Genomic DNA, 72,089 nt, shown 5'->3' with positions numbered 1-72,089 from the left:
CTCCAGGTAGGTGCAACAGTAGGGTAAGTGTGGGATGGTGTAGGGGTATCAATTACTAATCTAACTCCAGGTAGGTGCAACAGTAGGGTAAGTGTAGGATGGTGTAGGGGTGTCAATTACTAATCTAACTCCAGGTAGGTGCAACACTAGGGTAAGTGTAGGATGGTGTAGGGGTGTCAATTACTAATCTAACTCCAGGTAGGTGCAACAGTAGGGTAAGTGTGGGATGGTGTAGGGGTGTCAATTACTAATCTATCTCCACGTAGGTGCAACAGTAGGGTAAGTGTAGGATGGTGTAGGACACTGTAAATTCAAAAATATTTACACCAAATTTTACTGACATTTATAAGTTCATGATAAACATTTTGCATTTTATTGACATTTCTTTTAGAAACTCTCAAAAATCATTCAGACACTCAAATATCTGAAAACATCAACAACTCTACAGGCCTCCAAGAGACAAAAATACAACCAGAATCCAGTCCATAAAGAAAAAAAGAAAACCACAAGGTATATAAAACACATAAGGCAACAGAAAATGTAGAATGGTGTTTGGGTAGCATTTACTATTGTAAGTCTAAGGAGGTGCAACAGTAGGGTAAGTGTGGGATGGTGTAGGGGTGTCAATTACTAATCTAACTCCAGGAAGGTGCAACAGTAGGGTAAGTGTAGGATGGTGTAGGGGTATCAATTACTAATCTCACTCCAGGTAGGTGCAACAGTAGGGTAAGTGTAGAATGGTGTAGTGGTATCAATTACTAATCTAACTCCAGGTAGGTGCAACAGTAGGGTGAGTGTAGAATGGTGTAGGGGTATCAATTACTAATCTAACTCCAGGTAGGTGCAACAGTAGTTTAAGTGTAGGATGGTGTAGGAGTGTCATTTACTAATCTAACTCCAGGTAGGTGCAACAGTAGGGTAAGTGTAGAATGGTGTAGGGGTATCAATTACTAATCTAACTCCAGGTAGGTGCAACAGTAGGGTAAGTGTAGAACGGTGTAGGGGTATCAATTACTAATCACACTCCAGGTAGGTGCAACAGTAGGTTAAGAGTGGGATGGTGTAGGACACTGTAAATTCAAAAATATTTACACCAAATTTTACTGATATTTATAAGTTCATGATAAACATTTTGCATTTTATTGACATTTCTTTTAGAAACTGTCAAAAATCATTCAGACACTCAAATATCTGAAAACATCAACAACTCTACAGGCCTCCAAGAGACGAAAATACAACCAGAATCCAGTCCATAAAGAAAAAAAGAAAACCACAAGGTATATAAAACACATAAGGCAACAGAAATTGTACAATGGTGTCTGGGTAGCATTTACTATTGTAAGTCTAAGGAGGTGCAACCGCAGGGTAAGTGTGGGATGGTGTAGGGGTGTCAATTACTAATCTAACTCCAGGAAGGTGCAACAGTAGGGTAAGTGTAGGATGGTGTAGGGGTATCAATTAATAATCTCACTCCAGGTAGGTGCAACAGTAGGGTAAGTGTGGGATGGTGTAGGGGTATCAATTACTAATCTCACTCCAGGCAGGTGCAACAGTAGGGTAAGTGTGGGATGGTGTAGGGGTGTCAATTACTAATCTAACTCCAGGTAGGTGTAACAGTAGGGTAAGTGTAGGATGGTGTAGGGGTATCAATTACTAATCTCACTCCAGGTAGGTGCAACAGTAGGGTAAGTGTGGGATGGTGTAGGGGAGTCATTTATTAATCTAACTCAAGGTAGGTGCAACAGTAGGGTAAGTGTAGGATGGTGTAGGGGTATCAATTACTAATCTAACTCCAGGTAGGTGCAACAGTAGTTTAAGTGTGGGATGGTGTAGGGGTGTTATTTACTAATCTAACTCCAGGTAGGTGCAACAGTAGGGTAAGTGTAGTATGGTGTAGGAGTATTAATTAGTAATCTAACTCTAGGAAGGTGTAACAGTAGGTTAAGAGTGGGATGGTGTAGGACACTGTAAATTCAAAAATATTTACACCAAATTTTACTGACATTTATAAGTTCATGATAAACATTTTGCATTTTATTGACATTTCTTTTAGAAACTCTCAAAAATCATTCAGACACTCAAATATCTGAAAACATCAACAACTCTACAGGCCTCCAAGAGACGAAAATACAACCAGAATCCAGTCCATAAAGAAAAAAAGAAAACCACAAGGTATATAAAACACATAAGGCAACAGAAAATGTAGAATGGTGTTTGGGTAGCATTTACTATTGTAAGTCTAAGGAGGTGCAACAGTAGGGTAGGTGTGGGATGGTGTAGGGGTGTCAATTACTAATCTAACTCCAGGAAGGTGCAACAGTAGGGTAAGTGTAGGATGGTGTAGGGGTGTCATTTACTAATCTAACTCCAGGTAGGTGCAACAGTAGGGTAAGTGTAGGATGTTGTAAGGGTATCAATTACTAATCTCACTCCAGGTAGGTGCAACAGTAGGGTAAGTGTGGGATGGTGTAGGGGTATCAATTACTAATCTAACTCCAGGTAGGTGCAACAGTAGGGTAAGTGTAGGATGGTGTAGTGGTATCAATTACTAATCTAACTCCAGGTAGGTGCAAAAGTAGGGTAAGTATAGAATGGTGTAGGGGTATCAATTACTAATCTAACTCCAGGTAGGTGCAACAGTAGTTTAAGTGTGGGATGGTGTAGGAGTGTCATTTACTAATCTAACTCCAGGTAGGTGCAACAGTAGGGTAATTGTTGGATGTTGTAGGGGTATCAATTACTAATCACACTCCAGGTAGGTGCAACAGTAGGTTAAGAGTGGGATGGTGTAGGACACTGTAAATTCAAAAATGTTTACACCAAATTTTACTGATATTTATAAGTTCATGATAAACATTTAGCATTTTATTGACATTTCTTTTAGAAATTCTCAAAAATCATTCAGACACTCAAATATCTGAAAACATCAACAACTCTACAGGCCTCCAAGAGACGAAAATACAACCAGAATCCATTCCATAAAGAAAAAAAGAAAACCACAAGGTATATAAAACACATAAGGCAACAGAAATTGTACAATGGTGTTTGGGTAGCATTTACTATTGTAAGTCTAAGGAGGTGCAACAGTAGGGTAAGTGTGGGATGGTGTAGGGGTGTCATTTATTAATCTAACTCCAGGTAGGTGCAACAGTAGGGTAAGTGTAGGATGTTGTAAGGGTATCAATTACTAATCTCACTCCAGGTAGGTGCAACAGTAGGGTAAGTGTGGGATGGTGTAGGGGTATCAATTACTAATCTAACTCCAGGTAGGTGCAACAGTAGGGTAAGTGTAGGATGGTGTAGGGGTGTCAATTACTAATCTAACTCCAGGTAGGTGCAACACTAGGGTAAGTGTAGGATGGTGTAGGGGTGTCAATTACTAATCTAACTCCAGGTAGGTGCAACAGTAGGGTAAGTGTGGGATGGTGTAGGGGTGTCAATTACTAATCTATCTCCACGTAGGTGCAACAGTAGGGTAAGTGTAGGATGGTGTAGGACACTGTAAATTCTAAAATATTTACACCAAATTTTACTGACATTTATAAGTTCATGATAAACATTTTGCATTTTATTGACATTTCTTTTAGAAACTCTCAAAAATCATTCAGACACTCAAATATCTGAAAACATCAACAACTCTACAGGCCTCCAAGAGACAAAAATACAACCAGAATCCAGTCCATAAAGAAAAAAAGAAAACCACAAGGTATATAAAACACATAAGGCAACAGAAAATGTAGAATGGTGTTTGGGTAGCATTTACTATTGTAAGTCTAAGGAGGTGCAACAGTAGGGTAAGTGTGGGATGGTGTAGGGGTGTCAATTACTAATCTAACTCCAGGAAGGTGCAACAGTAGGGTAAGTGTAGGATGGTGTAGGAGTATCAATTACTAATCTCACTCTAGGTAGGTGCAACAGTAGGGTAAGTGTAGAATGGTGTAGTGGTATCAATTACTAATCTAACTCCAGGTAGGTGCAACAGTAGGGTAAGTGTAGAATGGTGTAGGGGTATCAATTACTAATCTAACTCCAGGTAGGTGCAACAGTAGTTTAAGTGTAGGATGGTGTAGGAGTGTCATTTACTAATCTAACTCCAGGTAGGTGCAACAGTAGGGTAAGTGTAGAATGGTGTAGGGGTATCAATTACTAATCTAACTCCAGGTAGGTGCAACAGTAGGGTAAGTGTAGAACGGTGTAGGGGTATCAATTACTAATCACACTCCAGGTAGGTGCAACTGTAGGTTAAGAGTGGGATGGTGTAGGACACTGTAAATTCAAAAATATTTACACCAAATTTTACTGATATTTATAAGTTCATGATAAACATTTTGCATTTTATTGACATTTCTTTTATAAACTCTCAAAAATCATTCAGACACTCAAATATCTGAAAACATCAACAACTCTACAGGCCTCCAAAAGACGAAAATACAACCAGAATCCAGTCCATAAAGAAAAAAAGAAAACCACAAGGTATATAAAACACATAAGGCAACAGAAATTGTACAATGGTGTTTGGGTAGCATTTACTATTGTAAGTCTAAGGAGGTGCAACCGCAGGGTAAGTGTGGGATGGTGTAGGGGTGTCAATTACTAATCTAACTCCAGGAAGGTGCAACAGTAGGGTAAGTGTAGGATGGTGTAGGGGTATCAATTAATAATCTCACTCCAGGTAGGTGCAACAGTAGGGTAAGTGTGGGATGGTGTAGGGGTATCAATTACTAATCTCACTCCAGGTAGGTGCAACAGAAGGGTAAGTGTGGGATGGTGTAGGGGTGTCAATTACTAATCTAACTCCAGGTAGGTGTAACAGTAGGGTAAGTGTAGGATGGTGTAGGGGTATCAATTACTAATCTCACTCCAGGTAGGTGCAACAGTAGGGTAAGTGTGGGATGGTGTAGGGGAGTCATTTATTAATCTAACTCCAGGTAGGTGCAACAGTAGGGTAAGTGTAGGATGGTGTAGGGGTATCAATTACTAATCTAATTCCAGGTAGGTGCAACAGTAGTTTAAGTGTGGGATGGTGTAGGGGTGTTATTTACTAATCTAACTCCAGGTAGGTGCAACAGTAGGGTAAGTGTAGTATGGTGTAGGAGTATTAATTAGTAATCTAACTCTAGGAAGGTGTAACAGTAGGTTAAGAGTGGGATGGTGTAGGACACTGTAAATTCAAAAATATTTACACCAAATTTTACTGACATTTATAAGTTCATGATAAACATTTTGCATTTTATTGACATTTCTTTTAGAAACTCTCAAAAATCATTCAGACACTCAAATATCTGAAAACATCAACAACTCTACAGGCCTCCAAGAGACGAAAATACAACCAGAATCCAGTCCATAAAGAAAAAAAGAAAACCACAAGGTATATAAAACACATAAGGCAACAGAAAATGTAGAATGGTGTTTGGGTAGCATTTACTATTGTAAGTCTAAGGAGGTGCAACAGTAGGGTAGGTGTGGGATGGTGTAGGGGTGTCAATTACTAATCTAACTCCAGGAAGGTGCAACAGTAGGGTAAGTGTAGGATGGTGTAGGGGTGTCATTTACTAATCTAACTCCAGGTAGGTGCAACAGTAGGGTAAGTGTAGGATGTTGTAAGGGTATCAATTACTAATCTCACTCCAGGTAGGTGCAACAGTAGGGTAAGTGTGGGATGGTGTAGGGGTATCAATTACTAATCTAACTCCAGGTAGGTGCAACAGTAGGGTAAGTGTAGGATGGTGTAGGACACTGTAAATTCAAAAATATTTACACCAAATTTTACTGACATTTATAAGTTCATGATAAATATTTTGCATTTTATTGACATTTCTTTTAGAAACTCTCATAAATCATTCAGACACTCAAATATCTGAAAACATCAACAACTCTACAGGCCTCCAAGAGACGAAAATACAACCAGAATCCAGTCCATAAAGAAAAAAAGAAAACCACAAGGTATATAAAACACATAAGGCAACAGAAAATGTAGAATGGTGTTTGGGTAGCATTTACTATTGTAAGTCTAAGGAGGTGCAACAGTAGGGTAAGTGTGGGATGGTGTAGGGGTGTCAATTACTAATCTAACTCCAGGAAGGTGCAACAGTAGGGTAAGTGTAGGATGGTGTAGGGGTATCAATTACTAATCTCACTCCAGGTAGGTGCAACAGTAGGGTAAGTGTAGAATGGTGTAGTGGTATCAATTACTAATCTAACTCCAGGTAGGTGCAACAGTAGGGTAAGTGTAGAATGGTGTAGGGGTATCAATTACTAATCTAACTCCAGGTAGGTGCAACAGTAGTTTAAGTGTAGGATGGTGTAGGAGTGTCATTTACTAATCTAACTCCAGGTAGGTGCAACAGTAGGGTAAGTGTAGAATGGTGTAGGGGTATCAATTACTAATCTAGCTCCAGGTAGGTGCAACAGTAGGGTAAGTGTAGAATGGTGCAGGGGTATCAATTACTAATCTAACTCCAGGTAGGTGCAACAGTAGTTTAAGTGTGGGATGGTGTAGGAGTGTCATTTACTAATCTAACTCCAGGTAGGTGCAACAGTAGGGTAATTGTTGGATGTTGTAGGGGTATCAATTACTAATCACACTCCAGGTAGGTGCAACAGTAGGTTAAGAGTGGGATGGTGTAGGACACTGTAAATTCAAAAATATTTACACCAAATTTTACTGATATTTATAAGTTCATGATAAACATTTTGCATTTTATTGACATTTCTTTTAGAAACTCTCAAAAATCATTCAGACACTCAAATATCTGAAAACATCAACAACTCTACAGGCCTCCAAGAGACGAAAATACAACCAGAATCCAGTCCATAAAGAAAAAAAGAAAACCACAAGGTATATAAAACACATAAGGCAACAGAAATTGTACAATGGTGTTTGGGTAGCATTTACTATTGTAAGTCTAAGGAGGTGCAACCGTAGGGTAAGTGTGGGATGGTGTAGGGGTGTCAATTACTAATCTAACTCCAGGAAGGTGCAACAGTAGGGTAAGTGTAGGATGGTGTAGGGGTATCAATTAATAATCTCACTCCAGGTAGGTGCAACAGTAGGGTAAGTGTGGGATGGTGTAGGGGTATCAATTACTAATCTCACTCCAGGTAGGTGCAACAGTAGGGTAAGTGTGGGATGGTGTAGGGGTGTCAATTACTAATCTAACTCCAGGTAGGTGTAACAGTAGGGTAAGTGTAGGATGGTGTAGGGGTATCAATTACTAATCTCACTCCAGGTAGGTGCAACAGTAGGGTAAGTGTGGGATGGTGTAGGGGAGTCATTTATTAATCTAACTCCAGGTAGGTGCAACAGTAGGGTAAGTGTAGGATGGTGTAGGGGTATCAATTACTAATCTAACTCCAGGTAGGTGCAACAGTAGTTTAAGTGTGGGATGGTGTAGGGGTGTTATTTACTAATCTAACTCCAGGTAGGTGCAACAGTAGGGTAAGTGTAGTATGGTGTAGGAGTATTAATTAGTAATCTAACTCTAGGAAGGTGTAACAGTAGGTTAAGAGTGGGATGGTGTAGGACACTGTAAATTCAAAAATATTTACACCAAATTTTACTGACATTTATAAGTTCATGATAAACATTTAGCATTTTATTGACATTTCTTTTAGAAACTCTCAAAAATCATTCAGACACTCAAATATCTGAAAACATCAACAACTCTACAGGCCTCCAAGAGACGAAAATACAACCAGAATCCATTCCATAAAGAAAAAAAGAAAACCACAAGGTATATAAAACACATAAGGCAACAGAAATTGTACAATGGTGTTTGGGTAGCATTTACTATTGTAAGTCTAAGGAGGTGCAACAGTAGGGTAAGTGTGGGATGGTGTAGGGGTGTCATTTATTAATCTAACTCCAGGTAGGTGCAACAGTAGGGTAAGTGTAGGATGTTGTAAGGGTATCAATTACTAATCTCACTCCAGGTAGGTGCAACAGTAGGGTAAGTGTGGGATGGTGTAGGGGTATCAATTACTAATCTAACTCCAGGTAGGTGCAACAGTAGGGTAAGTGTAGGATGGTGTAGGGGTGTCAATTACTAATCTAACTCCAGGTAGGTGCAACACTAGGGTAAGTGTAGGATGGTGTAGGGGTGTCAATTACTAATCTAACTCCAGGTAGGTGCAACAGTAGGGTAAGTGTGGGATGGTGTAGGGGTGTCAATTACTAATCTATCTCCACGTAGGTGCAACAGTAGGGTAAGTGTAGGATGGTGTAGGACACTGTAAATTCAAAAATATTTACACCAAATTTTACTGACATTTATAAGTTCATGATAAACGTTTTGCATTTTATTGACATTTTTTTTAGAAACTCTCAAAAATCATTCAGACACTCAAATATCTGAAAACATCAACAACTCTACAGGCCTCCAAGAGACGAAAATACAACCAGAATCCAGTCCATAAAGAAAAAAAGAAAACCACAAGGTATATAAAACACATAAGGCAACAGAAAATGTAGAATGGTGTTTGGGTAGCATTTACTATTGTAAGTCTAAGGAGGTGCAACAGTAGGGTAAGTGTGGGATGGTGTAGGGGTGTCAATTACTAATCTAACTCCAGGAAGGTGCAACAGTAGGGTAAGTGTAGGATGGTGTAGGGGTATCAATTACTAATCTCACTCCAGGTAGGTGCAACAGTAGGGTAAGTGTAGAATGGTGTAGTGGTATCAATTACTAATCTAACTCCAGGTAGGTGCAACAGTAGGGTAAGTATAGAATGGTGTAGGGGTATCAATTACTAATCTAACTCCAGGTAGGTGCAACAGTAGTTTAAGTGTAGGATGGTGTAGGAGTGTCATTTACTAATCTAACTCCAGGTAGGTGCAACAGTAGGGTAAGTGTAGAATGGTGTAGGGGTATCAATTACTAATCTAACTCCAGGTAGGTGCAACAGTAGGGTAAGTGTAGAATGGTGTAGGGGTATCAATTACTAATCTAACTCCAGGTAGGTGCAACAGTAGTTTAAGTGTGGGATGGTGTAGGAGTGTCATTTACTAATCTAACTCCAGGTAGGTGCAACAGTAGGGTAATTGTTGGATGTTGTAGGGGTATCAATTACTAATCACACTCCAGGTAGGTGCAACAGTAGGTTAAGAGTGGGATGGTGTAGGACACTGTAAATTCAAAAATATTTACACCAAATTTTACTGATATTTATAAGTTCATGATAAACATTTTGCATTTTATTGACATTTCTTTTAGAAACTCTCAAAAATCATTCAGACACTCAAATATCTGAAAACATCAACAACTCTACAGGCCTCCAAGAGACGAAAATACAACCAGAATCCAGTCCATAAAGAAAAAAAGAAAACCACAAGGTATATAAAACACATAAGGCAACAGAAATTGTACAATGGTGTTTGGGTAGCATTTACTATTGTAAGTCTAAGGAGGTGCAACCGTAGGGTAAGTGTGGGATGGTGTAGGGGTGTCAATTACTAATCTAACTCCAGGAAGGTGCAACAGTAGGGTAAGTGTAGGATGGTGTAGGGGTATCAATTAATAATCTCACTCCAGGTAGGTGCAACAGTAGGGTAAGTGTGGGATGGTGTAGGGGTATCAATTACTAATCTCACTCCAGGTAGGTGCAACAGTAGGGTAAGTGTGGGATGGTGTAGGGGTGTCAATTACTAATCTAACTCCAGGTAGGTGTAACAGTAGGGTAAGTGTAGGATGGTGTAGGGGTATCAATTACTAATCTCACTCCAGGTAGGTGCAACAGTAGGGTAAGTGTGGGATGGTGTAGGGGAGTCATTTATTAATCTAACTCCAGGTAGGTGCAACAGTAGGGTAAGTGTAGGATGGTGTAGGGGTATCAATTACTAATCTAACTCCAGGTAGGTGCAACAGTAGTTTAAGTGTGGGATGGTGTAGGGGTGTTATTTACTAATCTAACTCCAGGTAGGTGCAACAGTAGGATAAGTGTAGTATGGTGTAGGAGTATTAATTAGTAATCTAACTCTAGGAAGGTGTAACAGTAGGTTAAGAGTGGGATGGTGTAGGACACTGTAAATTCAAAAATATTTACACCAAATTTTACTGACATTTATAAGTTCATGATAAACATTTTGCATTTTATTGACATTTCTTTTAGAAACTCTCAAAAATCATTCAGACACTCAAATATCTGAAAACATCAACAACTCTACAGGCCTCCAAGAGACGAAAATACAACCAGAATCCAGTCCATAAAGAAAAAAAGAAAACCACAAGGTATATAAAACACATAAGGCAACAGAAAATGTAGAATGGTGTTTGGGTAGCATTTACTATTGTAAGTCTAAGGAGGTGCAACAGTAGGGTAGGTGTGGGATGGTGTAGGGGTGTCAATTACTAATCTAACTCCAGGAAGGTGCAACAGTAGGGTAAGTGTAGGATGGTGTAGGGGTGTCATTTACTAATCTAACTCCAGGTAGGTGCAACAGTAGGGTAAGTGTAGGATGTTGTAAGGGTATCAATTACTAATCTCACTCCAGGTAGGTGCAACAGTAGGGTAAGTGTGGGATGGTGTAGGGGTATCAATTACTAATCTCACTCCAGGTAGGTGCAACAGTAGGGTAAGTGTGGGATGGTGTAGGGGTGTCAATTACTAATCTAACTCCAGGTAGGTGTAACAGTAGGGTAAGTGTAGGATGGTGTAGGGGTATCAATTACTAATCTCACTCCAGGTAGGTGCAACAGTAGGGTAAGTGTGGGATGGTGTAGGGGAGTCATTTATTAATCTAACTCCAGGTAGGTGCAACAGTAGGGTAAGTGTAGGATGGTGTAGGGGTATCAATTACTAATCTAACTCCAGGTAGGTGCAACAGTAGTTTAAGTGTGGGATGGTGTAGGGGTGTTATTTACTAATCTAACTCCAGGTAGGTGCAACAGTAGGGTAAGTGTAGTATGGTGTAGGAGTATTAATTAGTAATCTAACTCTAGGAAGGTGTAACAGTAGGTTAAGAGTGGGATGGTGTAGGACACTGTAAATTCAAAAATATTTACACCAAATTTTACTGACATTTATAAGTTCATGATAAACATTTTGCATTTTATTGACATTTCTTTTAGAAACTCTCAAAAATCATTCAGACACTCAAATATCTGAAAACATCAACAACTCTACAGGCCTCCAAGAGACGAAAATACAACCAGAATCCAGTCCATAGAGAAAAAAGAAAACCACAAGGTATATAAAACACATAAGGCAACAGAAAATGTAGAATGGTGTTTGGGTAGCATTTACTATTGTAAGTCTAAGGAGGTGCAACAGTAGGGTAGGTGTGGGATGGTGTAGGGGTGTCAATTACTAATCTAACTCCAGGAAGGTGCAACAGTAGGGTAAGTGTAGGATGGTGTAGGGGTGTCATTTACTAATCTAACTCCAGGTAGGTGCAACAGTAGGGTAAGTGTAGGATGTTGTAAGGGTATCAATTACTAATCTCACTCCAGGTAGGTGCAACAGTAGGGTAAGTGTGGGATGGTGTAGGGGTATCAATTACTAATCTAACTCCAGGTAGGTGCAACAGTAGGGTAAGTCTAGGATGGTGTAGGGGTGTCAATTACTAATCTAACTCCAGGTAGGTGCAACAGTAGGGTAAGTGTGGGATGGTGTAGGGGTGTCAATTACTAATCTATCTCCAGGTAGGTGAAGCAGTAGGGTAAGTGTAGGATGGTGTAGGACACTGTAAATTCAAAAATATTTACACCAAATTTTACTTACATTAATAAGTTCATGATAAACATTTTGCATTTTATTGACATTTCTTTTAGAAACTCTCAAAAATCATTCAGACACTCAAATATCTGAAAACATCAACAACTCTACAGGCCTCCAAGAGACGAAAATACAACCAGAATCCAGTCCATAAAGAAAAAAAGAAAACCACAAGGTATATAAAACACATAAGGCAACAGAAAATGTAGAATGGTGTTTGGGTAGCATTTACTATTGTAAGTCTAAGGAGGTGCAACAATAGGGTAAGTGTGGGATGGTGTAGGGGTATCAATTACTAATCTAACTCCAGGTAGGTGCAACAGTAGGGTAAGTGTAGGATGGTGTAGGGGTGTCAATTACTAATCTAACTCCAGGTAGGTGCAACACTAGGGTAAGTGTAGGATGGTGTAGGGGTGTCAATTACTAATCTAACTCCAGGTAGGTGCAACACTAGGGTAAGTGTAGGATGGTGTAGGGGTGTCAATTACTAATCTAACTCCAGGTAGGTGCAACAGTAGGGTAAGTGTGGGATGGTGTAGGGGTGTCAATTACTAATCTAACTCCAGGTAGGTGCAACACTAGGGTAAGTGTAGGATGGTGTAGGGGTGTCAATTACTAATCTAACTCCAGGTAGGTGCAACACTAGGGTAAGTGTAGGATGGTGTAGGGGTGTCAATTACTAATCTAACTCCAGGTAGGTGCAACAGTAGGGTAAGTGTGGGATGGTGTAGGGGTGTCAATTACTAATCTAACTCCAGGTAGGTGCAACAGTAGGGTAAGTGTAGGATGGTGTAGGAGTATTAATTAGTAATCTGACTCTAGGAAGGTGTAACAGTAGGTTAAGTGTAGGATGGTGTAGGGGTGTCAATTACTAATCTAACTCCAGGAAGGTGCAACAGTAGGGTAAGTGTAGGATGGTGTAGGGGTGTCATTTACTAATCTAACTCCAGGTAGGTGCAACAGTAGGGTAAGTGTAGGATGTTGTAGGGGTATCAATTACTAATCTCACTCCAGGTAGGTGCAACAATAGGGTAAGTGTGGGATGGTGTAGGGGTGTCAATTACTAATCTAACTCCAGGTAGGTGCAACAGTAGGGTAAGTGTAGGATGGCGTAGGAGTATTAATTAGTAATCTAACTCTAGGAAGGTGTAACAGTAGGGTAAGTGTAGGATGGTGTAGGGGTGTCATTTACTAATCTAACTCCAGGTAGGTGCAACAGTAGGGTAAGTGTAGGATGTTGTAAGGGTATCAATTACTAATCTCACTCCAGGTAGGTGCAACAGTAGGGTAAGTGTGGGATGGTGTAGGGGTATCAATTACTAATCTAACTCCAGGTAGGTGCAACAGTAGGGTAAGTGTAGGATGGTGTAGGGGTGGCAATTACTAATCTAACTCCAGGTAGGTGCAACACTAGGGTAAGTGTAGGATGGTGTAGGGGTGTCAATTACTAATCTAACTCCAGGTAGGTGCAACAGTAGGGTAAGTGTGGGATGGTGTAGGGGTGTCAATTACTAATCTAACTCCAGGTAGGTGCAACAGTAGGGTAAGTGTAGGATGGTGTAGGAAACTGTACATTCAAAAATATTTACACCAAATTTTACTGACATTTATAAGTTCATGATAAACATTTTGCATTTTATTGATATTTCTTTTAGAAACTCTCAAAAATCATTCAGACACTCAAATATCTGAAAACATCAACAACTCTACAGGCCTCCAAGAGACGAAAATACAACCAGAATCCAGTCCATAAAGAAAAAAAGAAAACCACAAGGTATATAAAACACATAAGGCAACAGAAAATGTAGAATGGTTTTGGGTAGCATTTACTATTGTAAGTCTAAGGAGGTGCAACAGTAGGGTAAGTGTGGGATGGTGTAGGGGTATCAATTACTAATCTAACTCCAGGTAGGTGCAACAGTAGGGTAAGTGTAGGATGGTGTAGGGGTGTCAATTACTAATCTAACTCCAGGTAGGTGCAACACTAGGGTAAGTGTAGGATGGTGTAGGGGTGTCAATTACTAATCTAACTCCAGGCAGGTGCAACAGTAGGGTAAGTGTGGGATGGTGTAGGGGTGTCAATTACTAATCTAACTCTAGGAAGGTGTAACAGTAGGGTAAGTGTTGGATGTTGTAGAGGTATTGAAAGTTTTTTTTTTAAATAACAGAAAATTAACATTTCAAATGTTAGCAAAACTGTGATTTAAATAAAAGTAACATTAAAATTAAAATCTTTAGCATTATTTTTAATCATACAAAATATTGAAATAATTTTTTTTTTCCTCCAACAGATAATGTCTACTCATGAAAGAGCCTCCTACATAAAATCCAGGAAGGGAAATAAACTATTAAACCATGCAGGATACATATATGCTAAAGAAAGAATAAGTTTTCCTAGGAATCATTGGAGGTGTGTGCAATACTACACATCCCATTGCAGTGGCAGAGCAGTTACCCATGATGATATTGTTGTAAAAACTACTGATCACAACCACTCTGCCTCTGCAATGGAGATTGATGTAAGGGAAACTATTAATGAGATGAAAGAACTAGCAAGCACCTCCAATGATTCCACAGGATCCATTTTAAGAGTGGTTGCACAACATGTCCCCTCTCATGTTGCTGCTAATATGCCTATAATTCCAAATTTGAAACGAATTATACAAAGACAAAAGCAGGCAAGTAACACTCAATCCAGAACACCTCATACTTTTTCTGACATTGATATTCCACATGAACTTACTGTTTCCTTTACTGATGAACCCTTCCTTCTCCATGACAATGAAAACCCTCAAAAACGTATTTTAATTTTTAGTACTCCCCGCAACCTTGTAAGGTTAGAAAACAGTGAAATTTGGATGATGGATGGGACGTTTAAAAGTACACCCCATCCATTCTACAAAATTTACACAATTCACGCTAAAATTAACCATAATATAATACCCTTAGTATACAGTTTGCTGCCTGATAAGACTTCTGCAACATACACTGAACTTTTATCAGTAATTAAAAATAAAACAACAAAAAGTCCTAGGAAAATAATAATAGATTTTGAAATGATCAATGTGAGCAATAAAATGTACATGGATACCCAAATTCAGGGGTGTTTTTTCCATTTTTCCCAGGCATTCTGGCGTAAATTACAGAAAACATCCCTAGTTACAGAATACTCAACAGACAGCAAACTCCAAGTTGAATTAAAAAAATTAACTGCACTTTGTTTTGTTCCTCCCGATAGTGTAGATGAGTACTACACTGCCATTACTGAATCTGAATTTTACAATCAAAATGAAGAAAAATTGGCACCCATCTTAAATTATTTCGAAGACACATGGATTGGACACCTAAGCAGATCAGGTCGCATGAGGAAGCCACGTTACCATGTGGAGTGGTGGAATTGTTACTTGACCTGTTTAGAGGGAGAAGCTAAAACAAATAATGCCATTGAGGGATGGCATAACTCCTTCAATCATACTATTGGAAAACATCACCCTAATTTCTACTCTTTTTTAGAAACTTTGAAGAAGGAGCAAAGTTTCCAAGAAATGAGACTTTCTCAAGCATTAAGTGGTAGTCTAAACCCACGAGTTAGTAAAAAAACTAAAGAGATGTCTGAAAGACTATTACAACATTTTTCGTTGTCTGTGGGTCTGGACTACCTCGAAAATGTGGCTAACATTCTAACTTTCTAATAAAAACATTTGACCTTACTTTCCTGCTTTGCCCTAAATTAAAAAAACTCACTAATTACAATTAGCTAAATGTATCATTTTTTTTCTAAATTAACTCAAAAATTTGATCGGTCTGCTTACTTTATTATATCATATATTTCGCATTTTTCATATTATACTGAATGCAATTTTTATCAAAATTGAATAATGAGTATCATTCTCTACTAACTTATGAACGTTTCTTCAACTATAAAAATGATTTCAATGCTTCTTAAAATTGTTTTAAAAATTTCTAAATGAAATTTGTTCAATATACGAAATAATTTTGAACATTAAATAATTTTTGCATACAAAAAAAGCAAAGGTGTTGTTTTTAAAATACGCACTTTCATTCTTTGTTCTAAAAAAATTTCAATTCTAAAATAATAACACACTCTATTGCATTTTCAAATCTGAAAAATAAAATCTTTTTTGCAAAATATACCAGTTCCATTTGAACATCCCAAAAACTTTTCTATCTCCTACAGCAACATTTTCTCGCTATTCAACCCTAAGGGGTCCATTATGATGTCGGACGGATTGCCTCCGCCAGGCTGGCGGTAGCCACCGCCGGCCTGGCGGAGGCAATCCGCCCGACATCCATTGCCAAATTCCCCCCCGCCATATTAGGATGGCGGGGGGGACCGCAGCGGTGATAATCACCGCCCGCCTGTTTTCCGCCCCGGTGGCCTTGCGGCCGGGGCGGAATATGTTTAATATGGTGGCGGTGTCTGTTAGACACCGCCAGCCATATTAGAATGTGCATTCTGGCACGCCTTTCCGTGGCGGCAATGCCGCCACGGAAAGGCATGCGGAGTCCCCCTGCAGGGGCCCGTTGCGGGCCCCCAGGGACTCCGTGGTGGTGGGAGGTGCACATGGGGGGTACCTATGGTACCCCCCCCGCATTTCAAAGTGCAACATGGCAGGCAACGCGCGGTGCCTGTCATGTTGCACTTTGAAATGCACAACGTGCACGTTTCACAAGGCGGCGGGCGGAGATTACTGCTCCGCCCGCCGCAATGGCAAAAATACAGGATGCGCCCGCCTGTGTGGCGGGCGCATCCTAATGCACATTCCGGGACCCCCGCCCTCGAGGCGGGCGGTCCCGTTTCCCGATAGGTTGGCGGGCGGGCAAAGCCCGCCCGCCATCCTAATGGCCCCCTATCTATTTTGATATTTTTCCAAATTAACAGGCAGTTTGGCTTCTATTGTAAACTTATATTCCAAATTATCCAAACGAAAACACTCATCCAAAACATCTGTAATATTATTTATAATTACCAAACAATTTTTTTTTTATTTATCGACAGACCAACAAAGCGAAAAACATGAAAAAATCCACTTAATCATTTCTGAATTTCTATTCCAACTTTCGATAGAAATTATTTTAAATAAATGCCAAGAAACAAAATTATTTCCTGACAGTCTACCTAACCAATAATAACAGAAATAATTTTAAGAAGCATTTTTCATTAACATTCTTCTTTCCGTTTACAAAAATATAGTTGAATGTATATCGATTCTATTTCCATGAAAAAGCATGTCCTATTTAATTATATCTATAATGAAATAATAAATACATATGAAATACATATTTATATCTTTCAATTCAAAACTTAACTTTTTTTGTGATCCGACATAGGCATACAGTATTTACACGATCGTCGACATGTTGTACTTCTAATTTTATATTAATAATATAAACGGCAACCACTTCTTATCCTTTCTTTAACATATATGTATTTATTTTAAATTTAACATGTATCTTATAAGTTAAAAATGTTTCCTACCTGGACGTAGATCAGCTTCCAGCTGCTTTCTCCATCGATGCTCTTCAAAATGGCCGCTTTCGATGACGTTTTACGTGAATACGTCATAAACAGCTGCAAAGATAGAAAATGGACTATTAAAATACTGTTATAAAAAAATTACATTATATTTTATAAGAATCATTACTGATATGATTACAATTACAGAAAAATATTAATACATTAAAAAAACTATTGGCAGTTTTTCTATATTTTTTTAATAAAAAAATAACAAATATTAAACAATGTCGTATGTTTTTTCTTAATGTATTTATGTTATTCTAATTTTTTAATAATATGTATATACTCTATAAATAATAATATTCCTTCCTTACCTTCATCCTTTTTCTTTTTCTTATCTACTCATCACCTTTCTTCTTCTTTGAGACCTTCTTTATCATTTCCGCGGACTGTACTGCTCCAGCTATTGACATAAATGAAGGACAATTGTTTCCATTGGAATCAATGTAAAAGCGTGAGACAATTTTTTCATGTACTAATAATAATCATAATTAAAATCTCTAGAGTCTTAATATTATTTTTATATTAAATATATTAAGTAATGTATAAAAAATATTTTGATTACATGTTTTCAAAAATGTATCACATTAATATTATTAATACTACAGTATTATTTCTTAATACTCAATTTTATAAATTTATAAATTAAAAAAAAAAATTTAATATCAAAATAATAAATATTTTTCAAATAATAATTCAATATTTTTACAAAATAATTTTCATACATTACTAGAGTATTTTATTATTTTTTAATAAATAAATTAAAAATAATATTTATTATTTTGCAAAATTTATCAAAATCAATTAATAATTTTTTACAATATATTTGATAGTTTTATCATAATTATAAAGTATTATAACAATATCTTTTTCTAAAATTACTAGAGTATTAATTTTTGTTTATATTAAATATTTCATTAATTTATTATTAACATTTACATTAACTAATAATAATCATACTAAAAATTACTAGATTCTCAAAATAATACTAGAGTATTCATTTTTTTTAAATAACTGTTTATCCTAATTTTGTAAAAAAAATTCTTACAATTATAAAAATCATAATAAATAAATAAATAAAAATTTAAATAAAATATATATTATTATTATTACTACAGTATTTTTTCTTAATACACAAACTAATATATTTATAACTTCAAAAATAATAATTTAATAACATATTAATAAAATGTATTTTTATATTAATATAGTATTTAAAAAAAGAATTCAAACATTATTAGATTATTATATTTTTTCAATAATAAATATAATATAATATTTATAAATAAATAAATATTTATTTTAATAGTATCTATATATTGTTTTAATACTACAGTATTATTTCATATAACACAAACTAATATATTTATAAATTAAAAAAGTAATATATCCATTTATTAATATTGAATTTATTTGTATTTAATTTTATTGTTTTTTTTTAATTAATTATTTTACTATATTATATATTTATATACAAAATAAATTAATAAATAAATAAAAAAAAGAATAATTTTAATATATCAAATAAAATGTAACATAATATGTTTATTAATACTCCAATATGATTTAAATTAACATTTTTTTTAATTAAAATATATATAAAAATAATACTTGCGTTGTAAAGTTACTTACGTTGTAAAAGTACTTGCGTTGTAATAACATGCGTTGTAATAACATGCGTTGAAAAAACATTTACGTTGTAAAAGTTTCGTTGTAATTGTTGTGCGTTGTAAAAGTTGCGTTGTAAAGGTAAAATACCCAGCTGTGCCTACGAACGTGCTTGTGAACATGTAAAGTGTGGAGGTCTCCCGAACTGGGTACATGCTGCTCATGCTCGCAGAGTCCTGTGTTCCCTTGATGATATAACGGCACCTGTCCCTGAGGTGCTGATGATTACAGTGAGACAGAGGGAGTAGGATAGTCAAGCTGTTGGGGATCAGCAAGCTTCTGGGACAACACTTGTTTGGCTTGAGGAGGCTCCGAGAGAGCTAACTGTTGTTGGTACAGAAGCATCCAATCTAGTAGAGTTGACTGCATGAAGTTTAGATTCTGGTGAAGGGCCTAGTGCAATGGTAAAGTAAGTTGCACCTGAAAACCAAAGACCCAGATGATAGACAAGACCCTGTCCGACTGAAGTGCCCGCACCATCCCTGATAGCACTGCTGAATCCAGCCAAAGAGATAGTGATGGTGAAGGGCCAGCAGTGAGAAGGTTGAAAAGAACAATAGTACCCTGCCAGAGGTACTCTTCATCTGAATGGACTTACATGGCAGCCAATGATTGGGAGAGAGCGTTTTCACACCTTTTGCTATACCAATTTGCATCCACCTCAACTTCCTTGAATTGAACTTTGTGGCTGAACTGTGATTTTAAATTACATTGCAACTAGATAGACGACTCAACTTGTTCTGGAAGTGATCGTCAGTGAATTTGAATTAAGTATCTACTAAAGGTTAGCTCTTCTAAAGCTAACGGTCTTTCACTAGAGAACTCATGAAGCCTATTGCAAAGTCCCTCAGATGCAAACGCATGTGTGCAGGAGTGTTTGCTGTTGTGACTGTAGTAGTTATTTTGCTTATAATTTTGAGTCTGCCACATCATCCTCATTGAGGAAGATCTTAGATCCACCCATACACCCCAAAAGCCTAATAGTACAAGTAATAGTTTGCCCCATTAAATAAGAAACACTTACACACTTCTAGAGGAGATTATTCATTGAATGTGTACACAAAACTGTTGTATGAATACGTCAACACTATGGATGCTAGGAATTGCTACATCTGTATGCAATTGCCTGCAGCGTTTGCTGAGGGAATTTCCTATCACCATGTTCCTTTGGCATATCGAGTTACCGGTTGTTTAGTAACAAGTTTATTTTACGGGAAAGGTAATTTCCAGTATTATTACTCAAATCAAGATCTAGTTCTTTCTGAAATTCCGGTGCTAAAGCACTTGAATAGACACCAAGATGGCAAGAATGCTGAGATAATGGGACACTTCTTTAGACCCACCATGTCCCTAAACACTGATTATGCACACCAACACAAATTAACCTCTTCTATCATCAGTGTAGAAAAGAAATTAATTGATTCTGTAGAAGACAGATGGAAAGACCTTTTAGCAAAGGCTGCAAACCATTCTAAAGTTTGACCCTGGGCAAAAGAAGGAAATGAACACAGAATAGAGGGAAACATGGCTGCACTTGCACTAGATTGGTAACATAAAGGGAGATTGTGCTTTATTCTTAGAAAATTCACAACTGAGATACATTTTGTTGCGACAAGTCAATGTGATCACAGTTTTAAAGTTCAAGGAAAATTGGAGAGTATTTTTTGATGAAGGAGATCCTGTGCTCCCTGGAGTCTATTATGTTTATTGTAAGAGTGCATTTTACAGGTTACCCAACAGATCACATGGAACATGTTATTTAGGAATAGTTTTTCCAGACATTTATCATGTGGACCATATTGAGGATTCAGCAAGGGGAAAAAGAGTGAGAACCAAGAGGAGAGTGAAAGCCAGTGAGATAGTAGATGATACTTTTGGTGACCTGATTGCACTGGAAGAGTGCTTCTCGACTCACACAAGATTAGAAAGTTAGAAAGCTAAAATACTGCAGTTAACAAGCTAGCTACTAGTAAGGCTGGAGGATTCCTAATTGTAGATATAGAAATGGTTGCCAATAGATCCATGGCTTTAAAGAACAGACTTGCTTTAGCCATCCTTCTCGCAAAGGAAGGTGGTGTCTGCCAGATGTTAAAGGTTTAACAATGCTGTATTTACATCCCAGATATAAGTTAGTACCTGAAGAAATACTTTAACAACATTGCTGACTTGAAGAAAGATTTGAAAGGGATAACAGCTATAAATGCTTGGGAAGCAGTAGGGAATGGATTTTCTGCTATTGGCAGATGGTTTGGTAACTTAGAAAGTGGACTGGTTGGAAGTATCCTCAGGCCCTTAGTGATAATCTCTCTTTGTGGATTACTTTTTTTGTGATTCTGAAAGTATGAAGGCATGCACAAGTGCAGAAGGGAGTGAAAAGGAAGAGAGCAGACGTGGAATTAGAGGAGAAACAGAGTAAAGTTTATGATGGCATGAAACTTCTGGAGGATTCCAGAAGGAAAACGATGAAGACAACAAAGCTGTAATCTGAACATCTGATAAGAGGTTGATGTGATGGCTTGATTCGCCATCAGAGGTGGGATTGGTGCTGCATCATGTTGGCCACTCTTTACACATCACAAAACCCAAAAATGACTGATGCTTGACACACAAAATGAATTTTCACTTTGCACATGAAATCCTGTGTGTCTATGTGATTCTGATGTGCCATACTCGATGCTGCGAGTCTTCCCAAGTTTCAGATTTCACATATAATGTTTACTAATGTCGAGAGAAATGCACTTGGTGATTAGCGTAGAAATCTGGTTTTCTTAATAAAGATGTCTCTAAATAAAAAGAATTTGCAAATAAAGTTAATCCATTTACATATTTAATATTCGTAGGTCAGTCAAAATTCTTTATTCAGAGTGTGTTCTAATCCATAAAAGCACAGTAAAACATAAACAATTATATAATAGATCCACATACATACTTACAATAAAACAATTAAAAATCACATAATAGAATCACATACATATGGGTCAAGTAAACACATAGTGCAGTACAAAATATAAAAATAGTAGCAGCATAATCACAGACTTCCATATACACACACACACATATATATATATATATATATATATTTACAGAGTATTCAGGATTCTAAAAATGCAAATATGAATATGTTTCCCACACATAAAGCAACCCTTTAAAGTGCTCTCAAGAAACAAGACAAAGAGAAAATCTAGATAGGGCAGTGATTTACATCTTCTGGCCTTCTTTATGTAAGGTAAACCTACACTGCATATTTTAAAACGTGTCATATTTATTTAAAAGTTAAAGGCCTTTTGGTAATAAAGTAGGCCCTGGGTCAGAAAGAGAGGATGAAGTGTACCAAATCTAATGTCGTTATAATATTTACAAAATAACATGAAATGGATTGTTGTTTGTCTGGCCTTTGAGTCACATGGACAATTTGGGAGGTTCAGAGTCCATGAGTGATTTGGGGAATGACACAAGAAGGTAAAGCTGTTCTAGGTGTAAGCTTGTTAACACAAATCTATCCTGGGTGTTTGTCACTTATAACAAGCATCAATAGATCCCCCGTGTGGTTGAACCCATACAGTATATATACAAACATTGTGGTCTTTGCTCTTTCCTCACACTCCCTTTTGGCTTTTTTTCCCCATGTAAACTGTTCTTATTTCCTTTTTGGTAAACTGGAAAATGCTATGGGGATGTAAAATAGGCCATTGCCTAGATCTTGTAATAATATGTTTACATGCGGAAGCCATAATATCTTTCTGTGGTGATCAAGTCCAAGGCAATCTCGTATGATCTCCCTAGTGAACTTAGTGCCCTGTTTCATACAGATACTGTGCCACCTGGTTAGTGTATTGAGCTTGATGGTGTTTTCCATATACCCAATATCAAGTTATAGGCCGGGGTCGAACTTGGGACAGCCAAAAGCTTGCAAAAAAATATATTTTCCTGCATGCGTTACAGTTTTACCAGCCCCAGACTGAGAAACCATATAATGCATTTGGGAGGCATTTACTTTTATAAAGTTTTCTGATGTCTCTAAGGGGTTTGCTACCTATGTGTTTAGCAAAACTTTGCACTGCTCCAGTGGCTCTTATATATTTTAATTTGGCAGTTTTCCAAGTGTGGTGTCAATCTCCTTTCTGAGAAAACAATTTGCCAAGGTAATTCAAATGCTTTACTGCTTCTAGTTTTTGACCCTGAAGATAATGGTTCTTCCCTTTTTTTTAGTCATTTGACACATACCATACAGCAGGTTTTGGTTAGCTTAAGTTTTAGATCTCTACCCTCCATAAAGGATACAAAGTGGTTTATCAATTACTGGAGACCATTAGCTGTCTATGACAAAAGCACCACATCATCTGCATATAATAAAATCGTAGTGGCTGGGTACCCTACTCTAGGCAGATAGCCATCCACGTCGTTTATATATAGTGAGAACAAAAGTGGTGCAAGGACACAACATTGCTTAATGCCATGTATTACTCTGAACTTCGCTATGCATTAACCGTTTTCCCCAAAATGCATGCATGATGTTAAGGTTGAGTATATCTGGGAGAGATGACAAATTATGTATGTTGGGGCCATCATACCAATTATCATCTGCCATGGTTTTGTGTGGTTTGCAAAAAACAGAGTTGATGGACAGAATGTAGAACAATGTCATACATTCACCCCAGTACAAGGATCTGGGCCTAAATCCATCGTTTTTTTGCACTCCACACCACCCTGGGTTAGACACTGGCTATATGCAAATCAGCTCTGACCCTGTGCCTCATGGGAACAGTCCAGTCCGAACTACCAAGCCATGTCTTTCCCAGACCGGAATCAAGCATCCAAGGACCGGTTTCTGGCTATCAGCCTTCATCAGCCTGGATAGCTTGACTCCAGTGGTGTGGAGAGCCTGGGACTCACGTCTGAGCATACCCAGCCCACTCGGGGTGAAAATTGCAAAAAACAGAGTTGATGGACAGAATGTAGAACAATGTCATACATTCACCCCAGTACAAGGATCTGGGCCTAAATCCATCGTTTTTTTGCACTGCACACCACCCTGGGTTAGACACTGGCTATATGCAAATCAGCTCTGACCCTGTGCCTCATGGGAACAGTCCAGTCCGAACTACCAAGCCATGTCTTTCCCAGATCGGAATCAAGCATCCAAGGACCGGTTTCTGGCTATCAGCCTTCATCAGCCTGGATAGCTTGACTCCAGTGGTGTGGAGAGCCTGGGACTCACGTCTGAGCATACCCAGCCCACTCGGGTGAAAATTGCAAAAAACAGAGTTGATGGACAGAATGTAGAACAATGTCATACATTCACCCCAGTACAAGGATCTGGGCCTAAATCCATCGTTTTTTTGCACTCCACACCACCCTGGGTTAGACACTGGCTATATGCAAATCAGCTCTGACCCTGTACCTCATGGGAACAGTCCAGTCCGAACTACCAAGCCATGTCTTTCCCAGACCGGAATCAAGCATCCAAGGACCGGTTTCTGGCTATCAGCCTTCATCAGCCTGGATAGCTTGACTCCAGTGGTGTGGAGAGCCTGGGACTCACGTCTGAGCATACCAAGCCCACTCGGGGTGAAAATTGCAAAAAACAGAGTTGATGGACAGAATGTAGAACAATGTCATACATTCACCCCAGTACAAGGATCTGGGCCTAAATCCATCGTTTTTTGCACTCCACACCACCCTGGGTTAGACACTGGCTATATGCAAATCAGCTCTGACCCTGTGCCTCATGGGAACAGTCCAGTCCGAACTACCAAGCCATGTCTTTCCCAGACCGGAATCAAGCATCCAAGGACCGGTTTCTGGCTATCAGCCTTCATCAGCCTGGATAGCTTGACTCCAGTGGTGTGGAGAGCCTGGGACTCACGTCTGAGCATACCCAGCCCACTCGGGGTGAAAATTGCAAAAAACAGAGTTGATGGACAGAATGTAGAACAATGTCATACATTCACCCCAGTACAAGGATCTGGGCCTAAATCCATCGTTTTTTTGCACTCCACACCACCCTGGGTTAGACACTGGCTATATGCAAATCAGCTCTGACCCTGTGCCTCATGGGAACAGTCCAGTCCGAACTACCAAGCCATGTCTTTCCCAGACCGGAATCAAGCATCCAAGGACCGGTTTCTGGCTATCAGCCTTCATCAGCCTGGATAGCTTGACTCCAGTGGTGTGGAGAGCCTGGGACTCACGTCTGAGCATACCCAGCCCACTCGGGGTGAAAATTGCAAAAAACAGAGTTGATGGACAGAATGTAGAACAATGTCATACATTCACCCCAGTACAAGGATCTGGGCCTAAATCCATCGTTGTTTTGCACTCCACACCACCCTGGGTTAGACACTGGCTATATGCAAATCAGCTCTGACCCTGTGCCTCATGGGAACAGTCCAGTCCGAACTACCAAGCCATATCTTTCCCAGACCGGAATCAACCATCCAAGGACCGGTTTCTGGCTATCAGCCTTCATCAGCCTGGATAGCTTGACTCCAGTGGTGTGGAGAGCCTGGGACTCACGTCTGAGCATACCCAGCCCACTCGGGGTGAAAATTGCAAAAAACACAGTTGATGGACGGAATGTAGAACAATGTCATACATTCACCCCAGTACAATGATCTGGGCCTAAATCCATCGTTTTGTTGCACTCCACACCACCCTGGGTTAGACACTGGCTATATGCAAATCAGCTCTGACCCTGTGCCTCATGGGAACAGTCCAGTCCGAACTACCAAGCCATGTCTTTCCCAGACCGGAATCAAGCATCCAAGGACCGGTTTCTGGCTATCAGCCTTCATCAGCCTGGATAGCTTGACTCCAGTGGTGTGGAGAGCCTGGGACTCACGTCTGAGCATACCCAGCCCACTCGGGGTGAAAATTGCAAAAAACAGAGTTGATGGACAGAATGTAGAACAATGTCATACATTCACCCCAGTACAAGGATCTGGGCCTAAATCCATCGTTTTTTTGCACTCCACACCACCCTGGGTTAGACACTGGCTATATGCAAATCAGCTCTGACTCTGTGCCTCATAGGAACAGTCCAGTCCGAACTACCAAGCCATATCTTTCCCAGACCGGAATCAACCATCCAAGGACCGGTTTCTGGCTATCAGCCTTCATCAGCCTGGATAGCTTGACTCCAGTGGTGTGGAGAGCCTGGGACTCACGTCTGAGCATACCCAGCCCACTCGGGGTGAAAATTGCAAAAAACAGAGTTGATGGACGGAATGTAGAACAATGTCATACATTCACCCCAGTACAAGGATCTGGGCCTAAATCCATCGTTTTGTTGCACTCCACACCACCCTGGGTTAGACACTGGCTATATGCAAATCAGCTCTGACCCTGTGCCTCATGGGAACAGTCCAGTCCGAACTACCAAGCCATGTCTTTCCCAGACCGGAATCAAGCATCCAAGGACCGGTTTCTGGCTATCAGCCTTCATCAGCCTGGATAGCTTGACTCCAGTGGTGTGGAGAGCCTGGGACTCACGTCTGAACATACCCAGCCCACTCGGGGTGAAAATTGCAAAAAACAGAGTTGATGGACAGAATGTAGAACAATGTCATACATTCACCCCAGTACAAGGATCTGGGCCTAAATCCATCGTTTTTTTGCACTCCACACCACCCTGGGTTAGACACTGGCTATATGCAAATCAGCTCTGACCCTGTGCCTCATGGGAACAGTCCAGTCCGAACTACCAAGCCATGTCTTTCCCAGACCGGAATCAAGCATCCAAGGACCGGTTTCTGGGTATCAGCCTTCATCAGCCTGGATAGCTTGACTCCAGTGGTGTGGAGAGCCTGGAACTCACGTCTGAGCATACCCAGCCCACTCGGGGTGAAAATTGCAAAAAACAGAGTTGATGGACAGAATGTAGAACAATGTCATACATTCACCCCAGTACAAGGATCTGGGCCTAAATCCATCGGTTTTTTGCACTCCACACCACCCTGGGTTAGACACTGGCTATATGCAAATCAGCTCTGACCCTGTGCCTCATGGGAACAGTCCAGTCCGAACTACCAAGCCATGTCTTTCCCAGACCGGAATCAAGCATCCAAGGACCGGTTTCTGGCTATTAGCCTTCATCAGCCTGGATAGCTTGACTCCAGTGGTGTGGAGAGCCTGGGACTCACGTCTGAGCATACCCAGCCCACTCGGGGTGAAAATTGCAATTGTTTTGTGTGGTTCACAAGATCAAAAGCCCTGGTCAAATCTGCAAAGCATAGATGAATATTCCCTTGCGTGCCATTGTATATTTGCTAACAATAAGGTGCAAATTCATTCCCTGTCCACTGTGTCTATTTCTTTCCTGAACCTGTATTGTGACTCTGCCAGTATAGATTTCTCTTCAGCCCAGGCTTCTAGCTTCCCTAGGATCACCCTACCCATTGTTTTCAGGAGTCCAAAAGTCACATTGGGCAATAACATTTGGCATTTCTTCTGTCCCTGTTAGACCTGGCATCATTGGCATGAGTCTCTCCTCCATTTTTTCTGTTTGCCTCCTCTGTTTACGATGTTTTTGCTGGTAAATGCTTTGGGCACTGTGCCACTGCTGATCAGTGCCACAGTGCAAGTGCTCCCTATGTGAAATTGCTGTATTGATTGGATTCCATGTTTGCCTTATTTGGTTTACTGTCAGTCCCTAGTAGAGTGCACCAGGAGTGCCAGGGCTTGTAAATACAAATGCTGCTAGTGGGCTTGCAGCACGTGTTGTGCCACCCACAAGAGCGGCCTAGTAAAAGTATGTCTGAAGGTCTACCATTGCTAGACCACGTGCAGTCTGGTACTGTCACGCAGACTGCGCAAGTACACCTACTTGCCAGTCCCTAAACCTTCCCTTAACTTCATGTTAGTCACCCCTATGGTAGGCCCACGGGCAGGGTGCATTGTAAGCATAAGGTAGGACAAGCCTGACAAGGTTGGCATGTCCTAATAGTGAATTACAGCCATATTCGTTTTTCACTAGTGTAAGGTAACCTGCTCTCCATCAGTTAGAATGGGCTGCCAGGATTATTAATGTTATAATCCTAGCGGGCTCGGGGAGCATGGTGCAATGTCGAGTTTGGTATCCCTGAACTCAGGGTTTAATAACGCATCCGTTTGGGTGGATGGTTTTTGGACTCTGTGTTTGAAAATAGCACTTTTAGAAAGTAGCTATTTTCTTGTCTAACTGTCTACCGGTCTCTGCTGGTTCTGGTGTGCGTGTGACAGGAGCTGGGTGGCTCCAGAGGTCTGAATGAGTCAGTGTGGGATGAGTGGGGTATTTGCATTGAGAGTAGGGGAAGAGTAGCTCCTGATAGCCTGCCCTGCCTGATACAATGCTGGCTCCGCCCCCCTGCCGGGCGGCTGATGACTCTGTGCCTGCCTGGGACTTTCCTGGCCCACCTCCTGCCGGGCAACTGATGGCCCTGCCCCTGCCAGTGACAATACTGGCTCCGCTCCTGCTGGGCGGCTGAAGACTCTGCCCTGCACAGTGAATAGGCCAGGTGCTTCGGCCTGGCAACACCCACAACAAACCCAAGATGGGGGGAAATTCCCCTGCATGGACAAAGGGATCAAAGCCAAAAAGGGGTATAAGAGAAGGACCCCTGAACCAAGAATTTAGATCACTTCTGACAAGGAAACCTGAACCAAGGACAAGAAGCCTGCTGATCTAAGGACTGCCTACCCCTTCTGCCAGAGTGCTGTTTGTTGGGGGAATCCTGCATTGCTTCTTTATTTTTGCCAAGGAACGAGGAGAGAGGAACTGTGTGTGTACTCTCAATCTTTGCTAAGAAAATCTCCAAGGGCTGGAAGAGTGCCAGTCTCCTGTTGAAGTCACAGGGCTAAAGGACTTCATCTGCTTAAAGTGCTGTTTGCTGGAACTTGTGAATCCAGCACCTCTGAAAGAATCCAGCAATCTCGACGCCGACGGACGCCGCCGAATCCAGCTCGACATCGTGAGTAACGGCTCCAGTGTCCCGCTTCCTCGACGCCGGCCGCCGTGCCCGATTGACGCCAGCAACAACGCCAGTGAGTAGTGAGTTCGGCTCCAGCTCCAAGTGACCTCGTGTCTGCACCGCTGCTGATCGCATCGACTTCGAGCCCTCTCGACGCCGTGAGCGCTGCTCACTCTTGCAACATCGACATTGACGACGCCGTATCCTGCTTCATCTCGTGAGCGCTGCTCCCGCCTGACTTCGGTCGACGCCGCTGCAGATCGCCCCGACTCCGAGGCCCGATCGACGCCGAAAACGCGACGCCGGACATCTCGACGCCGCTGATCATCGAGTGCTTCACTTTTCCAAGGTACTGTGTTGTGGGGGTCTGTGCGACTCCGGGCTCGACGTAGCGCTCCTCGCGGTCGACGCCGAACCTTTGGACTAACTTTGCCTCGACGTCGTGTGACTCCCGTGTGGGTTACATTGTTGCCAAGAACTGTGTTTTAAAGAAGAAGAGTTGCTTTTGATACTAAAGACTTTGTGCTAAGAAGAAACCGTGCTTGAACTATTATTTTTCCTTCCAAGAGTATTTATTAAGATTGTGGTATATTTTTGTCGTTATTTGGTCTTGTGCTAAGCCTTATATAAAAATCCTTATTTTTATAATACTACTGTGTTGTGTCCATTTGTAGTGTATTCACTTTATTACTGTATGTGGTCATCAATGCTTAACGCACTGCCTCTGAGATAAGCCTGTCTGCTTTGCCAAGCTACCAAGGGGGTGAGCAGGGGTTATCTAAGTGTGTGATCCCCTTGCCCTGACTAGAAAAGGTGTGTCCCTATTTGTCAGAAGTGTATACCTCTGCCAACTAGAGACAACCGCTTCTAACAGTCCCCCTTTTTAAATCTAGGAAGGACCACACTTTCATGCCAGGATTTGGGGAAATGTCCTTTTGCTGCTGCATTGACGATTTGGGTTAGTATTGGAACCCATAAGAAAGTGTATCATTTAAAAGCGTCCACTGGCCCCATCAGGCCCTGATGCTTTCCCAAGGGCACTACCCTTTAAGGCTATACTGACTTCCTAATGGTTACTACTAAAAGGTATTTATATGTAATAACACGTATTGTACTGAATGATGAAACATTTGCAATGTGTAATTCACTTTAAATCATCCTTTCATTTAATTGCTGAAGCTTTTTCATAAATGTGTGCAGTTTTGTCTGTGTAACTTCCAGAAATGGCGTTCATGGCTCTAAATGATCCCTATATATGTAGAATGCCAATGTATGTTGAACAATAACATTTAATCAATGTATGCATTAATATTAACCGTATATACTCTTGAATGCAGTTCTCAAGCATATTTAATGTCATGTAGTTACATTGCTTTTCATATGATTTAAGTGGACTAAAGTACTAAAGAAATAATACATACATAGATGTTTAAGACGCACACGCATATAAAATGTGAAATGTAGAAGTCAATGTCTTAGGATAGCTGCAATATACTGTATTCACATTCGGCACTGACGGCTTCTACGGAGACGGGTGCATTGTTTCACCCTCTCCCGGCTGCGACCGGCTGACTTCTGCTGCTGGGTCCAGTGGCTTCACTTATCAATAAGCACTTCATGCTTTTTCAGCATCCTTGTAGAGGTTTTATCTGTAGGCTCATAGATGGCTGACAATGCCGTGTGCAACTATACAGGCTTTTGAAACAAATACAATGGAATACCATTGATGACGAACCAAAAATGGTGTTGACGGTGAACTTCAACGATTATAATTTATTGAATGCCTGGGACGGAAGGGCAGATGACTTCAGACTTCTTTCGAGACCGCATGCTGAACTACTTTGCTGAACTCTCTCTTCAGGTTTCATGCAGAGCCTTCCTTTGGACTCGCACCTGAACCATTTTCCCTATTTCCCTCCAAAAAACAAATCCCATGACTCCTTAAATGGACTCTTTGAGACATTTCCCTATGTTACGTTAATTTCCCTAAGTGTGGTTTAAACCGACACTTTTCGACACCTTAACCCCTTCGCTGCAGGGGTTATTCCCCCGCAGCGCTGGGGGGAGGGGGCGCGCACAGTGCCCGCACGCTCATGACGAGCTGAGCTCGTCATGAGGCACAGCGCTCCTGTGCTCATGACGAGCTCAGCACCTCACAGGTGCATTACCTGCCGTGGAACGCTCGCACAGCAGGGGAATTATCCCCGCATGCGAGCGTTCCACGGCTCATGACGAGCTGAGCTCGTCATGAGCACCGGAACGCCATGGCTCATGACGAGCTCAGCTCGTCATGAACATGGGAGGGGTTAAAGACTCCTGACCAAGCTTCTGCAATGCTGTTGCTAATACTCTTTGTACTCTTTTGCCTAATCTTATTGTCTTTTGTAGATTTCCACTATCAGCAGTTATGTTCCTTTTTTTGTGTCAAAGAGGATTAAATTGCTAACCGCCTAAGAAAGACCAAGCTAGATTGTATTGCGAGCATCAGATTTTAATGTTGTTGTTTTGCATCGCGGCCACAGAGCTACTCATTTGTTTGATTCTTGCTTGATTAAATTTCTTTAGGATGCTAGGCCTCTTTGTTGCTATGCTACATCTATACAGTTTGGGGCATATTTACAAATAAGGCCCTTTGATTTTAAGAGTGATCTACTTAAACCTGATTTTTTATTTGTAATGAACATCTTTGAATTGGTTACCAATTCCTGGTACTCATTTTATAGCCGAATTGGTTGCCTTGTTCATAAAAAGATCAAACAGAAAATAGTAACTCTCCCCTCCCTCAGTGTGACGTACGGTGACCAATTGGCATGGGTGCAAATTCAGGAGGGTAAGTGTAAACATTCAGGACAAAGGGTCAAAATTCAGGCCAAAAATTCAGGACAGAAGGTCAAAAATCGGGACAAAATTTCGGGACAAAAGGCAAGTTTTACAGACACATCAGAGGAAGGTGAGCAATAGTATTAAAGTAAGTAAATAGAGAACCACTTAAGTACAAGTAAAAATAAGTTTATATTAGGTTGAGACAATTGTGCACTTCGCTGTTTTTCGGTATGCGCACAGCTTTGAAAAACTGTGCAGGTCTTTTTGTGGTATTTCAAATGATAATTATCTATGTATATGGTTACTGGATTGGGTTGTCCAGTCTGATATTTTGTTTACAACTCATGGTCCTGAGCAGGCATGTTTGGTGAGAGAAGTGGTCAGGAAGATCTGCTCGGATAGACTTTGTTACTAGCATCCCATATCTGAGTGCCATTATGAGATGTAAAGCGGCACGCATTGGTGGTTTAAAGGGAGTATTGCTGGGATGAACTCACTATAGGGAGCACATTATGGGTGTTTCAGCAAGTGGAACTTAAAATATGGAATCTGACTTTCCTTATGGGGGCTTTGTAGAGAGTTGCACTAGCTGACGGGAGTCACAAAGGTGCTTTTCCCTGAGGCTTTCTTAAAGAAGGCACTGTCGATACACTATTACATTGTTTATTTTTGATGTCTTGCCTATTGCTTCAAACACAATATACATCTCAATGACAGCTCATGGCACTATGAGGCTCTTCCTAAAAGCTTACACCTAAAACAAAACATGCAAACATTTACAATTACTAGTGTAACATTCAAGTAGCAGTCGGGTGTCACTCAAAATGTCATATGCATGATGTATAGATCCCACACATAAGCACACAGCAAATACAGAATAGTAATACATAGGCAAGGGAGTAGCCAGAAAATGAAAATACCTCCCACTTTGAACTAAAGCTCTTATGGCACCAAGAAAGCAAAATAAGTCATCACAATCCTCCCCAGAAGAGCTCTCTTGTTCAAGAATCTAGCCATTCATCCTTCCATTAAACCCCTGATATCCACCATTTCAAATTTACATTATGACATCTATTAATTCTTTCCTCCATCATTCAGTCTTTCACCATTCATTCTGTCCTTCCATATGCGTGCCCATCCATATCCAAACCTTTTCAACTATTTGCAAACCTATCCATCATCTATCCTTCCATTCATCATTTCACTCACCCCTCCCTCCATCTACCATTTCACCCAATTCATTCTTTCACTCATCCATCCACTCTTCCACCCTTTCATCCATTCACTCATCCATCCAACCATTTACCCTTTCACCCAAGTCACCTTTCACTCATCCATTCACTCTTTCACCCATCCATCCATTCACTCATCCATCCAACCATTTACCCATTTCACCCATCCAGCCAACCTTTCACTTACTTATCCATCCACCCAGTCACTCATCTGTCCACCCATTCAACTTTTCACTCATCCATCCATCCATCCATCCATCCTTTCTTCCAGCTCTCCACTCTCCCTTTCACTTATGTATGCATTCTTTCATTAATCAATTTTGACATTCTTCTTTTCAATCATCCAGGTACCCACTTGCCATCCATTCTGCCAATCATTCATACATGCTTTCACTCATCCATCCACCCATTCATTCATCCTCCCTCCCTTTCTCTCTCCATTCTGCTTTCACTTAGCCACCCATCTTCCATCCACCCTTCACCCATCCACCCACTCATCCATTTACTCATCAACTCATGAATCCATACATTGACCCTATCACTCATCCATCCTTTCACTCATCCATCCATTCTTTCTTTCATCCACCCTTTCACTCATCTATCCATCCTTTTGTCCATTTACCCTCTGTTGGAACTGGCCCTTCTTGCAGGGTCATCCCCAAACTTTTTGCTTCTTCCTCCCTTATTTTTCCTGACTTGTGGCTGTTGGCAATAGGACTCTGTGCACCTTACCACTGCTGATCAGTGCTAAAGTGCATATACTCTCTGTGTAAATTGTATTGTAATTGGATATACATGATTGGCATATTTGTATCACCATGAAGTCCCTAGTAAAGTGCACTGGGTGTGCCAGGGCTGGTGATGCCAAATGCTACTAGTGGGCCTGCAGCACTGATTGTGCCACCCACATGAGTAGCCCTAAAATGGTGTCTTAGGCCTGCCACCGCAGTGCCTGTGTGCAGTCTGTGAACTGCCATGTCCTCCTGGTCAGTGTCCCCAATGACCAGGCCTAACCCTTCCCTTTTTGTGCACATTGGTCACCCCTATTGAAGGCCCAATGTACCCCCCTGGGCAGGGGGCAGTGTATGTGAAAGATAGAGCATGTACTGGTGCAGGTGACATGCTCTGATAGTGAATTACAGCCATTTTCGTTTTTCACTGCTGCAAGGCTATCTTGCTCCATAGGCTATCATGGGGGATACTGGCTACAGTGGCTACCAGCATTTCTTCCCATAGGAACAAGATAGGACATAAACGGCTGGTATCCCTGAACTCAGAATTTAATAACACATCTTTTAGGAAAGATGTTTTTTAACTCCTGTGTTTGAGAATAGTACTTTTATTTTAGAAAGTTGCTGTTCTCTTGTCTGACCTAACTGTGTGCCTTGGCCTGTTTGTGGATTGACTGTCTGGTTTGAGAGTGACAGGGGCTGGGGATTCCCCAGGAGGCTGGCTGAGTCAGCCCTAGGCTGAATGACAACATTTGCAACTTGAGTGGTGGGAGGAATTAGCACCTGGGGCTGAATAGGACTGTGCCCATCCCCTACAGTGCTGGCTCCACCCCCTGTGGTGCGTCTGATGTCTCTGCCCTGCACTGTGAAAGGAGAGAAGGAAGTATGTCAACAAAGTGCTCCAGGGCTGTGCTTTCCCCCCACAATGCTGGCTCCACCTCCTGTTGGGCGGCTGACGACCCTGCCCCTCTCTCTGAAAGGAAGGGAGAGGCCAGGAAAACAAAGTGCTCATGGAACACTCAGAACTGGTTCAGACCGGGCTCAGAGCCCTCCTGCACAAAGGGAACAAAGACTTTTAGGGGTATAAGTACAGGACCCCTGACTACAGAAAATTAGATCATCCTGGAATCAAGAAGGAACCTCTGCCAAGGAGAAAGCTGAAACTGAAGAAGGAAGACTGTCCTACTGTTCTTCTGCTGGACTGACCAGCTGTTGCTTTGCTGCCAAGAAGAGGGGAAAGACTTTGCTGTTGTGCTATGTCCCATGTCTTGAAGGAATCTCCAAGGGCCTCAGAAGAGCTGGCTCCCTGTTCTGAAGTCACAGGAACAAGAAGACTTCACCCCCAGTTCCCTGAACTCTGCTGAGAGAGTTCTGTCCTTCCTAGAGTGCTTGATCCAGTTGTGGGGCCTCTGGAAGTTGTACCTGTGCTGGGAAGCTTGAAACTAAGCTTGAGAGACTTTTGCAATTGAAAAGTTATCGATTCGCTCGCTGTGGAGCGCATCCCCGACAGTGCGAGGAAATTCCCGCCGCTACGAAGGCCGAGATCGTCGCAGCCACAGCCGTCGCATCCTTCGTTTGCGGGACACACCAGACCGGTGCGGTAAAGTCTAACATCGCTGCGAGTGTCGTCGCAGAGCCTGCCGTCGCTGGGTGAGATCGCCGCACCACTTGCTTGCGGACCGCATCACGTCGCTGCGAGTGTCGTCGCAGAAACCATCGCGTTGAGGAGCTGCGAGGGAGAAGATCACCGCTGGTCCGCGCATCGTCGCCCGGAGATCGTCGCAACTCCAAAGTTCGTCACATCGTGCCTTTTGCGAGAACAAACTTCCTACGGAACCTTCGCACCGGAATCCTTACAAGTGGCCTTCCTCCCCATACAGACCGGATTCGTCGCAACCCGCCCGCTGCTGCAGCGGGGCTGTCGCAAACGCCTCCCCAGGGTCTCAGGAGCAACGCATCGCTTGTTTTCCACCGCACCAGCTTCTGCTTAGGAGAGCAAAAATGCCCGTGCCCTGGCGGAATTGAAATTGACCTTGGCCCATGAAGTAAGAATGAGGAAGATTGAGTTGGAGCTCAAGAGGCGTGACGCCATGAGGGTCTCAGCTGAAGAAGAAACATGGGTAGCTCAAGAGGTGAGCTTTGCTGAGTTGGAGGTGGAGTCCAGCTCAGATGGTGGCAGCATGGTTATGATATCTAGTGCTGAGAGAAAGGTACAAACACCCAGAGATGTGGCGCCTGACTTGAGGGAGGGGGTCGACATAAACCAGGGGGTTCAGGTTTATGATGTAGTTCCAGTGGAGTGCAGGGTTCCTGAATTAAATTGGGGGACTGGCTCAGGGGACCATATTTCTAGTGGTGGGAGGGACACCCTAGTGGCTCTAGATGAGAGGTACAGGGAGATGGGTTCCCCCATGGTAGAAACCTTGGTGTGTGTGTGTGAAGACCAGCCAGAAGAGTATGGGTTGTGTGGCAGAGGCAGTCAGATACTGTCTTGCCAGTCTCAGGAGAGTGGTGTGGGGTACTTGTGTGAGGCACTGGAGGGTGAGGCAAAGGGTAGCTTGGTTAACAACTGTGGGGGGCTGTGTGATTAATTTGTTGGAGAGCATATTTTAAGTCCCTGTTTTCCAGAGCTATGCCAACACCCGGTGGAGTGCGAGTCCTCTGATTCCAGGGGGCTTGTGTTGGAGACAGACCTCTTGGTGGATTCCAGAGAGTCTGAAGAGGCATTGGGGAGTGATCCCAAAAGGAGTGGGTCAGATATCTTCCAGACCTGTGAGATGGAAGAGGTTCAGTGTAGCCGGGTTGGGTTCCAGTGTAGTGGGAGGGGTGTAGGGGCTCATGTCTGGTCTAGGTGGAGAAGGAGTGAGTGTGGGACGGTGTGTCTCACGGTGCCTGAAACCCAGTCTCAGGGCCTGGAGGGTTCCTTAAGGGAACACCAGGTTGGGGGCCTAGAAGGTGCTAGTAGGCCATTTGAGGAGGATCTCCTAGTGTCTGTTGAACAGGGAGTGCCTGTAAGCAGGCCTCCATCCGTTTTGGTGTCTGGCAGTGCCGCTCCAGTTGGGAGGGTGCAGAAGTCCAGACTGAGGGGTGAGAGGGGGAAGGAATCCCCAGTGAAAGAACCAGTGTTTAGGGGTAAGCCAGAAGGGCTGAGTTTCCCAGCAGTGACCATGGTGACACCACTTCTGTCCTGGGGGATCTTCATGCACTGTCAGGTGGACAGGGGTCGGGAGATCTGCGCCAGGCAGACTGTCACAGGATGCATGAGTTGTGTGTCACCCGCAAGGGGGTACTGTGTGAGTCCCCAGAAGTCCTGGCGTGCCAGGCAAGTGCACAACCACAGGTATTGGTCCCTGGGTTGGGAGACCAGGTTCAGGATCTGCCTGGCCTGGAAGGAAGGACATCTGTAACCAGTGTCCTGATCAGTTTGGCTTCCAGGGGTACCCCTCCAGTAGGGAGGGTACAGTGCTCTGGAAGGGGGTGCAGAGGGAGGGAGTCCTCGCCTCTGACCCCGGTGCAACCTAAGGGGTTAAACCCTAGGTTGGGAGACCAATTGCTGGGGCGAGATCCTGAACTGGTGGGTGAATGGTGCGGGACACCTGCCACAGGTGCCCTGGCTATTCTAGAAGGGGGTACCGCTTCAGGTGGGAGGGTACAGAGCCCCAAGGAAGAGGAGGACCTGGTGTGGGGAAACCCACCCCAGCCTCCTGTCCAGCCGCTGGATACAGGGCCAGGGCTGGTGGGTCAGTGCCAGGATGTTAGACCTGACCTGAAAAGCGAGGGAGTGGACCAAGGGTGCCAAACACCTCGGGCTACTGCCCCCCACCCGCTGATGCCACAGAGGTTTGAGGGCCCTGAGAGGCATAAGGCCTGGGTCTCATACCTGATCATCACTGTGGCTTGCTGTCTGTCTGTTGGGACACACCTGTGAGCAAGTTAAGTTTAGGTACTGCACGGGTGGTGTCCACAGGTGAGGAGAAGGGTTCCACATGGATTGGCATGGTGGACCCTGAGAGTATGGATAGGGTGATTGAACTGGGTTTAGGACGACATAGAACAGGACTGCCCTGCTGTGTGGGCCAGTTTCCATGTTCTATTGCCTTAAGCAGGGAATCCCATCGAGGTATCGTTTGGTCTACCCTGGCTTTAGGCTGGAAGGGGGTTGTGTTGGAACGGGCCCTTCTTGCAGGGTCATCCCCAAACTTTTTGCTTCTTCCTCCCTTATTTTTCCAGACCTGTGGCTGTTGGCAATAGGACTCTGCACACTTTGCCACTGCTGTTCAGTGCTAAAGTGCATATGCTCTCTGTGTGAATTGTATTGTAATTGGATATACATGATTGGCATATTTGTATCCCCATGAAGTCCCTAGTAAAGTGCACTGGGTGTGCCAGGGCTTGTGATGACAAATGTTACTTGTGGGCCTGCAGCACTGATTGTGCCACCCACATGAGTAGCCCTAAAATGGTATCTTAGGCCTGCCACCACAGTGCCTGTGTGCAGTCTGTGAACTGCCATGTCCTCCTGGTCAGTGTCCCCACTGACCAGGCCTAACCCTTCTCTTTTTGTGCACATTGGTCACCCCTATTGAAGGCCCAATGTACCCCCCTGGGCAGGGTGCAGTGTGTGTGAAAGATAGAGCATGTACTGGTGCAGGTGACAAGCGCTGGTAGTGAATTACAGCCATTTTTGTTTTTCACCGCTGCAAGGCTATCTTGCTCCATAGGCTATCATGGGGGATGCTGGCTACAGCGGCTACCAGCATTTCTTCCCATATGAACAAGATAGGACATAAACGTCTGTGGTGCGTCTGATGTCTCTGCCCTGCACTGTGAAAGGAGAGAAGGAATTATGTCAACAAAGTGCTCCAGGGCTGTGCTTTCCCTCCACAATGCTGGCTCCACCTCCTGTTGGGCGGCTGACGACCCGACCCTCTCTCTGAAAGGAAGGGAGAGGCCAGGAAAATAAAGTGCTCAAGGAACAACCAGAACTGGTTCAGACCGGGCTCAGAGCCCTCCTGCACAAAGGGAACAAAGACTTTTAGGGGTATAAGTACAGGACCCCTGACTACAGAAAATTAGATCATCCTGGAATCAAGAAGGAACCTCTGCCAAGGAGAAAGCTGAAACTGAAGAAGGCAGACTGTCCTGCTGTTGTTCTGCTGGACTGACCTGCTGTTGCTTTGCTGCCAAGGAGAGGGGAAGGACTTTGCTGTTGTGCTGTGTCGCCTGTCTTGAAGGAATCTCCAAGGACCTGAGAAGAGCTGGCTCCCTGTTCTGAAGTCCCAGGAACAAAAGGACTTCACCCCCAGCTTCCCTGAACTCTGCTGAGAGAGTTCTGCCCTTCGTAGAGTGCTTGATCCAGTTGTGGGGCCTCTGGAAGTTGTACCTGTGCTGGGAAGCTTGAAACTAAGCTTGAGAGACTTTTGCAATTGAAAAGTTATCGCATCGCTCGCTGCGGAGCGCATTCTCGACAGTGCGAGGAAATTCCCGCCACTACGAAGGCCGAGACCGTCGCATCCTTCGTTTGCGGGACGCACCAGACCGGTGCGGGAAAGTCTAACATCGCTGCGAGTGTCGTCGCAGAGCCTGTTGTCGCTGGGTGAGATGGCCACACCGCTTGCTTGCGGACCGCATCACGTCGCTGTAAGTGTCGTCGCAGAAACTATCGCGTCGAGGAGCTGCGAGAGAGAAGATGACCGCTGGTCTGCGCATCGTCGCCCCGGAGATCATCGCAACTCCAAAGATTGTCGCATCGTGCTTTTTGCGAGAACAAACTTCCTACGGAACCTTCGCACCGGAATCCTTACAAGTGGCCTTCCTCCCCATACAGACCGGATTCGTCGCAACACGCCCGCTGCTGCAGCGGGGCTGTCACAAACGCCTCCCCAGGGTCTCATGAGCAACGCATTGCTTGTTTTCCACCGCACCAGCTTCTGCTTTTGGAACTTTGTCGCAACTAAAAGGTACTGTGAGTAAACGTGACGCCACTGTGAACTTTTCACGCATCTGTGGATTATTTGATCGCAACCTGAAGAATTTTATCGCAAACCTTAAGAAGTCTTTTGAAACCATATTCTTGAACTGTGTATGTTGGATTTTTGTCATTTTGGTCTTGTGTAGTTTAGATTAAATACCTTTATTTTTCTAAACTGTTGTGGAGCCAGTTTGTGGTGTTTTCACTGTGTTACTGTGAGTGTTGATACAAATACTTTACACATTGCCTCTGGTTAGCCTAGACTGCTCGTGCCAAGCTACCTAGAGGGTGAGCAGGGGTTATCTCAGAGGGTTTCCTCCTTGCCCTGACTAGAAGCAAGGGTCCCTATTTTGACAGTGGTACCTACCTCTGCCAACTAGAGACCCCCAGTTCTAACACCCTTCCTTTCCAGTCCATCCTTTCATCCACCCTTTCACTCATCCATCCATTCATCCATTCATTCACGCTTCAATTCAACAATCCATCCATCCACCCATTCACCTTCCCATCATCCAACCTTTTACTCATCCATCCATCCTTTTAATGATCTATCCACCTGTTTACCCAACCATCAACCCTTTCATCCATCTACTTACCCTCATCCATCATTCCACTCATGCGTCCATCCATCCATTCTCTCATTATCCATCCATTCAACCTTTCACTCACCCATTCATCCTTTCACTAATCCAGCCAGCCATTTACGCATTCCTTCACTTATTCACTCACCCACCTTTTCACATTAATTATGAGCTGAGTCTTTGCCTACTGAGTGGCAGACAAAAGAGGCCCATAAAGGACTTCACCCTCGCTGTAGTTCCTAAAGCAATGGGTGGGGTGGAGTGGGGGAGGGTTCACTATGCCCCTGCACATAGGCAATCTGAAAACTTGGAAGGCATGCATGATACACAGTACCAGGACGTAAGGGGAGAGGTGACATGGTGTTGTTTCCAGGGCTTTAAGTAGGATGAAAAAACTAGGGGTCTCTCCAAGGGGCGCGTCTGATGTAATTAAGGGTGTGGCTCAAAACACCTAAGCTAAAAATATGTGCTGAGCACCCAACTGGTATTTTGCTATTTCTATCATTGCATCCAGAAACATTAAGCCTACAACATGCCTTGACTATTGGCTTTTTCAATGGATGTTAGTTGTATAAAATAAATTAAAAAAGCAGCAACCATGGCTTCGTTGTATATAATATTAAAAATGCTTCATCTCTGAAATGATGAGACTGTAAGAACTATAATTTCTTCTTTTTAACTTCTTTCGCCAGCTTCTTTTCATGAACTGGCACATAGCAGCATGTGCGTCTTTGTACATTTGTTTTGTACATTTCTTCCATCTAACCCTAACAGAATGTCATGCCCTAGACCAGTGGTTCCCAAACTTTTGACTTCTGAGGACCCCCACTGAATCATTACTGGAAGCCGGGGACCCCGAGCAATTTATACAATTTAAATTGAAAAAAATTAAAACAGTCATTTGCACAAAATATGCAAACAAGTACACACCAAATAAATGCTTGCATTACTAAAGGTTTTATTATTTTATATTGAATATTTTGCAAAAATCAAAACATTTTAATTGGAAGGATGGTGCTGCATCTCTGCACCTCATTATCAAGCAAGTGGTCTTTTAAAGACCTGTGATGTACTCTGGTGCGACTGTATGTCAGCCCGGGAAGCTGTCTCAGCCCGGGCTGCCACACACGACAGGGGAGGAGGGGGGCTGAAGCCCTTTGAGCCCAATGGGCGTTGCGTGCCTGGTGTGCACAGCAGAAGGTATGGCATGAGGCTGGAGCCCAGCGCCAGGAACTCACACTGTTGCAGTTTAAAGTAGGTAAGTACTTGTGATAACCTATGAATGCTTGAAGTGTAACTCATAGTATTTGAATGTCACTCAAAATTACACTGAAATTCGGCTGCGCTTGTTCGTCATTATCTTCTGTTCACCCTTTGTTCCTTTCTTCCCTCGTTTCCCTTCTCCCCAGACACTACTCGCCCACCTTTCTGTCTCTTGACAAAGTTGACCTTCTTTCATAATACCCACTTACCTCACACTTTCCTCCCCCCTCTTTCTTGCAGTCTTTCATGCCTTCTAGGTCTCACGTTTGCAAAGATTTTGGTTGTAGTAATACTTTGTTGGACGGTTGCGCCATTCACAAGTCAGTGTGCCAGTCCACTTTAGCTAATATCACTCAGTAATTTGCACATAGTACTTCTTTCCAGACTGTAATAAATGTGCATTTCTTGACACAAAAGCTTCCAACCAAAGATTATTTTAAATATTACCTTGTCCCCCGGTAGCCCCCTAACAAAGTTTTACAGATAACAAAATAAGCAATAACAAAGTCAAGACTCGCAGGCAGTACCGGGCCTACTGACTGACAATGCTTGGTTCTTCTAGCTTCCTCTTGATGACGTCTGGGGGCCCACTTTAAATGTTTTACGGTGCCTTTTCTTCGATGTCAGTGTCTATTAAGTGGTCCTGATAAGGGAGCATAGTCCACAACCGTTCAGGCACACACAAATAGGTGTTTTACACAGGGGAAGCTTGTAGCTCCCTGAAAACCCTAGCGACTGGTTCCTCCAGGTTCAGACCAGTGAACCTTCATACAGTTTTTTTTTTTTGGTGCATATTTACTATAGCGCGAACTTGACCCGAAGGTATTGGAGCGCTTTACAAGAGCATTTACATTACATATTCAGGCACGGGGAGATTCAGTGATTTGCCCAGTTGCAGCATAAAACATCTCACTACCTTTTGCAAGTTGTCCTCGTAGACTTAAACAGCTATTATTCCCTCTAGTTATTACCGTTACATAGACTAACTCCCTTGCATAAATTTAAATACATGCCGTCCCATGATGCTATTTGTAGTGGCTACAGCTCTGCTCATCTTCATGCTGTCGCTCGTCTTTTAAGTAACCAGATTGCCATCAGGCCGATTAGGAGGATGGAATACCTTGGTACAGAGAGCTGGGTGATTGAATTATAATGTGATCTGCTAGGCCACGCTGCAGCTGCCATTACTAAACTTGAAGACATCAGTATGTTATCAGAAGAGAAGAGGAAACGCACGCACTGATGTGAGATTGTGACCTCAATCACCCTTCAGCTTGCACTAAAGCGGAATGGTGGTTGGCCAGTGTGGTGTTGCTGCAATTGTATTGTAGTCTTGCCGTCCTGGCGCCAGCAACATTCACACCTCTTAGTGCTGTGAGGGAGCATGGGCGTTTCGTTTTTTTACAACAACAGAAGGCAATCAAGTCCTCCGGACCCCCTGGGAATGTGTCACGGACCCCTGGGGGTCCGCGGACCACAGTTTGGGAAACACTGCCCTAGACAAAGGCAGGAGGAGGCCACCACATGCTGAAACAGCTCAAACTGGCCCATTGTCATTCTGTATGCGACCCATACAGAATGGCAATTGGTGGGGTGGGACTGCTCTTGTGCTCAGAGAAGTGCAAGGCATCCCCATCAGGGAGCTGTGGCCCCTCTCAGGGGAACAGCTCTGCTCCCTGCAAGGCCCAAAATTATGGACAAAAGGTGTCCGTAAAAGGGATCATGGACAATGGACGTGAGACGGTTGGTCACCCTAGTGGAATGCAAAAAGGTCCTTTGGAGGACCAAGTTAGCAAGTAAGTAAAGCGTAGGTAAATGAGCCAGCCAGATGGGTGTAACCACAAATAAAAGGTCAGACCAGTATTGCAAGTTTGAGTCCGCTAGATCAAGGGTGTGGGGAGGGACTTAACTCTCTACTCAGAACTCTTCCCAAGCGGGAAGGGCATAATAAATAGTAGGGTCGGTGAAGGGCGGCTTCTCGATTGTCGTGGAAGAGCATCAGCCCCCCGCTGAAAGCCAGAAGAAGCAAAGGTAAAAAATAAAATGATAATAAAACATTTTCATTATCCTTTTTCTTTAGTCCTGCGCGCTGTGAGCCGAAGGAGGGGTGCGGCCATCCCTACTAATGCTACAGCTACAGCACCAGGGAGCAGGGGGGAGTGGTGGGCCCTGCCAAATGCACATGATGGATTGGCCAGCCCTCTTGGGCCTGCCATACCGTCATACACACTTAGCCTTTTTCCTTCTGGCTGTGTTGTACAGCTGGGTGGAAAAACCAACGTCCATTGTCCATGATCCCTTTTACGGACACCTTTTGTCCATAATTTTGGGCCTTGACCCCGCAAGAATCCCACGAGATTGCAAGATTTTTTTTAAAAAAGAGAAGAATTAACATTTTATTCATCACTGTACTTATGTCTTATACATCTCTTCTCAATAACAAGGGGCACAATATGCAATTCTCCCAGTAGAGTGTTTTCTAAAACAATTTTCATTTACTTTCATCAGATTACTTATACCTTAGAGACCTCCTATCAAAATCTTTTCGCAGTGAATAGTAATGGTGGCCATTTCATTTCTAAACCACCAACAGCCAGCCAGTCAGAGTGCTCACTACTGCGGGGCTCGCAGGAGTCTTTAGCTCCTGTGGGAGTGTGAAGGCTCTCTGTAACAAGCATTGGCATAGCCAATAGGTCTCGCCTTTGGGACCTTATAAGTGAAAAGCGAGACCTATTGGCTATGTCAATGCTTGTTTGTTCCAGTGGTTACTGAAATGAGCCTGACGTTCTATTCGTCTGCAGTTTGCCCTGAGCTGGCGTGGGGAGAAGTCACGCATGACCATGAAGCTTAATAAAGCCTTTTAATTACAAGCTTATTAGTCCCAGAGCTTCATATTACAACATAATTTTGGCGACGACTTGCCGGCTCATTGACAAAGTCGCAGCGTGAACTTCAAGATCCTGTGAAAGCAGTCAGGAAAACAAACCCATGAAGGAAGGTTGAGAGGAGCACTTGACACCCCCATGAGGATTGTAAAAGACAGTCTGTGGATTTGGTGTCAATGCGCAAGTGCAACAGAAAATGAATGTGGAGCGTCGCTGAAAGAAAGAGGAACTAGCGTGATATGCTGTAAAGTGAAAGAGACACCATGTTTAAGTGTAGCAGGAGGATTGTTTTTTAATAGCGGAAAAAAGCAAACTTGTGAAAGCGATTAGTTGAGGCGAGCGCAAGACATCCCATCTCTAAAAGTACATTTTTGATATAAAGACCACTGTCACATTGACGCAGTTCGATATTGTGTGTTGCAGCGGAGGCACAGCGCAAGGTAATCAGATACAGTGGGGGAGAGATAAAACAAGAGCAGCCGGGAAACTGAAAGTACGGCCAGCCAGCCATGAATAATTAGGGGAGGAGAAGCCGCAGAGCGCACGCTGGGCGAAGCCCTTTGATGTGCTGTGCGGCCGTGAGCTTTTTGAGCACTTGAATTCTCGCTCCGCTCAATGCGCTTGCGCGCATTGATAGGTCGCGAGACCTAAAAATGGGCCTCTTGAGAAAAACAGGCCTCTCAACCAATCACACAGCTCCATTTTTAATTTGTGCTCTCGAAGGACTCTCCTGAGACACTGGAGAACCCAACGTATGATTTACAATTATTTTTCCACCTAATTTCACAAAAACTACTTAACGGATTTACACCAAACCAAAAAAAGCACAATGTGCTTCCTGCAGAATTTGGTGTAATTCCATTCAGCAGTCTTTTCTTTAGCCCGTTTTAAAGAATTCTATGGAAAATGCATTGGGATTTTCCGTTTTGGGAACTCTTTTTTTCTTGGCCCTGCTTGACGGATCACACTAAATCTTTCCAAGCACAAATAAGTCACAAAGTAGCACCTTTTTGAAAGTTTTGTGGAGACTCATCAAAGGGCGCCAACATTATTAGCAGCACAAAAAACGCTTTTCCTATGGAACAGCTGACCTAAATATACCTATAACTGGTGAATTTCTGTGTTTTTTTTTTGTACAAAACGTTAATGCTATCACTGACTTATTCAACTAACTATAACTTTACTTTAACCTTTGTTTTTTTCGGGGAATATTTAAGGTTTTTAAAAAAACAAAAACAGATCTTTTTATCACACTTAACTCTAACGTTACTTTAACTTTTGTTTTTTCCGTGTATATACAAACTGAAAAAAATTAAGGTGGGAGTTGCACTCCACCTTCCCTCACCAGCTCCACTTTTGACCACCTAAACAGAAATATGAGGACCAGCGAAAAAAAGCAGGGGAAGAGGAACAGGCTAAGAGAGAACACTGAGAGGACTCACTGCTCTTTCACCTCACTTCTAATCATCAAGAATGTCTGCGTATAATTAAAAGGCAAAGAGAGATCTTAAGTAACTTGCCATAGAAGGCTTTATGCTTAGGTGTAATAGTGAATGGAAATACATTACCAATAGCTGTATGTAAGTAACCAACTCTCTGTATTTTGAGTGGAACGTTTAATTCCAGAAAACTAAGCATACGAAGAATGAGTACCTCAAATATATATTCAGTAACACCTCTCTCTGTGACTTGAAAATGTATCTCAAGCCTCGGTACCAAACATTCACTATGGAAGATGAATTATTGTTTCTGCTTAACTCTTGTAGAATTACAAGATAACCACCACTGTTAATATTCTGCTGTTCAGTAGCCTTAGTAATGTGTATGTACATACGATAACTCAAATACTTTATACCTTATCATTCATACAGAGCATGATCAGCACAGTCCATGTTAAGACTCCTTCCTCTTCCATTGCAGAATATACCTTCGTAAAATGTAGCAACCTCTAGTTCTTAGAAGAGTTTGTAAAATGTTAAAAAAATAAACCAAAGTTCATGTGCGTCCATACAAATGCATAGACAAATAAATGTGTCTTGTGAAAGGAAACCAAAGATCCATGGAGCAAGGTGCTGGCTGAGGTACCTTGTATCATGACTGCCTAGCAAAGACCTCGTGGCCCATGAGGGAAGTTATGCCAAGACATCCAAGATGGCTGGTGTCTCTATTGAATATGTGATGTGAGAGTTCATAGCCTGCTGTGAAATGTAGTTCATTGCCGAGATGCTGCCACTGAACACATTCTGTGCGCATGCAAAGCCTCAGTCCAGACAGTGCAATGACCAGCATTCATTCCTCCCTAAAGGAAACTCAGTGACTATGGGTTTGGAGTTTGCTCCCTCTCATTCGTCCAGTATTAAAAGTAAAACAAGGCCTCCAGCTCCACTTCCTAATGCTCAAGGATGGTTCATAGCTGATCATGACACAGAGGTTGTGTTGATCTCTACCCATAATAACATCAGAATGATTTTGAATCAGGTCGGTATCGCCTCCCTTGTCCTCCTAGATCTATTGGCACCTTTTGCCGTGACCTAGAAAGTCATCCTCTTCCAGAAGCGGAAAGAGGTTGCAGTGAGCACCATGCCCTGGGGATATTTATTCCTGCTTAACCAGCTGTGTTCAGGTTGTATCCATCCCTCTTTATGAATCTGAGCTTACTACTTCATCCTAAAGGGTTCTTCGTGGTTCGGTCATTAGTCAAATGCTTTTAATTTGTATCTGGTGACCCTGGGGATGCCATTCTAAACCTATTCTGATGACACTCAGCTCACAGCTATCGTTATGGGTGGCAGGCACTTCCTCTGATCATATTTCAAAGAGTGTGTGATTGCCAGTTTGTCACAGATGGATGCAAATTGCACTCTTCCTTAATTCTGGAAAGATGGAAATTCTGGTCTTTGGCTCCACATCTGATGCTTGGAACAAACATGGTCCCCGGAACCAACCCCTAATTTCAGCTACATTAGCTTAAGTTTTTGCATACTATTTGATACCTCTTTCAAAGAACACATTCTAAACTTACATGACCGGCTTCTGTCTTCTGAAATCTCTTTGAAAAATTCTTCCTCTATTTCTTCCCTTCTGTCATTATTTGTGGTACAATCTCTCTGATGTTGCAGAAGAACTTTGATTAAAAAAACAGGCCCAGGATTCAACTGTCTTTTCTTCAGTTCCATCCCAGCCACATCATATTTGGGGATGATAAGACGATTCTTAGATGCTGGTGCTTTGCATATAAGAATCGCCTCATCATCCCCAAATTTCAATAAACACGGCAAAGAGTATGGAATGATCTTCCTTTCAACATTCGTGATACCGAGAATCTGATGGTCTTATGTAGGCAAGTGAAGTCCTTATTGTTATTTTCTTCTTAAACAGCCTTGGAAGTTGAACAAGTGCCAGGACAAGGATTTCATGGCTAATAGCAGACTGTATAAGTTGAGTTCTTTGGTTCGCTCAGGGACAGAAAGAAGGGTATTCACTGAAAAGATCGGAAGCTCAAGAAAACAGGGATATCTGAAAGTATTTCTAACTTAAGGAGCATGGAAACATTGATAGATACAACTGACTGAAAATTATACATTGCGAAGCAGTGCTAAATGAAATAGGCTTGCAATCGGCCCAATATTTTACCAATAAACCTGGGACCTTATTTATGAAAGCCTGCGCCACTTTTACGTCACCATTCCATCACTTTTCGTGATGCTGCGGCAGCGTAAATAATGCACCACGTTACGCCCTATTTATGAAGTGAGGCATCTAGGCAGAAGAGTCAAATCATAAACCCCTGCGGTGCGCAATTACTGTGTCAGGTATAATGTATGCAGGGTGGGCGATCCCCCTCATCAAAGCCTCGTAGAAGTGGCGCATTGAAATCTGCAACGCCATTGTGTCGAAACCTTACGCCTGCATCGTGGTAGGCGTAAGGGTGACGCAGGCCCTTTCACATGGGGCTTGACCCACGTGAAAAGACACATTGCTGGAGTTGTGTCTGTTTTCAGACACACCCCAGCAAAGCGCCACATTTGCACCTACAGATATATCAGTATGCTGACGTATCTGTAACTCCTTGCGACATGATGCACTGTACTGTTAATACTCCGCATCCATGGTGTTGCAAGGAGGGGGCACTGAGAAGTGTAGCATTGCTGCTTTGTCGAAGCGATGCTACACTTCTCATAAGTAAGGCCCCTGGCTAAAACCACATGCTTACAGAGAAAAATAGGATCCTCCAAACCTCCTTGTCCCAACTGACGCGGCCGGCCCGATGTGGTTGTAGGCGGCATGCTTGGTTATCATCTCCTACCTTTAGCCACTGTTCGCATATCACATTGCAGTGCCGCCACGTTCAGGGATGTAGGCATTCTGCTGTGGACAACATCTTATACTTCTAATAAAGGTTTACAAAACGTTTTTTAAAAAGGCCCCTGGTTTTTATATGCCAAGCGCAGGTAAAAAAAATATGGACCCTCAGCTAAAGCTGGTAATCTTAAAACAGCACATGCAAGACAACGCAACTTCAGAAGTATTTTACAGTCACCTTAACTATTACTAAACGCCATTCAGGGTCAGCACACCTGAATGACATCAGTCATGGTTTAGGTTGCATTATATTGAAGAAAAGTGTGAGTAAAGAGAAGTAGGACCCAATGTACTTAAGAGGTTGGCAAACCCCGGATTTTCGTATAATCACAGGTTTGCTATTGCAAAAAGAGGATTTTGCAATGTAATAAACACTTTTAATTATCACATAGAAAAGGACGGTGCACCAAATAGGAAAATACAAGAAAGCTTCAAATGTGTCCAAAATTCCTTTATTCTTTTAAAACCACAGCCAACGCGTTTCGTTCACTTAGAACTTCGTCAGGGCTCAATAGTCACTTGTAGGTTCATGAGATAGTCCTAAAAGTAATGGTCCCAAATTGGCCTCGTTCTCTCCAAAACGCTTGTGGTGACGAGTTGTCAGGATGTAGTTCTCACCCAATCGTTGCTAATGTTCTAATAGACCGGTCCATCGTTACGAAGGTTTCTGAATGGCACAAAGGACGGGCGGCTGCTACACTGGTCGGTCGTGCTGTCATTACTCTCTATAACGCATTCATAATAAGGACGAACGGCTGTGAATCTTGTCTGTTTACCGTTATACTATTGTGAATGACCACTGGAGCCTGGCAGAAAAATAATAAGTTTATCAGATATTTGTTCCAAAACTTTGGTCTATTAGAACATTAGCAACGATTGGGTGAGAACTATATCCTGACTGAAAAAGAATAAAGGAATTTTGGACAAATTTGAAGCTTACTGGTATTTTCCTATTTGGTGCACCGTCCTTTTCTATATAAGCTTTGAAATCTGTTTCGCAGTGGAGCATTTGTGCGGTGAGCTCCGGACGGGTCTTGCACAACCTATGGACTTGAATTTTTACTTTGAAATTGAAGTGCTCAACCTTGGTCAGCCGCACAGTTTGTTTTGAATAACACTTTTAATGAGATAGGAAGGATTTTCTGATTTGCAAAAAATTAGAAGAGTGTATGAAGTGCCTCCCTTCTTATTGTGAGTCAGTCACAGTGAAATGCATCAAATGTTTCTGATGGTACTGGCGATCACGTACAATTAATCAGATATAGCCAACAAGCTGGGGGCTCCTTGAACAGTAGTGACTTCCATTGGTTGCATGATATATTTTAATTAAGAAGACTTATTTTGAACCTTTAAATAATGAATGTTCTAAGTCTTTAAATCAATAAAAAGTATTTTAAAAGTATCACAAGAAATTATACCATATAAATTAGCATAATCATTATTTGTGATATACCAGAGATATTGGGTGACTGTTCATCAAATAAACCCAACAACTATTTTTAAAAAACGTAATGAACCTAACAGGGATGCGAAATGATATGACAACATTTTATTATAAGAACCATAAAGGGCTGAGTCTAAAGGGGATAGGTTAGTAATCATGTTGACACCCTTGGGGTTGTTGTTTTCCTTGGTCAGGACTAAGATTAATTGAGCGACCATGTTAAGACGCATACAAGAAGAGATCATCCTTTACACTGGAATAATGTAAATGTTTATAAACAAGCATGCAAAAACACGGAAAACAGATGTAAGGAGAAAGAAATCAACACTTTAATTGTTCCTTAGATTTTGTAAATTACGCACTCGTCTTGTATCTCATAGAGGATCGACTAAACACAGAGGGAGGAAGGTTTTCAGGTCTTCCAATGCAGAATTAGTCAGCAGCCTATGGCAACAAATAAATTGATTCACACAGATCATACTGTGTGTACAAGCTGCATTTAAGTCCCCTATGAGCAGAGGTCTTCAAACTTTTGTAGGTTGAGCCCCCCCCAACTGAATTTTTTAAAATGTATGGCCCCCCACCACCTGACAGAATTTTCTGGGCTCTGGTACACCACATAATTAACCGCCACCTGCATATCCCGGGCCATATCCAGCAAATAATGTTCAACGCAATAGGAGTTTAGTGAACTGTAGGTTTGTGAGTGGGTGTGGTTAATGACAGAGGCTTACAAACAGGTTTGAAATATTGTAATATAGCTTCTCTGTGCAGATCCAGGGGCTGCTGCCCTAAAGGTATCTATGAAGACATCCCCCTGGGATGGTGGCGCGCCCCCCTTTATTGAAGAATTCTGACTTAAGTGTACCCTAACACCTCATTCCGCATTGTACATGTCATACCATTGCCCTCAAATCTTTTGGTATTTCTATGTGTAGGACTCTTAAAGTCAACGAGTCTCCTGAGAAGTGCAGAGCTGCCAAGGTTTCAGATTGCAATGTGTAGCATTTTCATAATGTTAGTGCCTTATGAGTAACATTTCAACGACTATGACACTTTCTCGCAAGCAAAATCAAGCAAAGAAGAAGAGGGAAACATAAATATCAGAAATAACACCCAGTTGGGCAAGGAGAAACTCTTAAGAAGTCACTGAACTAAAGTGTGCGACATACTCAATACTTCATGAATAGGTAAAGCACTTCATACATGTTTCATTGAGACTTAGATGTGGTCCTAAAATCTTACTGAATCAAACAATAAAAACACTTCAAATTTGTATTTGATTCTTGAACAGCCTGCACTTAATGAATTTCACAGATATGTGCGATTTCTCACCTTATATGTTTAAGAGCCCCTTTGTAAAGCATATGCTGCAAAAAGTACTTTATTTTCCCATAGACCCGTTTGGGTATCTGGCTTCATAAAGAACCAAAATCTTGAACAATCAGGGTTGAAGGCCACAGCATTGGCTTTCAAGAAGGACAACAACTTTTTGTTTTGAGTCTGGGAGAGGCAGAGAACTGTGACCGTACCCCTAATAAGACTGCACATGCTGCCCACTCTGCACTGATTTCAATAGCCACAGGGCTCTGATCATGAAGTCCAATTTGCTCTGATTTTCCTTTAGAATTATTACTGTCATCCTTCACTAAATATTACAGCTGTATTACACTGAATATGAAGGCTACTCTGCACGAATGAGGATTACCACTTTTCACAAATTCTCATGTTTATTCTGTCTCCAGTTAGCATTTCCACTGTGAGCCTGATATTAATTTACTATTAAAACGAAACTCTCAACCAGCTCTGATTTTTCAGCAAGCATTGGAGTTAGGGGATATAGTTTTAAGTTTTATCCCATACTTGCCATACTAAAATCGAAATTATGAGTCCAAGAATGTAGAATTGGACATTTTTCAAATAAAAAAAATAAAAAAATCAGTGACATGTTGAACACTCAGGTAAAAAAAATAGTGATTGTTTGCATAGATATGTGTAGTCCAGTCCCTCCTACTTAATTGGAAAAGACAAACCAAATTGTGAGAAGCACACAAGCACTGAACTCCCTCTGGACATGGGACTGATCTCAAAAGTTCTTCAGCCTTCTTACTTTTTACCTGGAATAAGACTAGGAGCCTTGTAAGCGCTACAATAGGCTGCTATAACATGCCAGAAGACTGCACTGTGGGATGATGACATATGTAAGTTTAGAAATAAGCAATGTGTGGGGTACCATTGCGGGAACCACGTTCTGGCTAGAAAGCTTCCATTCTGTAACATTCATTTGGTCTCCGCCTCAGAAGCTGATAATGAGTAGGCAAGAGACTTGTGCGAGCTGCGAGAGGATCTGAACCACTGTAAATGAAAACTGTGGAGCGCCGTGAGTCAAATATCAAATGAAATTGGAGCTAATTAGGCCCATGTGCAGGCACAGAATACAAATTTAAAGAAAGTGGGTTGAGAGAGAATATGGTTGAGCACTTTATCGGCGAGATAATCCAAACTCATGGTAAGCATTTCAGGAAATATATCAGTTAAGATATTTACACACTTACAAAATCTTACTACAAGCAATAACATGCTCACATTTTAAACCAAGCCTCAAACACTTCTCCATAAATTCCGCTACAGCTCCTCATGATTGTCAAATTTCTCTGTCATGCCGGCCGTCTCCTGCCTGACTGAACATCTTCCTGGGTCCAGTATAAACCAGTGCAGCCAATCAGCAGGACGAATGTTCAGACTCTGCCCTTGATGGGAACATGAGCCACAACACCACAACGTGCTAATTCAAGGCTGTGGTGAGCGTAAGGGGGAATCATTTGCAGCAGCGGGGGAAGTGTTAAGGTAGCAGGAACATAGTAAAATGGGCGCATAAATGGTAGCTATCGAGGTGATTTATATACGACTGAAAAAGTGCAGGCCAGCACTGAAACATTACAGCACAGAAGGGTTCGTGGGTGAATGATCACCACGTTGCAGGATGGCCCAGTAACACCCACAAAATAAGTGCCCCCCTCCTACCCCCTCCACCTCCACCTGCCCTGCGGAACTACGTCTTGAGACACTTACATTTTGAGGCTAGATTGCTTACAGACAGTGCAGCAATGCACATATAAAGCACTGTGCGCGAGGATGCTTTTAGGCGGCCAATGTAATCAAAACCTCCGTTATGGCCGAATATCAGCCCAACATTCCCCCCTCCTTCGAGAAAGCCCTCTGCAGATTTCAGCAGTCCTTCACAGCGAGGCGACAGGAAAACGTGGGTAAGCGTACATAGTAAGCCAGGGAGAAAAGGCAGCAAAAGTGAAATAAATGCAGGAGCTTTATGCCTGGAAATGTCGTGGCACTTCCTTGAATCTCAGCTGCTGCCCCCTCATTGGTGAAACATCACTGGTGACGTTCCTGCGTGCTGATTAATGAAAGCGGTAGCAGCAGCCAATCTAAAATCCCCATTTGAAATGGGTGCTAACTTGCAAGGCGAGACGGAGGAAAAACAAAACAGCAAAGGTGAGACTTTCGGGAGGAGTGCGCGCCCCCCCTGGGATGGTGGCGCGCCCCCCCCTGTAGGGCAAGCCCCACAGATTGAAGAACACTGCCTTAGAGCCTCAATATCTGTGTTGTCTATGTTGTGAGCGAAGGCATTATGTACCCCACAGTGAATGCAGTTGTAATCCTTCTTCTAGGTTTGTGAATTAGCCACGTTTTTAGTTTTTATGATCTAACCATCCTGGTAAATAAATAGCTGTTATTTATAGCTTATGAAGCAATATATTAAAAAGAAGTTATTAGGGTTGTGGGTGCGACAGCTGCAGGAAAGTGGGTGAAAAGGGAGACTGGTGTGTGAGCCGGTGTAAGACTCCCAGGGCGGGTATCACCCAGGGGCGTAGCTAAAAGTGACGCAGGCAGTTCAGAGGAGTAGGTGGCAAGCCTACCCTGCTGCAGATCTATCTATCTATCTATCTATCTATCTATCTATCTATCTATCTATCTATCTATCTATCTATCTATCTATCTATCTATCTATCTATCTATCTATCTATCTATCTATTCTATCCTCTCTACCGGCGCCTGTCTATTATGTATCAAGAGGAAGAGGGAAGCTCAGTGCAGGTGTGCAGTTGTTACTGTTGGGGTTTGGAAAGCTTGGTTATGGTGTCACTGTGAGTAGGGCAGCTCCTCACCTGCATCAATACTGAAACTGTAAGCTCGTTGCTGGTGGCTCGGTGTTTGTGTTACTGTTAGCGTTGACAAACTCATTTTTTTTCAGTTTAGAAAGCTTTATGGAATCAAGTAAAACATCATTGCAAAATCACAGGCAACGAGTAACAGCAAAATGAGATACATAACTGTATGGTAAAAACTTGCATAAATCCCAAAAAAGGGAATAATAAATAATTAAACTAAGAGAAAATGCATTTTTTAAAAGGTTTGTGAAGAGAGAGAGAGGGGGACAGAAAAGAGGAGAAGGAGGGAGAGAGGGAGGGAAGGAGTAGAAAAGAAAAGTGCAAATGTAAAAAAGTATGTATGAACAATATACGAAAAAAAACTAAGTTATACATCTGGAAAGAAATTCAGTTAAAGGTAACCATAACAAATCCCTTTTAATTAAAAGGGGAGTAGTAGTAGCATAGGCATGATCAAGTCTATGATGGTGACATAACAAATTCCACCAAGCATTGTAAGAAATCTGCAAAGTATCCTTCCAGTTCGTAATGATCGTCTTCAAAGAAATAGCTATAAACAAGTCTATAAATTTACGAACATTGCTTGAAACATTCCAAATAGGGGATGAACCACCAAGGAAAATATGAACTATATCAAAAGTGTGCTGAAAACCTAAAATATCATTCAAGTTGGACCAAATTTGTTGCCAAAGGGATTTGACTAAAGGACAGTGGAAAAACATGTGAAAAATATCGCTATCTGCGTGAGAACAGGACCAACATTGACTAGATTCCAGGGATTTGAATTTAAATATATCTGAAGGGGTAAGGAAAAGACGATTATAAAAAAAATATATAGTGTCTGAATAGTGCTAGCGCAGCGGGAGGCAGTATGAATTTTAGACCATATCGAATCCCAGACTGAGAGAGAGAATTCCTGCAACAGATCTTTTTCCCATGCAGGCAGAGGTTTGGATTTGGGACGTTCTGAGACAGAACGGGAAAGTATCTTGTAAATGGCAGCAGCTTTGAGAGGGGTAGAAAAGTCTGGTGGAGAGGAGTGTGACGGGTAGGAATCTGGTAGGGACTTTTGATGTGATATGAGGGTGGGAAGGGCAGATGTAAGAGCGGGGTAATGGGAGGAGTAAGTATTTGATAAGTTGAAAGACGTACGGAGAACAGAGAAGTGCAACAAAGAGGCGTCAACAAAAAGCTTATCCGCATAGATAATGCCTTTGTCAATTCATTCCTTCCAAAAGAGTGCTTTGTTAATGATCTTAAGAGAGTTATTATACCATAACGGGACGAAAGATTGAAAACGTAATGGAGAAAAGGAGGAACGAAATAAAGAGAGTGCGAGTGCCCTTGAATGTTTAAAGATAGGTGAAAGAAATCTTTTGGGAGGCTGAGACAAGCGAGTAGCAACGAAAAAAGAAAAAGGCGAAAGCTGTGCCTTTTCTAAAGCACTCCAGGCTGTGACAGGAAGAAAGGAGGAGTCTACCAAAAAGGGGCAAATTTGTTTTAAAGTAAAGGAGGAATGAAAACGGATAAGATTTGGAAAGTTAACCCCACCCAAATTTCTTGGTTGCTGAAGGCGAGAAAGAGAAATCCTAGACTTGCGATTATTCCATAGGAACCTGATAAGAATTCGATTAATGAGCGTGAAGAAGTAGGCGGGAAGGGAGATGAGAAGCATTGAGATATAGAAATTGACAATAGGGAGAAGCATCATTTTGATGGTTGCCAATCTTCCCCACCAGGATAAGAATTGTGGAGACCAGCGATCAATGAGGGCGGAAAGCTTAGAGAGAATATCCTTGTGATTAAGTTTGATGGTTTCTTCAATATTATTAGCGTAAAGGATACCCAAGCATTTAATGTGCTGAGAATTCCATTCAAAGCCAGAACCATGAAACATATGGGGGAGACAAAATTTATTGAGGGGCAATACTTCAGATTTATCAATATTCAGCTTATATCCTGAGACCGAAGAATATTCTTGTAATAAGGAGAAAAGAGCAGGAAGAGAAGTATCAGGTTTAGAGATGTAAAGTAAAATATCATCGGCATAAGCGGTGAATTTAATATCAATATTCTTGTGAACGAAGCCAGAATATGATATGGAGCAACATAGTTTTTCAAGAAAGGGTTCTAAAGCCAAAATAAAGAGGAGAGGGGACAAGGGACAGCCTTGTCTGGTGCCTCTATGAAGAGGAAAGTAAGAGGATTGAACACCATTAACCCAATTAGAGGTAGAAGGGGCTGAGTACAGTAAATAGATGAGTTTAATAATATGGGGACTAAAACCATGCCAGCGGAGAGCACCAAACATAAAATCCCAATTAACCCTATCAAATGCTTTTTCAGCATCAAGGGTTATAGCGGCAAGTGGAGAAGTCAATTTAGAGGCGAGGTGGATAATATTAAGAAGGGTTCTAGAATTATCTGTGATGGATCTGCCCTTGACAAAACCGGATTGATAAATGTTAACAAGATCAGGAATAAGAACATTTAATCGGGAGGCTAAAATTTTGGCACAAATTTTGCAATCAGTATTGATCAGGGAGATTGGCCGATAATTTTTACAAAGTGATGGATCTTTATCTTTCTTGGGGAGTAAACATAACATAGCTTGTGAAAAGGAACCCTGAGATCCCCCCAAGGAAAGGAAATTAGTGATCAAGGAAGAGAGATGTGGTATTAAGACATTCTTGAAATGAAAATAAAAACAGTGAAGCCATCAGGACCCGGAGATTTGTCTTTAGGTAAAAGAGTAATAGCCTGAAGAATCTCCTTTTCGGAGATGGGTGCATCAAGGGAAGAGAAATCAAGACCCGGGTTCAAGGATTTGGGGATAGACTGGAAAAATGAATCAATTTGAGCGGTAGAAGAGGTGGATTCAGGTGTATATAAGGAGAAGTAATACTGAACAAAACAGTCAAGAATCTTGTTATCTGAAGAGTGACGGTTCCCATGAACATCAGTAATGACGGCGATTTTGGATTTCTGTTTCTTAATTTTGAGATAATTAGCAAGAGATTTGCCGGCTTTATTGCGTCCGCCATACATCTTACAATTAAATTTAAGGAGGTTGTTACAAGCAGCATCCCAAGAATGTTTATTAAATTGAATTTTAGCTTTAACGAGGATCTGCAGAGTTGGAGGTATAAAAGCGATGCTCTAACTCCTTGATTTGTTTGAGGATAAAGGAGGATTTTGAAAGAGCTTGTTTCTTCTTACGAGAGACAAAATCGATAATATATCCTCTAGCCGCGACCTTGAAAGCATCCCAAATAAAATGAAATTGGGAGGCTGAATTGAGATTATTGTGGAAAAATTCCTCCATGAAAAAATTAAATTTTTCGGTGAATTGGGGGTCCAAAAGAAGGGAGTTATTGAAACGCCAACGGCGGGACCTGGGAGTGGGAGAGGGTAAGTCTATATCCAAAATAATAGTAGCGTGATCTGAAATAAGGATAGAGCCAATTTCTACATGAGTCATAAATTGTAAGTTGTGTTGGGTGAGAAAAATGTAATCTATGCGAGAGTGTGATGCATGTACGGGAGAAAAAAAGGAAAATTCCAAAGTGTCAGGATGGGACAACCGCCAAGAATCAATTAAGCCTCTAGAGGATATGGCTTTATAAAAAGACTTTTGCATCTTATTGGGAATAAATCTGGATTGGGACTTGCAATCCAGGAAAGGGTCCATCAGTTGATTATAGTCGCCACCTACAATTAAATCAGCAGTTGCATGTGATGAGAGGAGCATTGAGAAATCATTCCAGAAAGTTAAATCTACACCTGTAGGACCATAAACATTACAGAAGGATAAATCCGTAATATTAACTTGTACATCCAAGAATAACCATCTACCATTAGTATCTGAGTACTCATTTTTTAAATGAATAGATAATGATTTGTGAAACAAAATGATAACACCATTTTTGTTATTAACTGAAGGGGAACAGAAAATTTCACCCACCCATTGTTTGCGTAGAGAAGACAAATCTTTAAGGGAAATTTGGGTCTCTTGCAACAAAGCAACTTGACACTTCAATCTGACTAAGTGAGATAGGACTCGCTGTTTCTTAACCGGGTTGCGGGGTCCTTTAACATTCCAGGAAATGACACGAAGACTGCTCATCTCCCAAAATCACAAAAAAATAGTCCATAAAATAGAAAGGACGGAGTATAGCATATTAGGGATAGGCAAGAGAAAAAAGATAGAAAAGAACAAGGAAAGCATGTTGGATGGAAAATAGCAAATGAGATAGTAGATTCCGTAACCGTCATTGTGAAAAAAAAGGAGAGTGAATAATTTGTTAAGATGATGGAAGGACAAAAGAGGAGCAGAGTATGAGTAAATAAGAAAGAAAGGGTGGAGGAACAAGGTAAAATAGAGAGTGCCTCAAAATAAGGGAGGAACGAAGAGAGGGAAAATGAAAAGGGCGACCAGAAAGAAAAAAGGAAGAAAGAGAACAGGAAAAGAGAAAAGGTGAAATATGCGAGAGAGGAGAGAATGGGAGAATAAAATCCCCCAAGAAGAGAAGGCAAAGAAAAAAAGATGGCAAAAAGCCAAATGACTTTAGTCATAAAGGACACTTTACCAAAAACATTAGAATGGGAGAGGGGGCGGCGAGAGACCAGACAACCGCACGAGCAGGAGACACAAAAGAAAATAAGGTCACATGAACAATAATTATGAATGAACGAAAAAATAAGAAATCCAACTGTAACCAAATAAGACAAATGAAGGGAACTTACCAATTAAATGAGAAGGGAAGGCAGCTGGGTGGGTTGCACAATACAGACATCAGGAAAACACGATAAGAGATATGTACAACAAAAACAGCAGGAAGGGAACCTGTGAACAAAAAGAAAAGATCAGCAAACTTGGTATGACAACCAACAGAATGAGAGGGAAAACATTTTATCAATGCAAAACATCAGACAGGAAAACAAAAAAGAGAAACATTAAGGTTTGCTGAATTCCATGAGTTCTTCTTTATGAGTGTGAACGAACTTCCGAAGGTCAGCAGGATCATCAAAGCTGTAGGTTTGTTCTTTATAAGTTACTTTGAAGAAACAAGGATGTATCAGACCATAACGGGCATTCATCGATCGAAGTGCAGGCCTCAAGTCCAAAAATTCCTTCCGTCGAGCAGCAGTGGGTTTAGAAACTTCTTGAGTAAGAAATATTTTATGACCAGACCAGAGCATCTACTTATGCTGTTTGGCGGATTGAAGGATCAGCATGAGGTCCGAATAAAGGAGGAAATAGGCGATAATACCTCCTGGTTTAGAAGCAGAAGATGAGTTCTTTGGACCAATGCGATGGGCTCTTTGAATGTTGACATCCATTCTTGGAAAGACCAGTAATTGGAAGGACTTGGGTCTTCAAAAATTGAATAAAGTCTGACCCTTCAGAATTTTCCGGAATACCATAAATGCGCAGGTTATTGCGCCTATTGCGATTTGCCAAGTCCTCTGAGATTTTCTTGAGATGATCGACCTCCTTGGAAAGACTGGCAACCTTAGCAACAACATCACTAACTTTCTGCTCCACGTCTGTCAGTCTCATATCCATACTCGACCATTTGCCATCTAACCTCTAAAGAGTTATTGCAGTGTCAGTCATGAGTGGTCGAATGAAGCGCGATTCCTCCATAATATCTTCCAAAGTGCCAGGAAGCGGAGACTTAGACATTGACGGAGGGTCTTTTTTGAGACGTTTGCCAGTTGCGGGATCCTTACGAATGTTGGAGGAGGAGCCATGAGCCTTGGTATTATAAGAAGGATCCATTTTGAGTAGTACAACCAGAGAAGCAGGAGAAAAAGGCAATATAAAGACCAATGATGATCAGCGCCAAGCAATTATGACATGGAATGGATGTATGTGGAGCAGCAGATAACCAGACCAAATTCTGACATGAAGTTGAAGTGAAAGATGTCAGATGTGAAAGCCAAGCAGTTTAACCAAATAGTATGAACTCAGTGTAATAAAAAACCAAGCAGAAAAGTTAATTTGCCAAAATGTCATATATGGAACTTGAGCCTCTGCAACAAAAGCATGCCTGAGGTGAATTGCGACCGTCAAAGCAAAGGCGCAGCCGGCATTTGAGAACTTAGCAGAGCTGTTGAAAATTAGTACGTTTTGGTGAACATTATCTGCGCCATCTTGCCTCTTCCCCTGATGCCACACTTTTGTCGTGCGCGCCCGCCATTTTAAGATGCCCCGATCAGAACGAACCCTTTTGCATGCCGCTGGCCCCTGACATAGCCCTTCGCCTTCACTAAGCCTGCACGCTGGCCACCCCCTGCTTGCACCTGCCTTGAGTCATAAACCCCTCTTCGGCGCTGCTCTGCCCCAGGCCCTCATCCTGTTCCCAGCGCGACACCTCCCTGCTTTCCTTTCATGATCTCCGGCCCTTAGATGCAAACCCCCTTTTCCCCCGTGTGCCCGTTTTGTCCTCCCCGTTCCCAAGCCGACACCCAGCTCTGCCGATACCATCCTTGCCCCTCCCCGTACAATAGAAAGCTTCTCCCATCAAAGAATCCCCGGGTTGATCAAAGCCCCCACCCCATGAGATCCGATCAAACCCCCCACATTCCGTGAATCGGCGGATTATCCAGCTGCGCGATGCTCATCACCTGTTGTGACTAGGGTGGGGACTTCAACTGTAAATGTGTGTGGGAACGGGCCCAAAGGGGAGTTCCGAGAATGTCTTTTCCGTTCATCAAAGCTTTAACATGAATGTGTAATCTACAATAAAGTCATAAATGTGTGTATAAGAGGCCAGGCCTCAGGAATACAGTTAGAGCACCTCAGAACGATACCTTCTGTCCGTTTCGTTGTGTTCTCCTCCGGAGAGAATAAAAAACCTTGTTTCCTGCTTTCCAGTCTCCAGCGCCTGCCTCTTCATTTGATTAAATAACTAGAGGGTCACAGAGGCAATACCGCCGGGCAAATATCGATTGTCCCCGACCCGACTCAGGTTTTTACAATTGGCGTCCCAAGCGTGGGGCCCATCAGCGACTCGTGGATCCAGTGGGAGAGGTCCCGACGACAGAGTGAACGACTGCAACGATCGGGAGAGCTCTTGCCCAATAGACCCTCGTCTGGCAGCCGATCATCCGAACTTCACTAGTTCCGAACAGACCTCTCTCGAGTGATCTACGGTCCTGACTGGGAACCATCAGGAGTGCCGTGAGAAATACGAGAAAAAGAGGACGATCGGGCGCTGGATTCGGAAGACAAGAAACTGTCCACGTGGTCCGGGTAAGGTCGTGTAATCACGACAAGTTGCGAAATAATTGCTTGATTGTTTGATTGTTCAAAAATACTAGTATTGCTCTTTTTATTTTTTTTATTTTTATTTGGAGATTCACTGTCTGCAAACGGAGAAACAACAGGCTCTCTCTCTTTGCAAGCAGTGGAGGATAGGTAGGGTAGCAGCCGTGCTTGTTTTTTTTCTCCCCCACTCAATAATTGCTTGAAACTGAACTGTTGTTCGCAAAAATATTGTTTCCTGGAGATTCCCTGTCTGCAAACAGGGAAGTGACCACCCTTTTTGCAGATAGTGAAAAGGGTAGGTAACGCAGATCTTTGCGGACCTACTCATTCTCCCCATTGTTATTTATTGGTCTTTTGGTTTTGATCCATGAGGTATTCACTGCCTGCAAACAACGTTGAATAGAAATATTCTGTACGGTCTTTGCACCTAGTGATAAGATAGGCAGTGCTGACTTTTTAGTCCCTCGTTACGAGCCGTCATGTCTGTCTTCTCCCCACTGATTAATAGCCTGTTTAGCCCGGACCGTGTATTAGAGGTGGACCATATAGCTCCACTAGAAGGCACCCCTAATAAGGACATGTTCATAAACTATGGATTAGTCACCATAGCTTATAATAAATTATGGCACAGGTATACCGAAGAGAGTCAAGACAAACAGTGGCCACTGGCAGGATCCTTTGACCTTGATAAAATAGAAACGTTAGAAATAGCCCTTCGAAATAATAAGACAACGCCAATTATGCTCGACAGTCTCGGTATGTGGCGCAGAGAGGCTATGCAACGACAGAGAAAAGACGAGGACAAACAAAGTAGAGAAATATACCGACAGGACAACCCCAGGACACCGCTACCCACGACTTATCCCCCGACACTATGCAAAGGACGACCAGACTTAGGGTCAAACCAATGCGCTTTTTGTAGGTATGTCGGACACTGGAAAGCCCAATGCCCGACTCTACTGAGCGTGAGTAAAGGCAAAGGGCCGACAGGAACGACAGACCGGCAGTACGGGAAAAAGCGCGAGACAAAGAAGAACCCGACTTACATAGACAGACCAGACAGAACCACCACGTTTGATTATGCCCGATGGCACAGATTTCGCCAGGAAAATTTCAGCGGCATGCTCAAGTTCTCCTAGGTCGGGCAACGTCAAGACGGGAACCCAGCCTCGTTTCAAATTCGCAGACAGAAAGAGATAATTATGACCAATAACTGTTTTATATTTGTCTTGGGTCTTTGTATGTCGTACTTGTACTGTCCCCCGTCTGAGTTTGTGTGTATGTAATGTACAAATCTGCGTCATCCCTCTACACGTGTTTCCGTGTTACTCAACCTCTGTTAGCAGAAACTTAGCATAAAAGCAACCTTGAAAGAAAGAAATGGTAAAACAAAATCCGTAGACCATTAATGAACTTGAACTTTTAATTTAACACAACAAACAAGGAATAATAACGGTAAACTGTAGAAAATGAAAGTCAAACAGAACATTCGCCCCCCCCCATTCTGGAACCTTCCAAAGTTGGGCAGGGTTACGGCTACGCCCAACCAACGGCAACCCATATAAGGCGGGCCCGGCCGCCAACTCTTGGTCAGGAAATCTTAACGTATGGGGGAGCCGGAGGAGAGGCAGGAGCCAGCAGCCCGGGCTGTTGTAGGTAGTCCCGCCACATGTCCAGAGGAGAACGAGGCACCTTTTTTCCTTTTCTCTTCCGTAACAGCCGCAGCAGCTCTGGACGGCGGGATGTCCTGCACGTACCTCCACAACAATTTGTCCAAGTTGGGCTGGGAGGGAGAGGCGACGCGGACGAGCCTCTCCCACCTCCACCGGTAGGAGGTTTCCCAACCCCCGGCCCGACGCCGAACACCCCCAGTCAGGCGATGGTGCCCATACTTCCACAGCACCGAACACACCATGGTGGCACCCCAGTACTTGCGCAGCACCGAACGTGCAATGGTGGCCATACTCCCACAGCACCGAGCACAGGACTTGGGGAACACCGGATGTGGAGAAACCTTCATGCGGGGCGATGAAAAGGAGCGGCATGGAGTGCACCGGGAGAAGGAGACGATGCGAACCAGTCTCCCTCGCCCCCCCAGGTGGGGGCATCACAGCTGCACCCCAGCCGAACGTCCCGCTTTCACAAAACAGGGACCTCTTCCTTTCACTCCGAAGGGTCTCTTCCACTCTTGCAAACTCGACGAGAGTGGCCCCGGTAGGGCCTCAACATGGCGTCTGGGTCCGCTGGAAGACGGGCCCCGGCCACTAGAGTAACTTTGACCAGCCATATAACTCGAACATTTGCCCCCTGGAGCACGAACCCCCATCTCCGACAGCATCTCCGCAGCCTTGAAGATCCTACAAAGGTCCCCGACGGAACCTTCGGCCTTTGCAGGTTTCCGGTAAGGGACGGCTGCCTTGTTCGCCAACGAAACAAACATGACATTGCCACTCCTTCTGTTAGCATGAATTCTAGAACTGCCGAAAAGGACTCTGGTCCAAACTGCCAGTAAATGGGAAACATTTCCCCTGATGCTGCTTCCGGACTGAGCCGGCCCCGCCCAAAATGGCGCTGGTATCAATCGGAACTTACGAACACCTCGTGGTGTTCCTTCGCACTAATATAAACTTGATGTTCTGAGATTTTATATGATCCTTTGTACACTTGGCTAGAAAAGACAAGGAGAACTCACTCGACGAACAGTATGAAAGGATCCCCGTTACAAATGTTGATTACAAATGTACAATGTATTATATTTTTTATAACTGATGTAAACCTCATTTACGACGCTCACGTACGGTATGCATATAGGAAATCTGAGTACAACTATTATGATTATGCTTCTAAATTATGAAAATGAATGCCCCCGAACCCCCAGCCAATTAATAGATGTTTTAGTTTCTTACAAATGAATGAGTAAAACTTTCCGATGTTTTTATTGCTGCAAACGACACCCCCCACTGTACGCACTTTAGCCATTGCCACGACCGGCCAAATACGACCGCACCCTCATAATCCACATGCTGAAATGATTTTGCAAAATAAAATTTTTGAAACTATGAACGGGTATTGCATGCTTTATTTTAAAAATGTGGGATCGGTGGGAAAGTTCTTTTCTGTGCACCCTACTCTGCTCTCTCTTTAAGGTTAAAAGAAGATGGTTGCCCAGCCCTGGAGGACGGATCGGATCGACAACACGACACTCCGCCTTCAAAGTACGCGACTGACTCATGAACTCTCGCGTAGAGGAAGACCTTGGCTTCCAAGGATGGGTAAAACGAACGGTGTAAATGAGGGAATGTAAAAGGAGGGTGAAATGAAATAATATAAATGTTATAAAGTACCACGTTCCAAAGTATCAGGGACCCAAGAACCGAAGAACCTTAGAACGCCACAGCGTTGAAAGAGGTTTAAGGATCCCGATAGTGAGATACATCCTTTGACTAGATACCTTGCACTAGGCACCTCTGGTTTCCTTTTTACGTTTCCCCGCACACGACCTATATGAACACACTACCCCCCCCTCGACTCCAGAAACCATATCCCCGGGGACCCTGCCCCAAGGAGGAAAGACGAGTAAGAGGTAAGTAAAGGACTTATGAATCCATGTATTTGAATGCGCGCGAATGCTGTCTCCCCCACCCCCCTTTTTTTCCTCCCTCTGCAGGTTACATCAGAGATTACAGCCAAAGTGTGGCGAAGATCTGAAGCCTTGCCATGTCTAATACACGAAACGGACTAGCGCCGCAAGGTGGTGTCTAAGCACGCCTGCAAACTACTCACGTATCGAACAAACCCGAAAGAAATTAGCACAACCCGATAAAAAGTGACCACCCTTAAACCAGACTGGACGAATGAACCCATGTCACGTATGATGCGAAACTATGAGAGAATGTGTGTGTGACTGAGGCGTCGACCCAACTGGTCGAAGGACCAAGAATGCGAGAAGTGCGACAACATGGTACCTCCTTTCTTCTTTCCTTTTTCTCAAGGCATGTCCCCTCTACCCTGTTTAATGCTCAAACTGCATGATTACAAGATTCTAACCCAGACCCGTGAATGCCCTTTACTGTGTAATGCACTAAATAGCCTTTCTTGAATACACTGCCACCCTCTCTGTTGCACGTGTACTATTTAGCCTGCCGTTGCTCTCTCTCTCTCTCTCTCTCTCTCTCTCTCTCTCTCTCTCTCTCTCTCTCTCTCTCTCTCTCTCTCTCCCTCTATTTTTGCACCCCGAAATTGGCAAACTGCCACCCCTAGCACACCACCCAATTGGCTTCAAATACCGTCAGTATTTGCACAAAAACTTGTCTTTAATACAATCACCCTGAGGCCGCGTCGTTACCTCTCCTTTTCCGCTAGAAGTCAATGAACCCAGGTTGGGCCGTAAGGGAAAGGACAGGTAAGACGACAGAGGTTCCCTAATCTGACCCGAAATAAGGGAACTACATGTCAACGGCTCCTATGGTATAAAACAAGGACCTCAGAATACGCGACCCTCCCCTCCCCGAATTTTCGCAATACCCAAGCCGGAAAAATGATCACCCCCGTTACCTCCCCTGTATCAGCCGCCCAAAAACTGGGATTATGAAACTACCCCCCATTTCCGGTTGTGAGAGATGGGTCGATTTATGCCCTTACCACAAGTTTCCTATGTCCCTGGTTGTTTCCCATAAAACCCCTGTCCTTCCTAAATTAAGTAATCGGGCTGTAAAAGGTTACGTAGGATCCAGAATGATGTTTTACAAGGTTAACAGACTAGTCCAAGGTAAAGAAATCATCAAAATGAACCCCGCAGTAGTTGCAAAGCAGGATGCACCGATAGAAAGGAAATGTTTAGCCATGTTCGTCTCTCAGCAAAATACCTGTGTAGTACCATGTTGACGACTCACTGTACCCTTTTGTAAATATAAAACTCTAGAGAACGGCATATCTTTGCCAGATTTGTCTCACGAAGGTGGGTTACCATCAGATGAACTGTCATGCCTGTAATAAATAATTATGAAGGAAAGTCATAGTAAATCCAACAGGCCCGTCACCGGTCATTCATATGCCAGTTGTGAACACTAACATAACGGGCATTTTCATTCTTTGCCTGGAGCTGGGAGAGAAATAGACTTTTTGATTATCTTCATCTGCAAACTCTCTAAAGACTGTCTTTTCAAACTTGTTTAAGGGTACTGCTGTTGGAGGAGAGAAGGACCGGATGTGGGAGCACGAGGCCTGACTGCAGACTAAGGAACACCTGCGACATTAGCCAAGGCGAGACCACGACAGAAAAGAGCTGCAGGACGAGGCACTGTTTTCGACAACATGAGAAGAAAGGGTCGACCTGATGCCCCTGCTCGATGTCCAGTGTCTATCGACAAGTCCCCGCTCTCTGAATTCCGTCACACGCCCGCCTATCTGAAGTCTCTCGTTCCCCTAGTTTGTTCCTAATTTGGCCTTGCTCCATCCCCCTTTTCCTCTGACCTACCCTATGGACTGTTTTGAACGCTCTTCTTCCATCGGAACTTTCTGACAATCACCTCAAAGGACACAGGGCGAAAAGGACCTTTCCGACCAGAAACGCGAGGAAAGGGTCGTGCCCTGCAACGCAGAACTTAGAACAGAGCTGGACTCGTAGCTCCACCGCCGGTGCTCAACAGCGCCAACGAAAGGCAGCAAAGAACATTTGACATCCCCAATCGCCGCTTCTGCTATGCCTCATTTCTCTCCCAGCCGCCATTGTGTTGATCATGCTCCAATCCGAACCTGAGATATATGTAATAACCTGCCAGTATGAAATATGTACTTGCTGCTCTCGCTACAGAACCGTTTTTGTATCACATTCCTATGACTTTCCTGCTGAACAAGTTTATCAAAGTTTACCAAATAGGCCCACCTCCTGAAAACTAGAGATGTTAAAATGTATTGTTTACAACTCTTTTTATCTAGGATTCCTACCGTTTTCTTTCTCATGCCCACCACGATAGAACCGAGTAGAAAATGAACCAGCAAGATGTCTTGAATATGTTAAAGGGAGGACTGTTGAAAATTAGTACGTTTTGGTGAACATTATCTGCGCCATCTTGCCTCTTCCCCTGATGCCACACTTTTGTCGTGCGCGCCCGCCATTTTAAGATGCCCCGATCAGAACGAACCCTTTTGCATGCCGCTGGCCCCTGACATAGCCCTTCGCCTTCACTAAGCCTGCACGCTGGCCACCCCCTGCTTGCACCTGCCTTGAGTCATAAACCCCTCTTCGGCGCTGCTCTGCCCCAGGCCCTCATCCTGTTCCCAGCGCGACACCTCCCTGCTTTCCTTTCATGATCTCCGGCCCTTAGATGCAAACCCCCTTTTCCCCCGTGTGCCCGTTTTGTCCTCCCCGTTCCCAAGCCGACACCCAGCTCTGCCGATACCATCCTTGCCCCTCCCCGTACAATAGAAAGCTTCTCACATCAAAGAATCCCCGGGTTGATCAAAGCCCCCACCCCATGAGATCCGATCAAACCCCCCACATTCCGTGAATCGGCGGATTATCCAGCTGCGCGATGCTCATCACCTGTTGTGACTAGGGTGGGGACTTCAACTGTAAATGTGTGTGGGAACGGGCCCAAAGGGGAGTTCCGAGAATGTCTTTTCCGTTCATCAAAGCTTTAACATGAATATGTAATCTACAATAAAGTCATAAATGTGTGTATAAGAGGCGAGGCCTCAGGAATACAGTTAGAGCACCTCAGAACGATACCTTCTGTCCGTTTCGTTGTGTTCTCCTCCGGAGAGAATAAAAAACCTTGTTTCCTGCTTTCAAGTCTCCAGCGCCTGCCTCTTCATTTGATTAAATAACTAGAGGGTCACAGAGGCAATACCGCCGGGCAAATATCGATTGTCCCCGACCCGACTCAGGTTTTTACAGAGCATGACCAAAAAAAGAAATAGAACAGTTAATCCAGATACCAGCAAGGAAAACTGAGGCCATGAAGAGCAAAATTGACAGCAAGAAGAGAGGAGGAACAAAGAAACTGCTGCGTCGAAAGAAAAAAAAATGGCGGCCGTGATTTGAAGAGAGATATTGTAACTCATAACTCACTCAAAAAGCCATAATTTGGACCAGAAACAAGTCCAGGGGTGCTGGGAGGCATTTCGAAGATGAATTCCGCCGTTTGTCCCATGAAAATATTAGGCTTACCGTGACATACGCTGAAACGATTGTCACACCATCCTACTTGGCAAACTGCCCACTCTTGCTGAAATGACCGTGAAAACTTCTTGACATTTTAGTCCGATGTTCTAGCCTAATATGATTGAAGTGGACTTAAGGGCAGGTAGAAGTGAGGGTTGTTGCGATGACGAAATTGAGCGTCACAGATACAGGGCAGTGTATTATGAAGCAGGGTTTTGTTAAAGATGTGCAATGGCTATTGAGGGCATAAGAACAACGCCTAGGAAAGGTAACAGCTTGGGGTGGTGAGATGACGTAGGGTAGCGCCACATACACGGGGCAGCACATTCCAAAGTATGGTTTTTGTTTGACATGCGGGATGGCTATGGAAGGTTATAAATTTAACGCCGAGTGTAACTTGGTGACCATCATAAATTTAACGCCGAGTGCAACTTGGTGACCATCAAAATGTGGAGGGCTATTCTTTTTGCAGTACGTTTCATGGACATCTTTTGTTTGTGTGTAAAATAGATTAAGAACGTATATATTTTAAAGATATGTGTGTAAAGTACATTGTTGGTAGTGCACATGATTTTGATTGTTTTTTAGATGCCCCTGACGAAGGGAAATCTCCCAAAATGCATTGGTCTTTTTAATGACAATAAAAAAACGTGACATATGGCAACCACCTCTCCTGTGTTTTTGTGAACATTTCAGCTTGGAAGTAGAATGAATAAAATGGATTGAAGCAAATGAAAAATGGTTAAAAAGAAACAGCATAAAAAGGATTAAGCGAAGAAAAAAGAAGAAAGCATTAATTGACTGGATTCATTCATTCACGTGGCTGTGCAGCCTACATGGGATCATAAACTTGGTTCCTGTTCTGTGTTTTGTCATAATTGCAGCGCAATTGGACGGGGTGCTTTACAGGCTTGCACGCCACAGCGAGTACCCTGGTGTGCATCTTACAACTCTGTCAGTTTTTTTCACAAAATGCAGATATGTCCACTATTAAAAACAGCATATCATCAACAACCAAAGTGCAAAATGCCCATTTGTCCTGAAATTACTAAAGACTTTAATTGGTAGATATTTGACTTGTAACATACATTTCAGTGACAGGCATATGCCAGGGGTAAAAACACAGTTTCTGATGTGTTGTCTGTGCTAAGTTGACAGTATTCAGAGCGCTATGGCTGTAAGCATACGAGGCGATGACGACATTCCCACTGGAGTTGTGGAAGCTTGGTGCCCCATTGCCCCAGACCTGATCACAGCATTCATTGCCCCAGAAAATAAACGTGCATCTGAGACTGCATGGCAAACTTATGGCACCACGTTCAAATCAGGCGTTGAGGTAGAGCAGTTCAGCACATCCGGTGTTCCACAGTTCCTAGCTAAGTAGAGGGAGCTTGGTAAGTCGGTGGGGCTGGTAAGTAGGAAGTTATCAGCTATTACCTTGTTTACAGGCTTGAGGGGCATGCTGGACTCAACAAAGGACTTCAGGGTTAGGAGGGCTCTACAGGGATGGGAGCACTTTGCCTTGGTTGAGCAGGATGCCAGGAGACCGATTAATGTGTTCAGGCTGTCATATGCCATTGGAATGCTGCCAGGCGAATGCGCTTCACAGTATAAAACCTTGCTCTTTAGACTGACTTCTTCCCTAGCATTCTTTGGGTTCTTCAGGATATCTGAACTGTTCTCAGCATCCAAGTCAAATCAATGTGCGGGTGTTAGCATCTCAGACATAGTCATGTCAGGGGACTGTCTGAGAATTAATACTAAAAGAAAACCTGACCAGGCAAAGAGGTCTATGGGTGCAGCTATCTGCAGCCCCAAACACTTCCTATTGTCCAGTGGCCCTGATGAGGGAATATCTTCACAACAGACTTTAAAAGGGACACCACAATCTCTTAATGCATGAGGATAGCATGTGTAAGCGCACGCTGTCCTGTGTAGGGTTTGACACTGCTCAATTCACGTCCCACTACTTCCAAATCGGGGCCGCAACCAAAGCAGCTGCATTGGGATTGCCCCCGGAGGCCATTAAGGGGGTGGGCTGGTGGAAGTCTACATGTTTCAAGTGTTATGTCCATCCCTCACCTACTGTAGGGGAACAGATCCTGGTGTCCACAATGCTTTTCCGCTTCCATCACCTCTTCCTCCTGCTGGTGTTGATCTTAGTGTGAGGACAGATGGTCCGGTAATAGTTTTTATTCATAATTCTCTCCTTGAAGACTCTGTTCAAAAGCTAGTGAATGTCTGTTTGTGCAGCCATTCATTTATTCGTAGAGCAGGTGAGCAGTTTTGTGGACCTGGGATGGAGAGCACTCAGTAGTCTGCGGAGGTGAGACATCAGTGGGTGGCCATTTTTGAGCTGTGTTTGGAGCAACCCTTTGTCTAACTGCAGAAGGTGCTGGATTCTAGTGTAATTGATCCTCTAGATTTCTTGGTCATACATGTGGGAAGTGATGACATGTCCCCCTATTGGAGGTGGGTGATTCGAGAATTGCTTTTCGCCTCCCTCTCAAAAGTGATGAACAGACTCCTTATGGTGCTTTATGCAGTTCTCTGGTGCCAGGCCACAGGTACCCGAGTTGGGGCAGTGCGCTTTGCGGTGCCCTGGTGTTGTGTGTTCTGTTTCAAACTGTGTGCATTTTCCCTCTCTCGCCTACTCAGGCGTAACTGTGACTGCGTGTATAAATAGATGTTGACTACATTATTGGCCCCAGAACCTTGATGGAAATGTGAATTGTTGCCACCAGGTGTCTTCCCCTGCGGGAGATGTAAATAGAAAGCATTTTCTGGCTGCAATGCATTTGTAAGTGTTTATCATTGGACTAAGGAATAATGGCTGAAATTTATTTGGTTCATATATTTCAAGACACGTGCTGTACAATATGTTTGCACCTTCCTTAGTTGCTTGCTTTTCATGTCTAACTTCTAGGTAACTGCCTTTCATCCCTTGAAGGATTTGTGTTTGATTAAATGGCTATGTCCTGGTAGAACCAAACGATCGAATATGACTTTCATTTGCACAGGGCAGGTGTGTATGAGTGAAGTTCGGCGATTTGCATGTCGTAAGTTCACTATGCACTAGAGTCACTATGAAGAAATGGGAGGGAAGGTGTTGATGATGCCGCAAGTGGAAATATGTTACATGGGCCATGTGAGGAAACGCAGATATGTCTAATATTAAATTGTTCATAACACTCTATGGAGAGCGTAGATTTGCAGAGTTCTTCACTACAGGGAGCAGACATAGGCAGGCACATGAAATTCCAGACCTCTCAATTTTCCCTGATTGGTGTGTGACTAGCTGAG

Source organism: Lissotriton helveticus, chromosome 2_1 (genome assembly GCF_964261635.1).
Source record: "Lissotriton helveticus chromosome 2_1, aLisHel1.1, whole genome shotgun sequence".
Taxonomy (NCBI): domain Eukaryota; kingdom Metazoa; phylum Chordata; class Amphibia; order Caudata; family Salamandridae; genus Lissotriton; species Lissotriton helveticus.
This window is presented reverse-complemented; position numbering follows the sequence as displayed.